Source organism: Fringilla coelebs (genome assembly GCF_963513975.1).
Source record: "Fringilla coelebs genome assembly, chromosome: Z".
NCBI classification, from domain to species: domain Eukaryota; kingdom Metazoa; phylum Chordata; class Aves; order Passeriformes; family Fringillidae; genus Fringilla; species Fringilla coelebs.
Genome location: NC_140031.1, coordinates 78,846,988 through 78,918,201, shown reverse-complemented (window position 1 = coordinate 78,918,201; position 71,214 = coordinate 78,846,988). Strand labels below are relative to the sequence as shown.

General features: G+C 43.7%; 2 protein-coding genes across 8 annotated transcripts; both read right to left on the bottom strand.

Annotated features, from left to right (window-relative positions):
• Positions 1-24,471: 24,471 nt before the first annotated feature.
• FKTN (fukutin) lies at positions 24,472-38,664 on the bottom strand. Of its 5 annotated transcripts, none has more exons than XM_084224926.1 (9): positions 38,512-38,664; positions 37,171-37,230; positions 35,092-35,295; positions 33,310-33,587; positions 32,429-32,561; positions 30,647-30,776; positions 29,408-29,541; positions 29,038-29,165; positions 24,472-26,015 (listed from the first exon to the last, which is right to left on the bottom strand). In XM_084224926.1, the coding sequence occupies exons 1-9, from the start codon at positions 38,614-38,616 to the stop codon at positions 25,802-25,804; spliced, it is 1,386 nt and encodes a 461-aa protein (XP_084081052.1). In that variant the 5' UTR covers positions 38,617-38,664; the 3' UTR covers positions 24,472-25,801. The 5 variants fall into 5 exon arrangements, with proteins under 5 accessions (XP_084081052.1, XP_084081053.1, XP_084081055.1 ...); XM_084224927.1 differs by having other exon boundaries at positions 29,038-29,135; XM_084224929.1 differs by lacking the exon at positions 35,092-35,295.
• Positions 38,665-38,853: 189 nt separating this feature from the next.
• On the bottom strand, positions 38,854-65,049 carry FSD1L (fibronectin type III and SPRY domain containing 1 like). Of its 3 annotated transcripts, none has more exons than XM_084225234.1 (14): positions 64,939-65,049; positions 60,427-60,522; positions 59,361-59,492; positions 58,729-58,830; positions 56,237-56,259; positions 53,148-53,269; positions 51,418-51,627; positions 50,990-51,088; positions 49,577-49,703; positions 47,869-47,901; positions 44,624-44,721; positions 43,943-44,194; positions 43,521-43,609; positions 38,854-42,112 (listed from the first exon to the last, which is right to left on the bottom strand). In XM_084225234.1, exons 1-14 carry the CDS (start codon positions 64,951-64,953, stop codon positions 41,993-41,995), a joined length of 1,518 nt encoding a protein of 505 aa, XP_084081360.1. In that variant the 5' UTR covers positions 64,954-65,049; the 3' UTR covers positions 38,854-41,992. The 3 variants fall into 3 exon arrangements, with proteins under 3 accessions (XP_084081360.1, XP_084081361.1, XP_084081362.1); XM_084225235.1 differs by having other exon boundaries at positions 44,624-44,718; XM_084225236.1 differs by lacking the exon at positions 47,869-47,901 and having other exon boundaries at positions 44,624-44,718.
• Between the last annotated feature and the right edge of the window lie 6,165 nt (positions 65,050-71,214).

Sequence of the window (71,214 nt, the reverse complement as noted above, 5' to 3'; positions counted from 1 at the left end):
GGAGGTAAGAGAGTTTAATTTCCTTATACAAGCATTTGGTGCTGCTACAAGCCCAGCTTCTCCTCAGAGTTCCCCTGCAACAGAATTCCCAACAGACAATGCATTTGTCATCCCACCAGGCTGTGTGAGAGCCACACAGGCACTTTTTATGGGGGAAAGTAGGCAGACCCAGTGCAGAACACGTCCCCACTTTCCCAGCCTCATTTCACACCTCCCTGGAGTCTGCACCCAGCTGGCCCAAGCTTGGTGATTCCTGGCTGGAACTACACCCGGTGGACTTCACCATGGGCCTTCAGTGAGCAGCCAGCCCACACCACAGACATGTGTGACTGTGGTTATTTCTCCAGGGCTGAGCAGTCTGGTTCCCTGCCCAGCCCACAGTGCCTGCTCACTGCTTGTGGCAGACACTTTTCAGTCTGGTTTCTCCTTTAGCCTCTGAGAAATGCCAAGACTTAAGCCACAAGTGTATTAAGTGCATGGGGGAAAGTGTGATTCCTACAAAGCATGCTGACATCCCAGACAAAACCTCTCCCCAGTTGTTCCCTGTCCACCCTCGCTTTGCCAAGCAAAGTGAGCCCCGTGCCCAGAACAGACCTGGCAGAGAAGAGTACTGAGGCAAGGGGTGCACAGTGATTTTAAATGCCATTTACCAGAAAGACTGCCAAAAGTTCTTTGTGCTGCCCTAACCTTTCTCCCACCACCAGGGGAAAGTGCCTTCCCTTCTCTCCCACAGCCCTGGAGGAGACAGACTACTCCATTTCTGAAGCAGCTCTTCATGCCAATGGCATGCAGGCAGTTGGAGCAGGGAAGAGCTTTCCACAGCCAAGAAACTAGAGGACAAATGTTTCCTTACCCTCTTATGCATGTGAAAACCTCAGCTTTTTATACTCATTGGCAAACCCTTCTTTACTGTAGTCCTCTAAAGGGGAGTGGGGAGCAGAGGGAATAGCATCCTTCATCCTCAGGAAGAGGAAACTTTGGGATAACAGCGCAGCTGTGATCCTGTTTCCATCTGAAGCAGCCTTACACCATGTAAGACACTCAGGGTTCACCATAGCACACTGTAAAAGTCCAAGGGAACAAAGAAACACAGATGTGACCCACAGTTTAATTGGGATGCCCTGTCAGGGAGCCAAGGCAGGGAAGTTCCTGCCCAGCTCCTTCAAGTTCCAGTCCAGCATGGATTACCAGCTGCCAGGGGAACACAGCTGCAGCACTGTGAATCCTGTCACAGCTGTGCTCAGAGACCTCTGGTCAGGGATGCAGCCAGTACAGGCACACCCTGAACACTGTAAATCCTGCTCTCACTGACAGCACCTCACATGCTCCTCTTGGCCCTGGCCTTTACACTGGTAACACATTTCTATTTTAGTAGAGGTCTGAAATCACTGTCATACCTTTAGGGTGTGAGAAAATTGTCTCATCAAAACAGCCTTGTTTCATGAAAGGCTCCTTTAAAAAACAAATTCTTTATATTTCAGGTTGCTGAGAGTTTTTCTCATCTTCTGTAGGCTTACATTAAGACCCATTGCTTGATCCAAATTGGGATTATATCTCACTTTTTATTTGTTTTCTAAAATTGTTCTCCTACTCCATGTATCATTTTTGGTTTGTGCTGTGGGAATAAATCTGCTTGGTGTTTTGCACCTACCTCAGATATGTTGCATGTACCGTTCTGGCAAGAGCACTGCCACATCAGTGATACAGATTTAAACACTTTCAGTGCCTCTCTGTACTACAATGTTTTCAGTGCCCAAGGCAAAACTTTTGCCTTCACAGATTTGTTCTTCCAAGCAGCTGCTCAGATCCATGCGAAATGCAGAATGCCACCTGCTTCTTTCTCTGTCCTCTGTTTTGGTGTTTATGTTGTTGTTTGATTTTTTTTCCTTTTTTTTTCTCATTCTGAAGACATACTTATCTGTACAAAGCTAACATATGGGAAGTTATTTGGGTTTCCTTGTTCCTTCTTGGACTGTATTTCGCCAGGCCTTTGGGGCTCTGCAGTGTAATTCTGCCATGTGGGTCAGTGTTTGCTGGGTACCTGTTTACATCTCAGCTACAAATAACGAGAGTCTGCCTCTTGTCTTCCTCCTGCTGCAGACAGCCCCCAGCGCAGCGCTCCAGGAAAGCAGGTTAACACCCAGCCCTGGTGCTGTGAACATGCCCTCTTGTCCTGTTAGTGGTGTTATTGGTGGAAAAATAAACCCAGCCTACTCCTTCACGCCGTGCTGTCTTTGTCTCTCCGCTCGTGCCTTTGGAAAGGACAATGCTACGTTTGTGGTCACAAGCCTTGTCAGCAAACAGATGCCTTTGTGAGAACAGCTCCTGCTTTACACTTCAAAAACGTGTGTTTGTATTTCTGACATTTTTTCGAGATCAGCAAACAACAGCTCCCTTCCTTTCCCAGTGCCGCCTCCTCAGGGATAGCACTTTGGGGAGCTTTGTTTCAGGTGAAAGCCACCTAATACATCTCTCCACTTTAAATTCTCCTTTTTTTCTTTACTGGTGTGGGGTTTCCTGTTGTTGTGCTTGGAGTTTCCATTAGAAACATGGCAGAAAAATTATCGTGGTCCAATCCTGCAGTGATTATAATGTTTCAGCATGGCTTTTTGCTCTAGTCACCTCAAGTTCTCTGTAACCACAGCACCTTCTAGTTAAAATGCAGCCAGTTTGCTGGCAAGGGATCTGATTTCCATTTCTTTTGTCTCATTCCTTTCCTTCTTTTCCTTCCTTCTCTCCAACTCTTCTCACCAAACTTGTCTTTCAATGTATTATTTGCAACTTCAGGTCTTTGCTAATTTTGCACAACCAGGCAATGCATTCTTTAGCTTTCTCTGATGTACTATAGGAAATACATGTTACCTACTTGGTCTGTTTTAAATCTGTGCAGAAATCACCTGTTTATACAAATAACACGTAGATTTATTGCAGTAACCTGCAGGTTGGACTCTGTACTTTCTGCTCACCTTTCCTAACCACAGATTAACAGCTCCACATTTAGCTGAGAATTAAAAATCTGGTAAAGCAGCAACTTAAAATCAGGAGGATTAATTCTGCTCCCAGCAACCTAAATCTGGAAGTTTACACCTTTTTACACTGGAGGAATTACTTTGAAGGACAACATTTTGCACTGAGGAAAGGATTTAACTCAGGTAAAGAAAGCATGTCCAGAAGCAGGATGTAAATGGAGTTTCATGAGCTAAGGTGTGCATCTGCAACATGTAAAGAGAATTATGCAAAGAAATAGCCCCAGCGAATCTGCTCCAACAGCAAGAAAGAGGGAAAAAAAAACAAAAAAAAAAAAAAAACAAAGGAAAAACAAGCCACCACCATCCACCAAAGAGACAACTGAAGATCTTTGCACCCCCTGCCTACCCATATGAAAAATATAAAAATGTGTGGTGGGCGGAATACTGCCTGTTTCTAACGCAGCCGCGAGTTTCGCCAGACAAAAGACTGAGCGGCGGAGGAGGTGAAGATCTCTCCCAGCAGCAGGTCTCACAGCCTCTCCGTGCTAAAGCCTTTCAGGCAATTCAGGCAGCAGCAGAGCAGCAGAGCAGCTCAGGCACAAAGCGCATCTCTGCCAGACATTCCCCAGCAAATGGCCCCCGAGCCAGCGCTTAATGTCTGAGGGCTGGCAGGGGACTCGCCGGCAGCCCGGCACTCAGTCATAATTAGCAGGATGCTATTAACTAAAGATCTTGGACGAGAAAGTTCCTCCCTCAAGTTATACCTCTGACCTCGGTGAAGTTAAATCCATGTTGAAACTGGCCGCTGGAGACCTGCTCCTGCAAATCTTAATCAGACAGCAGATGCCTGCTGCCACCAAGAATTGGAGTGCTTCTAGTGAACCTGCGGTGCCACACCATCACTCCACAGGGGAAACCCGGTGCCTGCTGAAATTGGTTATTTAACACACTGCACTGGATTTTGTTAAGTCCCTCCAGCCCTTAAGTAAATGGCAACAGAAGAGCAGATGGTGCCTGTTTCCTCTACCAGGCAGGTGCTTGTGAGCCCGATCTGCCGCGGGGAGCAAAGATTCTCCAGCTATCACTCCTTGCTGCTGTGCTTTGTTCGCTTTGCATCCCTGTGATTTGGGCAGGAGGAGAAAGGGGGGATTCACAGCTCCCCTCTCCAGTTTCACACAAGCCTCAGAGCATGGCACTCAGCTTCACACAGAGGGCAAGACTGAGCATGGGTACTGCAAGGCAAAACACTACCTATTGCTGACATGGGACTTTTTATTTCTTTTTCTCATTCCCTAGGAGGAATAAACTCACTCCTTGCAGCTTAACTATGCACAGTTTGCTGCACGGCTTCTTGGATTTCAGGGACTTTCTTTGGGATGTGAGGGGAAGGAAGGGCAGAGGGGACAATGCACCCCAGCGTGATGGATTGCAAGAGGAGCGGCTCACCACTAGGTACAGCCTCTTCCCCCAGCTTTCCTCAGCTCATTCTCCCCACTGCTGCCTCCCTGCATCTCTAAGTGCTAACCCTTCCCAAAGTGCCTCCCACCCAAAATCCCACGGGTGTACCAGTGGACTGGGACACAGAGAGATCTCTGTGCTGAGAGTGAATGCTGGGCTGGCAACCAGGGAGTTGAACTTCTGTCTGTGTTTCTGTGGTTCCCTTGCCTCAGGCAAATCCTTTTTTTTTTTTCTTTTTATCTTTCTTTGTGGTTTTTGTTGTTGTTGTTGTTGTTGTTTTTCCCTGCACCTCCTTGACCCTCCTGCTTATTAACCTCTGCAAGGTTTGTGGAAAAAAAATGTCAAGTGTATGTAAGAATTTGTGTGTTAGAACAGACACAAGCACAGGGTGGCCCAGCCTTGCAGTGCTGGTATAATGAATGACAAGAGCCTTTCCCTGCATCCCCAGGGTGATTCCTTACACTATCAGTGAACTTCATTTTATTTCAAATAAGATGTGGGAAGAGGAACTACTTCAGGAGTAAACAAGGGCTCCTTTCTCTGCCTCATGCCTCTGTTGGGGGTGTTATGTGACAATCACACCACGGTACACAGGAGAGCAGAGCAGCAAAAGCACTATAAAAACCAGTCCATGCTGACACAGAGATTTACCTTTTTTAGAGCCTTTAAATCTAGGACAAAATGCGCATAGTAGAATCTCTGCTCCTGGGAGCCCTCCTGTCTAAAGGTGGCACTCAGAGAAGCACTCACAGTCACACCTGCGCTCTCACTGAACCTTTAGAAAGAGGAAATCAGTGGAGTCTTCAAAAGCAGCTGTGAGAAGGTCTCACGACTAAGTCATCCTTCGTGTTTGGGGTTACTACACTGCACAAGGTCCCAGTTCCAAGGGGCAGCTCTTTCACCTGAGCCAGTGCTGCTCCTGGGTTGCTGAGCTTTGTGATCCAGTTGCCCTCCTGGAGGGTTCAGGTCTTCAGCATGGAAGAGCTCTCTGCTTTCTGAGAAAAAGGACTCCACAGCATGCACACTGGGTCATCATGCCCTCCAGGCCTGCCTTGGGAAAGGAAGATCTGCAAAGCCATGAATGGGCTGCCACCCAGATGGGGTTTGGGAGAGCACAGAGTTTGTGGCCAAGACCTTGGCAATAGTGATAAAGATGTAGCTCAAGAAAAGGTTTACACATGGAGTGTAAATGCACTCTGCACATGGGAGTGGGCTTTTTTGGGGTTTGGGGTTTGTTGTTGTTGTTGGATTTTTTTTCATGTAGGTCTCTTCTGCTCAATGCTTTTTATGGCTCTTTGCAGAAAGATGAATTATACCAAAAAATACAGAACCCACTCATGGACTGCAACAGCTTTTGCTAAATGGAGTTCCTGTGCATAGGCAGGGGCATGACAGCTTGCTAAGCTGAGAAAGGAACACTCTGCCAGGTTTAGCTTTTATTTGCTGAAGTTGCACTTGTGCTGTTTTCTGTTCCAGAGAATCTGAGAGTCTCTCTTGGAAAAGTGCTTCTCTGGCCTGAATGACAGCTCCTGTGGGTTTCCTTTAACAACAGTTTCTGCCAAATTAACAGCCCAAGTACTACAGAGAGACACCCTCACGGTGCTTTAAGGTAAACATTGAGAAGAAAAACAGTTGGGTTCTGTTCCAAGAGTTCTTTAAGTCTCTTTTTTTGTTTGTTTTTCCTCAGACCCGGTGTGCAAAACCCTGTTCCACACTGATATTTCTCCCACCTCATTGCATCACCCATTCCTGCCTCCCTCTCCCTGGCCTGAGGAGGGAGGAGGGCAGCTGTGAATAGCAGAAAACATTTGCCCTGCCTGTGCATGTAGGGAAGACCACATCCTCCTTCAAGTGAGGAGCGGGACCAGATGCTACATGTCTTACAGCTCAGCAGAGAGCAGTCTGCAGCACTTCACACTGTTAGAGAAGTTGTTTGGAGCAGAAAGGGGGAAATCCAGCCAATGCAAAGGACATTTGCATCAGGGGGAAGGTAGATATTTATTATGTTTGGACGTGGCCCCCAAACAATATTTGCTTTTGCATTCTATCCAGCTCTGCTCTGATGCTGGTGGCAAATCTGCCTGTGACTGCTCCTGAGAGAAGCAGCAGCTCAAAGATCACCCCTGCCTCAGCCACCTGTGTTTAGTCCACAAATTTCCTGCCTGGCCTGCTGACTCCATTAGCACATCATTCCCTGGATCACCCGCTCATATCACTACTGTAAAGATTTATGTAAACAGGCAGTAAAATCAAGCCTGTATTTTCTGGGTTTTTTTCTGGTTTTCTGGGGTTTTTTTCCTAGGGGTTTTTTTTCTGGTTTTCTGGGGTTTTTTTCCTGTGTTTTTTTTTTTTTTTTTTTTTTTTTTGTGTGTTTCATTGTTTGTTTGGCCTTTATTTCTTCTTTTTTTTTTGTATCTGTGTGAAATCATATAGAAATGCATGGTCAAAAAGGATTCTGAAAATGAAATATTGTCCTGTAGTGTTACAGGGAAATTAGGAAGGATAGAGACAGCTACTTCAAAAAACGTGCATGTTTTGCAGGTTTTTAACTTTCTCAAAAAATTGTTTTATGCAAAAGGCTACCCCTGGAAATAGAAACGTTTTATATTGGCTGTTTCAAAAGTTTTGTCACAAATCTGAGAGTTACTAATATTTAACAGGAAAAGTGAATTTTTTTTAAATGCTAAGCTTTTCCTCCTAAGTGCACTGTTAAACTGCAGAAAAATTCAAATGCCTATATGTTTTACATCTGCATCAGCTGTAACACAGATGACCAGTAAAGTATGGGGATATTTTTAAATATCTGAGGATTGGAATTTAAAACTTATTCCTTATGCTTTTACCTGTTTACACTGTCAATGAATTTCCACACAGTCTAGTGAGTAATTAGTACATGATTATTCATGCTTTTGCAAGGAATTTGTTTTAAATATCAAACAGCGTTGGAGAATTCACTTAAGTTTTATTTCTAAACTCAGGGAACCTATGATGTTCTGTCTAATCCTTTTGCACCAGTACAATAACTCTGATTTACAGCAGCTTGCAGTGCTATAAGTGAGTTTGCCTAATGCACAATTATGCAGCTATAAGAAAATCTAGGAATAGTTAAGAACAGTGATTATAAAATCACTTTCATTTCCTCCACATCTCACCACCAACATTTCTCTCAAAAGCAGTAAAACCAATCAATATTTTCTTCTGGTAAGGTCTGACTCACTGAGTCTCTGTTGTGGGGACTAGGAATTTGGAAAGTTCAGGTACAAACTGTCTCTTCACTTGATGAAGTGCAGCCACCTGTGAGTGCCTGTTTGTCAGATGAGATGCCTCACTCTTAAATTTTTGATGACAAGAACCAGAGGTGCCACAATAAGAAATGAAAATCCAGGGAACTGGTAAAAGGCCACTGCAGAATATCCCTTTTAGGATACTCCCTGCTCTGAGGGGAAATTTTGGCTTTCCTAAGAAAGTTGCAAGGTAAGCCCAAGAGAGAGGAGGATAGCTGTAAAGAGAAGAGGCCATTGTCACTTACTTTTCTGCTACTTGTGCCTCTGGAAACCAGGTCAGGGGGCGAACAGGCAGCAAATTCAGGCGCTCCTGTGATTCTTTCCCGACTGCTGTTCCAGTGCCTGCCCACGGAGCCTGCTCCTGCTGGAGTCAGCCTAGCGCTGGTCCCGGCTGCCTCATTTATAGAGTAGCAGTTCCTTTGTCTGGCGCGTGTCACCACTAGTCCTGGCAATCCAGGGAGCTTGTTTTGCATCTCCCAGGAGATCCTCTCTCTGTCTTGCCTTTTCTCTGCTCACCACATGCCCCTTGCCCTTTTCTGGGGCTGGTGTGGGGTGGTAGCTGGAACCAGCTTTAGTCACTCATCTCCGTGACTCTGGCTGGAACTTTGCAGGAAAGGATGAAACCAGCATTAGCAATAGTCTAATTTCCCCCTATTTTTCCTCTTCTCTTTGAGGACATTATTTTAAAAAATTTACTTATTTATCCAGCTTTGACCCTGTCAGTGTTTCCAGAGGCTGAGATGCCTCTTTCAAAAGCCCTCTTATCATGGCTCAGAACTGAGGAACAGGCTGGGGGTATTTATTGCACTCCCAAACAGGAGGAAGCTCCTGCTCTGCTCTGACAGAATGTGAGGTGTAGCTGGGGGAATGAAAATGTGCAGACAAGTGGATCCTGCCCTCCCTTCTTTGGAGGAAGCTCCCTCTGACTTGGAGTCCAGCTGGCACCTCCTGCAGGCAGAGGACAGTGGCAGCTGCTGCTGTCCCAGGGCTGCCCCAAGCCCTGGTGCCCCTCTGCCTCACTCTGTGTGACAGCAGAAGGTGAATTCACACCTCCAGCCTGCCCTTCACTCCAGGGTACTGAAGGGTTAACTCATGCTTTTACAGCAAAGATGAGCCCTCCGTACCCCTGTGGCTAAGATGTAGGGTCAGTGAAACACAGACTTGTGTTTCATTGCTGGGGTGTCCCCAAAGCTTCCTCTCTGAGCAAGGACAACAGGCAAGCAAGGTGAACATCTGAGTGCAAAACCCAAAACCTGCAGAATAACCCCACCCCAGTCATGTGTCTGTGTCCATGACAGGGACTGGTCCATCCAGCCTCACCCTTGCCCTGGGTAACCACTCATTTACAGGTCAAACACTGGCACAGGCTGCCCAGAGAGGTGGGGGGTGCCCCAGCCCTGGAAACACTCAAGGTCCCTTTGGATGGGGCACTGAGCAACCTGATCTAATTGAAGATACTCCTCACTGCAGGGTGGTTGGACTAGGTGGCCTTTAAATGTTCCTTCCAGCCCAAACCAGTCTTGTTTTTAATGAAGAGTCATAAAATTGCCCAGGCCAACTACCCTTAGTGCAACCATACAGATCCTTTGGGACCCATCCAATCCTTTCTGCTCCTCCATCCCCTTCTCCATTAAGTGCTGGAAGTTTGCTTTAGATGAACTTAAGAGCAAACAGGGAGAAAATGAGCACGATACCTGTTTATGCCATGGAGCACCAGGAAATATCCCGGGGATTTGAAGGAGAACAAGGGGTGGGGAAAGAGAACCCTCAGCTCACCACCCCACTTTCATGGGGCTGGAAAACTCCTGCACCCAGGATGAGCAGCTTCAGGCACACTGCACCACTTCTTCCCTCTGCCAGATCCCAGGAAAGCTCGGCTATTTCCCAGACCAGCCCACCCCAAAGAGTAAGATGGCTCAGCAGTGCTCATCTATTGGGTTTTTAACAGCGCTGAGAATGTTTCAGCCAGCGGGATTGCCCATAAATATTAACAAGCCAGCGGTGGAATGATGCCGCGGCTCTCCGGAGAGAATGAGCCTCGGGTCCCTGCCAGGGCAGAGCTGCTCCCTGCAGAACTCGAGCGAAGGTTCAGCCCTTTCACACGGTAAATTAACAGTGGCACTACAGCCTGAAAGCTGTGTCAACCGCTTCATTTAGCACAAGTGTTATGTTAACTAAAGGCCCTATTCCGGAGGGGCCTTTGGCCTCACAGAAGCCTAATTTCCATGTAATTTACATTGGAGAGTCGGAGAGTGCCCCTCCTCTCTGTTACTTCCTCCAACCTATTATGTACCCAAAACCTGCCCTGAGATGCTCCGGCCAGAGGGCAGAAGAAGGGAATGGGTCTTGTAGGTCCAGAAAGGGAAAGGAACTGAAGCTCCTGATCCCTAACTGCTTGGATACTTCACTGCCTAGAGCTTCCAAAACCTGTCCAGGCAAAGCACTGCAACCAGGAAAGCCCCTTTCCTTGCAGGGAGAGGGGCAGGATGGACTACTTTTCATTCCCACTCGTGCATCCATGTGGGAGAGGATGGAAATATGACAGAACTTTGTCTTGCACTGCTGGGCCACACCAGGACCCTCTGCCAGGCACTGGGCAGGAGGTCCCAGATGCAGAGCCAGCACTGGTGAGATGGCACAGGGTTGCTGACATTTACAGCTTTAAGGGTCTTTTGAATGCTGTTGAAATGCTCTGAATGAGTCATACATCAGGGTCTGCCTCACTGTGTCTTTTTTAAGCTTCCTGTTGTGCTGAGATTCCTTGGCACCCATGAACCATGAACCAGTCTTATTCATCTTCCTCTCCATCCTTGTCAGTGACCTGGCAGCAGGGGGAACACATTGCAATCCATCCCTGCAGTCCTGGCATTACTTTTCCACAGATGAGGATAGTGTAGCTCAGCCAGGAACAAGTGCTGTGGAAGCAACATCGCACCCTGGGCTCGTTCCCCCTCACAAAAGTCTCTGCAGGGATACATCCCAACAGTTTCCCTGGAGTCTGGGGCAAATCTTTACCTGCAACAGGTCTGGTTCCCAGCAGCCACCCGTCACCAGTTCATGAAAATTGAAGGGGACACCAAATGGATTTTGTAAGGTGTGATGTTAGCAGGTCACTTCAGCCACCTCACCTCTGCACCACAGGAACTGCCTGACCTGGGTGAAGCAGCAGACTGAATGCTCTGTCTTACAAACTGCATTTCCACCTGCGACTCTGTGAGGTGGGACACTTGAGAGCTGGCCATTCTCAAGAGGTGAAGAACATGTGGGTGAACATCTCCAAACTGGGCCTCTCTCTGAACTCCAGCATGCCAGGATTAAAATTCCAGCCCCTGAAAAAAAACAGGGGCAAAACCCTCGTTTTCCTCTTCCTAAAAGGAAGAAAAGCTGTTTCTGGTGTAGGGCACTGTGTGGTATGCCAGCAGGAGCAAACGGTTTTATCCTGCTGCACAACTTCCAGAGCCAAGAGAAGCCTCTCCAAGAAAGAGAGATGGTCAGATGGTTCCCACTGAGCCAGACCTCAAACTCCATCTCTCTCTAGCAAAACTCTTACTTGCAAGTGGCCAGGATATAGCAGAGAGCCCTGCCTAAATACAAACAGAGATTTCAAAGGATGGGCCTGGATTTGAGTAATTTTTTCTGCTTTGTGAGGTGCCCCAGGTGAGCCTGATGAAAGCAGCAGACACAGAGTGATGGGCAGGACAAGGACAGCAAGAGGCTGCAAACCCACAGCTGTGTTACCACTGTGACTTCAGAGCCCTGCTCTACATATGGGAACAATAAGAAACAATTACTCACATCTGGGCTCCTGCCCTTTAAAATCATAATTTAGATTAATAGATTTTGAGTATATTGGACTTGGAGGAGGCTGCTTGATGTTCAGAATGGCAGCTGCATGCAGACTGCTGAAATATTAAACTTTCATCATCTAGAGCTTTTTTGTGGCAATTTGAATCTCTTATTAGTGTTAACAAAACGCATCAGGGGGTGCTTTAAATTCTGGCCACACTTTCTGGCTTAATTCCAGAAGCCAAAAATCTCCTCCTTTTTAATGCTGAAACTTGCTGATAGCATTGAAGGAAATGTTTAGCCACAGAATAAAGAGAGTGAAAACCTAATGTGCCTCTAAACCTTTTCACTAGGAGCAAGGGGAGAAACAAACAGCTCATTTTCCACTTGACACAGATGCACCTCAATATTAAAACTTATAGGAAATCACCTAAAATAGAGGAAAACAAGTCAGGCATCTGAAAGGATAAGCAGCTGCCACTTTCAGGGGCACACAATGTGGAGCTCAGCCAGGTTGCATGCAGCAGTAAGGCAACAACATCAGCATCACTCAAAACCAGGGATTAAAAGAAATGTGAAATTGAACTTAGGAAAATCTTTCTGATCAGACTACAAGCCCCAAAGGTCTTTCCCATAGGTGCACCTTCTACAACAAACTTACAATTAATGACAAAAAGTTGTCAAGACACCAAGAGATTTAATTTCCAGTATGACTTCAGGCAAAACCCTCAACCCCCAGCTATTTGGATTTTATGTGCTGGGGATTCCAGGATTTTCCAGAGTCTGGCAGATCCTCTTCCTTCATGTACAAGTCTTTGGAACCATGTAGCTTGCTCTCTGAGGTGAACTCTTGTAAGAAAGGACGGAATTTGCTCTGAATCTCTCCAACATCTCTTAGTGCAGGTTGTTGCATGGGAATGGCTGAGGTTGAAATCCTCCAAGGAGAGGTCCCAGGTTTGGTGCCTGGGGCTGCTCCTCTTACAGGACTAGCTGTGCATGTGTGTGCAGAGGGACACTCCAATGAAGCCAGATTTCAGGAGTTCATTATGATTTTACAGTTCATTTCATACAGGAAAAACAGATGTATTCACTATCCTAACTCTTAAAGGTAGCTTTCTTCCTTCACTTTTAAAGTTACTCCATCCTATTATTTTGCTGAATTATGAACGAATGCCAATATTGCCCCCATGATGGTGGAGAGATGGTATTGCTCAAATTTCATTTTCAATGGCTTTGTTTCATTGTTTTAAGTACTTTCTTATACATTCTTTAAGTACTTTTTATCAATCTTGATCAATACTTTTTAAAGTATTTCTGTATTTCAGCTGGTGCAAAGGGACCATCTTTCATCAGTGACTCAGAACAGTGCTGACTTGCAGCCTGCAGGAATCAACCCATTCCTCTTTCAATTCACCTGTATTCCATCCCATGGCCATGCTAAACACCCCTTTACTTTCCACTGCCTCTACAGAAGCCAAGGGCAGGCAGAGAAAGGAAGACAAACTTCAGGCAACATTCCGATTGCACGGGTGAGAACTGTGCAAGGTGCATATCTGCATTTTCAAAACAATTTCTCAAGGTCAGGCAGAACCTCCTAACAGTTTGCACCAGGGTGTTCATTTTCCCCACCTGGCCATGAATATTGTTCCAGCAGAGCTCGTGTCCCAGCCTCTCACACCACAGCCCAGGGAAGCAGCTCCACTGACACCAGAGAAGTTCCTGAGCCCATGGAACCCTGATGTGCCCTGTGACCTGCTGGACCCATCAAACCTGTAGGATATGAACCCTGTGTGTACAAATTTTAAACAGCCCTCGAGACATCTTTGCTTACCCTGAGTGAAAAAGGTGTAAATGTCAGAAAGTGTGTTCTACAATGGAGCAGGGCTGGGGAGCAAATTCTCCTGGCCATCTGTGAGTACCAAAAGCCCAGTGCAAAGCCCTGCTTGTACCTGCCACAACAGAGGCAGCCTCATCCTTGTCACAAACAAATTGCATTTATCCAGGAGCACCTAATCCTCAAATGTAGCTCAGCTTGGTTTTCAGGGTCATTTTCAGTGGGCACACAAACAAGCTCTCAGCTCCTCTGTTTTAGACACAAGCGACCTCCCTTGCCTTCTCCAGCTTTCTAGTCCAGTTGGTCAAAAAACACAAACAAGTGAGAGCCACAAACCACGTTCTGAGCAATGGTCAAACTTGAGGAAGGTGCTGGTGTGACTGCTGGGGCTCCTGGCCCATGTTTCAGGGAGACACAAGTCTGTTCTAAACCCAGGGGCAGAGGAGGTGATTACCTTGCCTGCACTAAAGCACAGGAGCAGGTTTAAAGTCCAGGCTTTGCAGGCACAGATAATTTTTGGTAAGCCGTCCCTTCCTTCAGTTTGGTGTCTGTGCTCAGGGGCTGAGTCCAGGCTGGGGACAGCACCTCTCAGCCAAACCTTGTTTGAAGTGCTCTCCACTGTGAATGAAAAAACTCATTTCACAAATGCAAAGTGGCAGGCAGGAGTCACAGAATAAACTGAGTTGGAAGGGACCCTCAAGGATCATCAGCCCAAATCCTGGGCCTACACAGCACTGTCCCCAGGAGTCCCACCATGTGCCTGAGAGCATTGTCCAAACACTCCTGGTCTCTGTGCTCCAAGGAGGTTTGTGTCTTCCAGCACACCAGAGGTACCATCCTGGGGAACAATGCTGGTCTCCAGCAAGGCAGCAGCACTGCCCTGCCCAGCCCAGCACCGAGGCACAGGGAGCACCCACTCCTGCCCTTTGGTTTCCTGGTGTCTCCCACTGCTTGGCCAGGGCAGAATGCTTGCCTGCCTGCATGGGAACAAAGCCCTGCTCCCCGGCTCCTCATCCCAGCACCCTCTGCCCACCCCTTTTCAGCAGTGCTGCCTTTTTGCAGTTTAAATGTTCCTTTTTAGAGTGCCTTTTATTTCCAGCTTGGAGAGCAGCGGACGAGAGATGGGATAGGGATGCTGAAGTAGTAATTTACATAATCTGATTAACAGAGGATTATCCAATGGCTGCTGAACAGCCTTAGTGTGCTTGAGCTGAAAACCTTACTATTCATTGCTCTCACCACCCTGCAGGGCGGCTGCACCTGCAGCACGGCTAATACTCTCCTGGGGACTTCGAGGAAGGAGAAAAGCAGGGGCATATTTTTATTATGATCTGGGGGAGGGTTGAGGAGCTGCAGCTCCTTGTGTGCAGCCCCTAATTGATCTGTCTGCATTAGTCACTAGGAAGATGAAATGAAAGCTGAGCCAGTTGGCATTATCAGGAACAGCCATCACCTTTGAAAAGGGCCAGCTTGTGTGGCTCCTCCCAGGTTCCCTGTGGCCAGTTCAGCGGGGGCCATCCTGACCTGCCATGAAAGGAGCTGGGTAGAAGGGTCCTGCACATGCAAGGACCTGAAGCACAATTTCCCCTGTGCCTTGCTCAGCTGGGAGCAAACCATGCCCAGCCTTTACTCTAGGATCATCAAGCCCAGCCATTAGCTGCCAAGCCCACCATAAAACACGTCCCTAAGTGACTAATCTACATGTCTTTTATATCCCTCCAGGGATGGTGATCCACCATTTCCATTGCCAGCCTGTTCCAGTGCTTGACAAAGCTCTCAGAGGAGAATTTTTTCCGGGTATCCAGTCTAAATCTCCCCTGGCACAACTTAAGGCTGCTTCCTCTAGTCCTGTCACCTGGGAGAGGACATCGATCCCCACCTTGCTACAACTGCCTTCCAGGTAATTGAAAGAAAAATAAGGTACTCCCACCCCAAACCTCCTTTTATCCAGGCTAAATGATTCCAGTTCTCACAGTGGAGAGCAGCAAACCCTCCTGTAACAATTCAGCAGGCAGGATGAAAAAAAAACCAACCTGGAAGGACAGCTAAATGCCACAGCTCCTTTAACACACTGCAAAACTCAGCACCACATCAGGGCATCGACTGGGGCTGAGTCCAGCTCTCCCAGAAGGAACAGGAGGTGGGTGAAATTCAGGTCCTGGCAGAGCAAGAGGCATTCAACATCTGCTGGTTTCAACAGAAGCAGGTCTGCACCCCAAGCATCCACCCACGATGAAGGTTTGAAACCCCAAACTGAGAAACACATGAACTCTGGAATGGAAGGAACTGGGGGCACAGAGATCTTCAGCTCAGGAGGAAAACCAGACAGTGTGAGCTGGCTCCCTCATCAAAACCAGGGAAAGAGGAAGAATTTGGATTTCTTTTTTTCTCCATTATACAGAGGGACATCTGCAAGGCGGGCAGCTATAAGGGGTTTAGAACATTCCAAGGATACTAAAACTGGACTTCCTAGAAGAAAAGAGACACACAGCCAAATTTAATCCTTCCCGCACCCCCCCCACCAGTAGAAATGCTGCAATATAATCACCCAAGACTAATTGTGAGTCTTTGTTTCCAGACACTCCATCCTCACAGCAAGGTCTGGAGATGCTTTACATATTCACTGGTGACTCAGACTGCTGCATTTGTCTCCAAGACCTGCCTGACAGCTGCCATTCACAGACACCACCTAAACAGATTTACAGCTCAGTGTGTCTTCCTTACTCCTGCCCACGGGTGCAAATGAACAAAGGAACACCAAAACAGAGTGGTTGCAGAGTGTGGTGAAGTCATTCTGCCTGTTTGCTCATCCAAATTTTCCTCCTCTTCTCAACCAAGAAGGGGGAATGCTTCTGACTTCGGGGTAAAAACCACAAGAACAAAGGCTGAGAAGCAGCCACCAGGGGACACATTGTATGTGCACAGCCATCACCACTGAGGGGGTTGGGTTTTTTTCAAGGAGCTGTGACACAGAGAAACGTCCTTTCACTGTTCAGCCCTCAGTGCTGCCTGGAAACGATGACCCCTGCCAGCTGCTGGCTGACCTGCCAGGCTGGACAGCGATTGCACCCATGGGATGTCCAACAAGGTGTCCAAGGTGTCCGTGGCAGTGGCATCTCCGTGCTCCTCTCCATGGCAGAGGTGTCACCAAGATATTCCCATGCTTTGGTGTAATTAATATTCCTGGGTTTAGGAGTTAAGTAGTATCTACAGAAAGGGATAACACTGCATCCTGGGGTACACAAGCTCTCCTGCTTTGAGAAAGATAATCTCTTGCTAAACTAATCCTTCATGCTGGCATCTTCCCAGATGTCAAGAGGAACGAGAAGCCAACAGCAACCCCACTAGAATTTCTCTGTGCCACGTGCTGTGGGAAACCTGCTTCCCACAGAGCCTTATTTTTCTGTACAGCTGTACCTCTGTGAGGCCTCCTTACACCGCATGATTGTTTAATCTAGACCCTTGTCTCCTGATCAGAAAAGCATTCAAATTGGCAGGACACAAAATACACGTGAGAGGAACTTGTAGGTACTGGTGGGTAAAAGTCAGGCCCCTTCTTCACCTGGTCTTGTCACTTCAGTACAGGAATTGAAGGGCTAGGACCCAGTGCAGATGATCTGGCAGATGCCAGATGTCCCATGTCATGGTGTCCCAGAAAAGGAGAACATTTCCACAGATCACAGAGAGAGCAGATATAACAGCAGCATCTGTTTACTCTGTCCTGTGTTCCCAGAGAGGGACTTTTATATATATTCCCTGGAGGCTCAGCAACCAGAACAAAAACATTTCCTCACAGCTGCTATTACCTTTTTTCCATGCTTCTGTCCCCAGAAAAAGCAGCAGAGCTATTTAGCTGCCATCCATTCCCCAGGCACACAAACTTGACCCACATCAGGCACAGAAAATACACAGACAGCACAAACAGAATGAAGGGAAAAAATACCCTTCTCCTGAGCAGCGGGCTCATTTCTCACGATAAATCTTCAACAAACAAACGGCAGCAGCTCCTCCCCGGCAGACACCAGGCCAAGTTATGGAGCAAAAATCACGCCAAAGAAACACATTCAAAACTCAGGGTCTAGATCTGCTCAGTGCTGAGAGGGAGGGATGAATCTTGCGAGGAGGTTGTGCTGCTCCAGCATTAGGTGTCAGCTTAAACATTGGCTGTTGTCAAAAAGGTGCAACAAACCAGGGGCTCTTCCCTTTCTCCCTGGCCCAGCCCTGCCCGCGGGCCCCTCCCGGCTCCCTGCGCAGCTGAACAACTCTTTGGGAGCCTAGGACAGCTCAGCTCGGGGGCCCTGCGTTATTTATGAGTTTGGAAATCAGAGCCGTTCGCTTCACTGCCAGTAAATGGCAGCGATTGGAAGGAGGTGGGGCAGGGGGGAAGGCTGGTGTGCAGCTCTTCATTCTCTATTCCTTATGAAAAGGGAATCACTCCAGCTAACTGGCCCATGGAGATAAGGATTTCAGACAATCTGCATTAGCCTGATAAGCCAGGTTTGCATTTCATAAAGATTGTTTGTTAAGAACCTCAGTAAAATAAAATACAGTCAGGAGGGCTTATCAGCACAACTCATTTCCACTCGCACCACTCCGCCTGTCAGCACTGACATTTTTTTTTCCCCCCCTATAAATTAAGGTCCCTGCTTGTGTCCCGGGTCTCTGGGATGGAACACCAACCAGGGAGCAGCGGGGGAGGGCTGGGGAGGACAAAGAAGAATAGCCTGAAATTTCCCAGCTTCGACTGGTCACTGTTAGAGCTGTGGTGCTGATCCACAGGGTGTGGGAGGGCAGAAGTGCCCAGGTTGGATTTGCCCTCTCCAGTGCAAACCAGAGCAGCTGGGCTGGCATCAGCAGCCTTCCCTCTTTGCCCCAGTGAAGGATCAGAACAGGAAAAAGGAGTTTATACACATTTCCCTCTATTTCATGTTTTCCCACTTCTTCATGATGCCTCAGGTTTTAGCTTTTATATTTTTCAGATTCTGTACTGCTTTAGTCTGAGCTTCATATTAGGGGATGGTGAGCTCTCTTCACAGACCAGGGAGACAAAACAATTCCTTCTCTAGCTGGGGACCAAGGACAGAAGATCCAAATCTCAGGCCCAAGAGTGCAAACAACAGTGGACTGAAGAGAGAAAAACAAGGATGGACTGTAATTGGACATGTAAAGCTGTAATTGGACAATTAACTGCAATGTGCAAATAGAGCAGAACTTATAAAATGTGAGACCCCCTGAGCAGTCTTCCATTTTGTGACCATTTTGGTTCATCTTGGGTAGCCCTGGGTGGGCTCTTGTACTGCCCAAATGTATCTATTGAGGCCTTTTAATAAATCCCTATTCTTTAGCTCCATCTAGTCTCTGTTCTAGGGCAGCCTTCACAAGGCATCACTCACATAAAAACGTGTGAAATTCTGTTCCCTCCTCTCTCCTCCCTCTTCAAACAGGCCATAGTCTGGCATTTTGTTACAAAACAGCCTTGTTGAATCACAGAGAACTATTAGAACACCCTCTGGGGCTCAGCTTTTCCTCCTCTTTTTTTCCCAGCACCTGCAGGGACCGCACCAAGGCCATTCCGTTTGGACAGTGCTGCCTTTCCAGGAGGTGGATGTCCATTTCTGCACAGACCCTGGGCATTATTCAGGTTGTCACACTAATTCAGAGTCAGGAAATCCTTCTCCAGCCCCCTTTGGATGGAGAGTCCCAGAGAAAGGCAGCCACACAAAAACAATTAACAAACACAAGGCCTTCCATGATTTGACACCCAGTGCAATTACAAAGTCACTTAATCTGTATCATCTGTTGTCTCCAGCTGCCATTGCTGCACACACTTTATTAGGGTTTTTTGGCAGAAGGACCTTAGCAAGGCAGAAAGCATCCTGGCTGGGCTTTGCATTTCTACCTCAGTCCTTGCTAATGCCATGGAGTAACACAAAAATTAGTGCCACAGGTAAGGACGACTCTCTCTCACATCTTTTAAGGACTCCAACCCTCAGCATGAGCACTGCTGTCCACCACAAAAGTTGCATTAGCCCCATTTCAAACAGATTCTTCCTTTTCAGGCCCATTTGTAGGTGAAATCTGGGCCTGTGCAGCCACAGTGGCAAAGCTTTGTTCACTTCAGTGGAAGTTCTCGTGAAACTCCCTTGCCTCAAAAAGTGAGATGGGATGTGTGGCAGTCTGGTCACCACTCTGGCCAAAATCCAAAGTACCCATCTCCAGGCTTCCACCAGCCTCATGCCAGCCTGCCAGATGAGACATTAATGAGGACTGGATAACAACCAGAGCATTTCAGAAGGGATATTGGGAGGGATGGGAAGATTTGGCGGTCAAAGAAAGAACAGGTAGCAATAATTTCTGGGTCTTTCCTTGTCTTGTTCACAGGAGATATTGTGGACCTTTACTCAGAGGTTAGGACACCTCCACTGTGCTGCAGGGAAAGGCAGGTCCCTGGAGGGCTGAGGGGCAGCAGATTAATTGGCTGACTTCATTAGCTGCTTACAGCAAAGTGGCTGTAAAAGAAGAGGCTAACGACGGTCCCAGCACATTGACCTCAGCAACAGCTTTATCTCAGCAAGAAAGAAGAGGCATTTCTTCTGATCAGACACCAAATGCACTACAGAGGTATCATTAACCCAGAGAAGTGGCTGCAGCAAACAGCCAGGGGTTAAAGGCATCAGCAGTGCAGGAAAGTCATCACAGGTGGCTACAGGCAGCACATGGAAGGTGTTTGATGGAGATGAGTCCCGAACTCCTTCACTGGTGGCGTTCCTGTGTCCAGGTATGTTGGAGATACAGAGATTGAGTTCACCATTAATGAATTTCTGGATGTCACCAGGCTGGGTGGGATGTGGATCTGCCGGGGGCAGGAGGGCTCTGCAGAGGGGTCTGGCCAGGCTGGATCCATGGCATGAGGGACAGCCGGGGAAGTGCTGGCTCCTGCCCTCGGGTCACAACAACCCCTGCAGCTCCAGGCTGGGGGAGAGGGGCTGGAAAAGGCCCTGGGGGTGCCGTGCCGGCAGCTGGACATGAGCCTAGGTGTGCCCAGGTGCCCAATGGCCCCTGGGGCGGCAGCAGGAGCAGGGAAGTGCCCATCCCTGTGCTGATCCTGCCGGGGCCGCCCCGCGAGGGCTGAGGCACCTCCGGGCCCTCACAGCGGGAATGGAGGGGCTGCGGCGGGGCCGGGGCAGCGAACGGAGCCGGGAAGGGAACGGAGCCCCAGCAGGGCCGGGGAGCTGGGAAGGGGCTCAGGCTGCGGAAAAGGAGGCTCGGGGGGCCCTTGTGGCTCTGCACAGCTCCTGCCAGGAGGGCACAGCCGGGGGCTCGGGCTGTGCTCCAGGGAACAGGGACAGGAGAGAGGGAACGGCCCCAGGCTGGGCCAGGGGAGATTTAGCTGGACATTAGGAAGAATTTCTTCACAGAAAAGGTGATAAGACATTGGAATGGGATGCCCAGGGAGATGGTGGAGTCACTGTTCCTGGAGGTGTTTAAGGAAAGGCTGGAGGTGGCACTCAGTGCTCTGCTTTGGTGACACAGTAGTGATCAGTCACAGGATGGACTTGATCCCACAGGTCTTTCCCAACCTACTTGATTCTCTTACATGTATTGATGAGGATCACAGGGCAAAACAACACCTCCAAGGCAAGCCAAAAGCCCTCCTGACATCCTTTTCCCTGTCTGTGCTGCGACTGAGTCACAGAAACACACTTTTCTTTCCAAGCACAGAGCAGGACACCTCGTTTTGGAGGAGTGGAGGCTGCACTGCACTGCTGCAGAGCATGTCAGACCCTGGGGCTGAGAAGGCATGCTCCAAGGAAAAAACACCTCATCTTCTTCCAAATAACGCAGGAGAACCCACTGCATCACTTACCTGGAGGTACAGGGGTATAATATGCTGACCTTTCACCCCAGAGAGGGATGGGGAGGAGAATCAGGAGAAAAAAACCTGTAAAACTCATGGGTTGAGATAACAGTTCAGTGACTGAAAACAAAGTAAAATACTAACAATGCTGATAACAACAATAGTAACAATAATAATGAGAGACAGCAAACACCAAAAGGAAGTGGTGGACAGCAGTTTGCTCACCACCCATAGACTGATGCCCATCCCACCCCCCAGCAGTGATCAGCCCTCCCAGCCAACTGCCCCCAGTTTACACCCAGAGCATGACATTCTCTGAAACCCTTGGATTGTTCAGCTCTCCTGCCCTAATGGCTTCTTATGCACCTGCCCACTGGTGCAGCATGAGGAACTGAAACATCCTTGATTTAGGATATAAATTACATAGCAACAGCTAAAACACCGGTGTGTTATCAACATTTATTCTCACACTGAATCCAAAATCACAGCAACACACCAGCTACTGAGAACATTAACTCAGTCCCAGCTGAAACCATGACAATAAAGAAATTTTTTCACCAGATGTCTGGTCAGTCACAGAGGGACCCTTTTCCACAGGACACAAACGTATCTTGGCTTCCAAAAATAAAATAATTAATTAAACCAAATCACAAAAAAAGGGATAAAAATACAAACCCAAAACCCAGCAGCCTAGCCTGGCTCCTGTCTTTACTAGCTGTTCCCTATTGAATCTTCTCTCCCTTTCCATCTTTGTTCAGAAATCCATCTTCCAATGCAGCTGAGAAAGATTGTTACTGCTCAGGCAACCAAGCCTGAGTGCTGACAGTGTGAGATGGTTACAGGAGCCCAAAGAGCAAACACACAGATTTTTCAACAGAAAATGCTCCTGCTGCCCCAATCGGCTCCTGCAACACTGCTCTGGACAATGGCAGTGATAAAGAAGGGCTGGTGTCAGCTCAAGGAGAGAGGCCACACAGTTCAACAGTAGCTCCTTGTGGAAGCTGCTTTACTCAAGAGTTTTGACTTTTCTGACAGGAAGTGGATGGGCGAAAGGCGCTGTAATTATTTGCTTTATGTCAAAGAGAGCCACTTGGCTTATCCTGGGTTTGAAGTGGACGGAACAGAAATGGCTGAGCTGAGGAAACACAATGCTATTAAGCAAAGATTATCAGCTGGTGTAAATCATCTGCTGGTGCCACCACTTTACCAAAACAGCTGATGTAGATCAGTGAACACAAGTGCCAGGCAGACTTTGATGTCCTTCCACGCAATTTCTCAAGTTCCCTTGTTCTGTTCTGCAATTCACAGAATGACAGAAACACACAAAGAGGAAGGACACGAGCCTGAGCAGAGAAGAAGCTGCCTCTGAGCTTCCTGAACTGCTGTGTGAGCTCAGAGAATTCTGCTGGGGGTTAAAAAAGGACAGAAACACATCCCTGGGAGCCACTGCACTGTGACAGGCAGTCACCTTGGAAGGAAGGTGTCTGTGTTGTTACACATGTCATTCATCTGTGCAAAACACACAATTACAGTGGGCAGTGCAAAGCAGAGATGGTTTTCTCTGCTTTTTCCCCAGTTTTCTAGAGCTGACAGATTTCAGACTTCTAGAGAATTCTAAAGAAGCAAAGGATGGAAGTTGTTTAACACCAGCAACCAGCATCTCCCAAGCTCTGCTTCAACAGCAAGGGCATAACAAGATCAGCTACTACTTTTTCATCTGGACAGCAGAGAAAGACAATCATACTTCCAGGATCCTCTCCTGCCTGCATCAGCAGAGTTTTGCCCATTTTCTGTCTCTGAGGTTAAAAGAGCAGCATGGTAGAACAGACATGGGCTCTTCTGTCAGAATATGGCTCCTGAGCAAGGTGAAAAGCATCAGCATCTCCCTCAGAGCCTCCCTGCTCTGTGGAGCCAAGCACTGTCCATCCCATGATTGTTCTGTAGCCTCAGCTTGGATCAGACACATCCTTTTTGCAAGAACTGCATTTACCCTTTTGGTGCAAACAATCACTTTTTTTTTCAAGTGTACAAGATGCTGTAGTTTTCTCTCATTTCCCATGAGAGCATCACTCCTAGCATGAGCTCCAGTGCCTAATTCCAGAAATAGATCCTTTCTTAAGCTCGTATACAAACGATGATTCCAATTTCCACCTTCTAAAAGCAGGAAGTTGTGGAATACTACAGAATCATGGGAAATAGGAGCTCCCTCCAGCAGGAAGACAGGATTAAGTACAGTCAGTCCTTAACTACAGCCAGGTCACCTTTGGCTGGCATTTTCTGATGTGTTCTCAGTGACCCCCAGAGTCACAGATTTTACATATTTTCACCATATTAAATCCTTCAGCTTCTATGCAGGTGGATCAATTTGCATTCCTCCCATTTACTTCTATTTCCTACCACCCACAGAAAGAAGCACACACATCCCTTCCTTTTCTTGTAGCCATCCTTTATGGCTTTTGAAAATGGCCTTTTATGGTCCCTTCTCTTCAGAGAATGCTATTTCTTCAATCCTTTCCTTTTTGATCACTTTTCTGTCTTTACCAGCTGCACATAAATTACATGAAGAACCTTGTTTGCTACAGGGAAGACAAGGGACTTCACATGTGGTTTCTTAAGACCATTAGGAGAATTTAGGAATTACCCTCCTCTCCAGACCACGTCCAAAATGAAGGCAGTAATAAGTTAAGAAGCTAATACAGAATTAAGAATCCATTTCAGATGAGGCAATCCAAGAGAACCCAAGAGGATACACACCTCAATCTGGCTGTTTCTATGGGAATGCCAAGGTTTCAGCCTCATGATGTCCCCTCAAAGAGCAGCAGTTCCATGATGTTCACACCACTCCTGGGCATCCAGTCTGCATCCAAGCAGGAAATCTGTGGCCAGAGCACTGCAGAGAGAGTGACAGGAGATGTGCAATACACAATCTCTCTGTGCAACTGAAGGATCCTTTCTCCTACATGCTTTATTCTAAGTATCTTTACTGTATCCAAGTATCTTTAAAAAAATGCTCAAAGACAGGCAGTCAATAGGCAGAGTAAGAAACATTTCAGGATTTTCCTCTATGCATTATGTCATGGTAACTGCAATGAAGTGTGTTAAATGCTGCCCAAGATGACAAAACAAAGGATGAAACAGCATCTCAAGTTGCAAATTAGACTCTCCTTTTAATCAGTGTTAAATATACACTTGTATCTTCTGAAGAGAAAACATTTTAACCTGAAGAATACCTTACAGGCATAATCAACTACTCAAGACATCCTCCCTTTCAGGGACATGCATTTTTTTCATTAGTCTTTTCATCTACAAAGTCAAAAATTTGACAGATTGTAATTTTCTGAGAGCATCTTTTCTTTCACTCTTAAACATTTATCACATCTGAGAAACTCACAGACTTCCTGCATGTTATTACACCAAGAAGTTCAGGACAACAGAGTTATGAACATGAAAACCACAAGGACATTCACCTTTTTTTTTCCATTTTAAGGAAAAGGTAAAAAAAAAATTCTACCTGAGAAGTTATCCCTTATGATGTCATGGTTCCTTTAGCAAATGAATGGTGTTAGCAGGATTTTACATCTCTCTCTTCTTAACCAGGCAGAACAAAGGTACCATCCAATTGAAGAGCCAGCCTGTCAAGTTGTTGCCAGAAACTGAACAATTTACTCCAGTGTTTCAGTGACAGGAGAAACTGAAACTGAGAGGACTGGCAGGATTGCTGCTGCAAATTTGATCGAACAGTTGGTATTTGTACACATTTCTCCTTTCCCTTAAAGAGAGGCCTCTGTTCTGTGGAACAGAAAACTGTGAATAACCTCCCATTTATATCTACTTGCAGGAAAGCAGGGATAGCTGCAATTTCCTAAAAACCAGTAAAACATTTTACAGGGAGAACACAAGGACTGGGATATTAAAACCAGAATTTTATTTCTTTTCATGGGGAAGCCATCCTGGCAGCATGCACCTACACATTCTTTAAGAAGGACAAATTGAAAAATGTCTAGTGTCAATAGTTTCTCCTTCCATTCACTTAGTGTTATACCATTACCAGATACCTCCTAGAAGTAAAGCAGGTGGTCACACAGGTTCTGTGCCACAGAAACATTCCACTCCCAGGAGCAACCCATTGCTCATGGTAGGGATGTACCAGTCTCAAATCAAGCACACTTGAGGTACTCGTAACTCTGGTGGCTTGAAGTTAAACAGCCACAAATCTCCTTTGAAAAAAGAGGAACTTCTCTGAGATTTTCCAATCCTAACCTTCTCTCAAGCTTGAGAATTGAACAGTCTGAAGGTTTTGATGATCTCAGGAATGTCGAAGCCACCTGGCCACTGTTTACATTTAAATAGTCAACTGCCCATAAGTCCACTGCAGTCCCTTTGTGCAGCTTTTCTTTCAGCTTCCCTTCCCTCCAGTTGCTTTTCTTCTTCTCCTTTAACCACATGGAAAAAGCACAATGAAGGTGTTGAAAACACCTGTTAAGCAAAGGGAGGAAAATGCCTCCTTAGGAAACACGTGGGGCATTACAAAGGAAATGGATGTCGATGCCTTTGGGCACTGGGAAATCACAAACTGACAGCTCTGGGGACAGGCTCTGTCAGCAGACAGGGGTCAGTAGATTTGGATGACATTGTCCCACTCATCAATAGGCCAGACTCCGTTGTCCTGCACGTTGAAGGGGGAGCTTTTCCAGTCCCACGTCTTCACAGGCACCTTCCACTCCGGGCCGTAGTTGGCCTCCACGTACTGCAGGGTGTCGCAGGGCACGCGGACCTTGAGTTCCACAAATTCAGTCCAGCAGAGAGTAAACTTGGGAAAGAGATACCTGTGCCAGAGCAGAAGGGTGTGGTCACTGGCAAAAGGCTAGAATGCACCTCTAAGTTCAAGGAGAAAGCAAGTAACTGCAGCAAGTGGCCATGTTACATTTATACTGTTCTTTCTCTTACACACTGGACAAAGGTGTTATCAACAGTGGTGAACATTTGCTTCATGTGCTTAGGAAGGAGACTTCCTAATTCTTTTGTTGCTTGTGCTCACATCATTCTGCCACCTATAGGTTAGTCCCTGCCTCTGCTTTGCCTGTTACAAAATGGGACTGAATTGTTACCCCTTTTAGAAAGCACTGCATGCTTACAGCATGGTAAATTTCACAGGTTCACAGGTAAATTTCCAGAACGACATCCTATCAAGTGTCAGAGTCGAGGTGTTAAACAATACCAAAGTCTACCCACTATCCCTGCAGAGGATCACTCCCACTTCCACACAAAAATAAATTTTTAAAAAACTGATGCTAAAATTCCTTTTCACAGGTTAAAATAAAACCATGAACACTTCATCCTCTTAAAAAAGGTCTGTACATTTCTATGATGAACTAGAACTGCCCCCTCCATCTCCTTACAGCATGAAGTTAATTTAATTTCTAAGCTCTCAACAAACAATATGAGAAAATAAAACAATTGTGCTTCATGCCTTAAGTGGAGGGAAAGAACAAATTGACCAAGCATTTTTTGGATACATATCCAGAGACTGCTGATTAAACTAAACTCTTATACAAAGTCCTCTTTGTTAAAAACCTACAGAATTAGCTCACTTTAAGGACTAAAGCAAACAGTGTGGATTTGAATCCCAGACTCAGTTTTTGTAGATACTCATTCCCTGCTGGAGATTGCAACTGTCCAATATTAAATTTGCAAACAAAGACAAAGCCTCCATTGCTGCAACTCCAGGACAGTATCAGGAGGATGCAGATGCTTGTGTCAGGAATGCTGAGGAAGTGTTTGTGCACATGGAAAAGCAAACCACACAGCCAGACTGTGAGGGTTAGAAACCAGCTCTCCAAGGAAACGGAGGCTAAAAATTACTATGAGAAATATTTTAGCGACTCAATGAGAAATGCTCTAGCTCTCCACCCCTCTAATTTAGATGTATAGAAAGTATGCCTGTGCAAATATTTAGCTTTCTGAAGAAAACACTTTCTACCTTTCAGTTTTAATCTTAGAAAAGAACTTCTACCCTTCTCTATGATGGCCCAGTAGCAGTCAGCATCTCTTCTGACACTGTAATTCCTTTAAAATTGTTAGAATAGATTTCGGATTCAGCATGAGCAAACAACCACTGTACTTCGGACTGACCTCCTCACCTCTGCCTTCCTCCAAAATTCTGACAGGGCTGGAGATTAAGCAAAATTGAGGGTCATTCTGGTGTTGTGCACAGTCAGATTAAGCATGCCAAGTGCTCTCACATCTCACAGTAACAAAAGCTGGGTCTCTTTTCTCTTTTTGAGTGTGTATTTGGAATAACACATGTCTGGAATTACTTGGCTAAAGATTCTGAACAGCTACAGTTCTGACATGGCTCAGAGCCTTTATGGTGGTAAACAAGCAGTTTCCCTTTTCTTTTTCTGTGTGTACTAAATTAAGAAACACCAGCTCAGAATTAGAGGCTTGGCTCCCTTATGATGCTATGCCTAAGCAAAGTTATTACTGAACAAGAAAGCTATGTTTGGAACTTTTAATAAGCTACCACCAAAAATAACTATGAGGCTACAAGAAAAGGAAAGAGTTTTGTGGAAGATGGAGCTCCAACAGAGCTGTAATACCCAGGGATACAAAACCTGGAGTGCAGCACAGGGTTACACTGATCCCCTATTCTCATGTCTTGAACCAGTCATTATCAAAAAAAGGGGGAAAAACATCTCTCAAGTATCCAAGGTTTGATGGAATTTTGAAGGAGCAGTGTCAACTCCATTGGCATGGAAACAGCTACTGCAATTTAGATGCAACAAGAGCACAAAGAGGAGGAAAGGAATTTATTGGTCAGCTTGCTTTTCAGAATGTACCGCACACGAAAACTGGAACTGCCGCTATATTCTAAAAAAAATACTTTGCTATACAGCACATTTTCTATGGGGATATTCCAAGAGCTCTTTCTTTTGTCTATTTCTAAATGTGCCTTTTGAAGCTGGTTATCAAAATATCTTTCCCGGTCTTTATTTATCACTTCAGAACAAAGATAACTAAGACAAGGATTTGGACATTATCTCCAACTGGATGACAGTGCTCACAAAACTGCCATTAGCTAAATACAAACAAATACATTTCAGGAAAAATATGAAAGATAATGAAATCCTAAAGAAGTCTACAAGGTTTTCAACTAGTCTGCAGCAATCTCCTTCTGAGTGAAGGCATGTGATTGAAAGAAATAAATCTAATTACCAAAACCCATATTCAGTTTGCTAAATTGATTGGGATTAAATCATTAAATCATTAAATTAAATTATTAAATCATTGCTGATTTAATACTGAAAGTTGTGAAACAAGAAACATGGGATCCTATTCAAAATTCCATTTTGAGAACATGAACAGTAAGGCCTGCAGGAATTGTATTCTACACTGCTACAATCCCAAATTGAGGGCTTTTCTGTGCAAGGAGAATTGAGGCTTTTTGCCATAATACTTTCTCATCAAGACAGATGCCTAAGGATTAATGTTTTACTACAAAATTAGATTCTGCAACAAACACTGTTTTAGAGATTTTTTTTCTCATCTTGGGTGTTTATGTAACTCAGGGCCTGTCACAGTCAGATAAGATCTTCTTGATATATGATATGCCAGCCCTGCCCTGCTTTTGATTTCACAAGAGATCTGACATTTACTCTCTAGTAAGGCACAGGACTGTTCTCTCTCTGCTTCACTGGTCTCAGAGTGCAGAATCTCCACTGATTCCCCTCTGACATCCACATTTCCACAAAGAGCACAGGCTTTGCCAGGCAACAGCACACAAAATGCCATCAGTAAACACTAGATTGTTCAACTTCTTTCCTACTAGTGGTACAAATCAGTTCTTACTTAAATTTCTTGCCCGATTTGGCCTGAGTTCCTCCATTCCATATGTGATCATCCTCTTCATAGAAGAAAAAAATGTCAAGTTTCACATCATCTTCTCCCTGAAAAGAGAGTTCCAAGCTGTCTTCCACCTGGAAGACAAAAATATACACGGTATATACACATAAAAATACAAAGCAACTTCTGTCAGGAGAAAACAAATTCATTTTCATTCATGTATATCTGGATACACAGATATATTTCTATTCTAACTGAAGAAAACACACACAGTAAGTCTGCATTATTTTTAATATTAAACACTTCTGCAACTGAAGTCAAAGTTGCAAATCTACAGAAACACACACTTGAAGTAAAATGTTCATTTTCTATGTACCTTGCCAAATTTGTGCTTCAGTGGCAACCCTGCTTTCTGAAAGGCTGGAATGATATCTGCTTTGTAGTCCCTTATAAAGATTCCCAAATCCACATCTTTGCTGTGAGGAATGACATTGCACTGCCTATACCAGCCTGAGGAGGAAAAAAATAAAGCAGAAAAATCCCAAACTAGTTAATTCAGGAATGTGAATTTAAGAGAACCAAAGCAACACTAAAATGAATTGCCCTAAGATCACCAGGCAAAAAAGTCTTTGACTTTTGAGGCCATAAACAAGACTTCTGCCTTTTTTTAGCTTGGAATGAACCACATCAAAGGAAACAAGTATTACTGCACCGTAGTCATCTCTCCCCCTTCAGAAAGCCAAGAATGCAAGAGAAAACAAAGATAAATGTATCTTCAGTTTCCTAATTGAAATGCATTTTAAAAAAAATTAAGTTCTTTATGTGGGACCAAATCTAATCAGCAATTAACAGCTACAGGGCCACAGCTGTGCTTCTGATTTGCAACTATTGTTTTACACTGCATCCAAGATGATAATCATCTTTCAATCACCACTGCAAAGCAGAAAGACACAAAGTGGGACATTCTTTTGTCTGTTTCATTAAGGCATCTTTTAGTAACTGTTAATTCAGAAAATTATATTCCCTAGTATTAAATAAATACAAGGCAAATGTGAACACATGAGACTTCACCAATAGTTTAGTAATAAAAGAATCCTCACCAGTGATAAGACACTTGTAGCTTCAGCAGAACTGAAAGCTTGCATTACCTACTTCAACGGACTGCAATTTTATTAAAAGTTTGTTTTGAAAGAAAATAAATTAATGTAAACTGTATTTTAGAAGTCAGTGACAAGCATCTAATTGCAAGGGAAGAAAAACAGGGTTAGTGTACTTGGACAGCGGAACAACGTGCTTATCACTGCGTTTCCAACTGGCACTTCAGTGAATTCCAAGTCACACAAATTAGGGAACTGTTGATTACTTCCTAGCAGGGATGAACACAACCCAGGTAATTGCTAACAACACTAAATGCTTCACTGGAAATTTGCCCAGCATCTTTGCTGCTCAGGTTTCTAAAGAAAAGCTTTTTTTCAGGAGAAAAAAGGCTTACTGCAATACAGTTATTACCTTCCAACCCAGTACTTTTGGCCTCTGCTGACATCACAAGCAGTGAAGGATGGCGTGTTTAAAGTTTCAGGTGAGTTTAAAAATGCAACACAACACAAATTTTTACCAAGACATGTTCCACTGCTCAGCCAGAACTTCACTCCCAAGTTATTCAGTGTCAGGGCAGCCAGATGAAGCAAAGATTTTGCCTTTTTCCTGAATTCCACTGCCTCAAGAGAGGCATCATCAGGATACAGCTGGAAGGCAAGAGTAAGCAAGTTACTGTCAGAGAGCAAACTTGTCCCTTCATTTTTTCAGCATCCGAGGGAAAAATGACCCTAAAAAATTTACTTAACTAATACCTGGGCTAATATCTGTTTTTACATACACAGTCTATGTTCAGAACATGCACTGGAATGACAGAGTGGAAATTAAAACTCTGAATCATCAACCTTCCTTTTTTTTCCTAACCACAAGAATGAAAATTCACAGTAGACTACAATAAGAAAATATGTATTAGACTCTGCTTCTCAGCACTTGGCAGCAACATGGGTGAGCCCTTGTTCTGCACATGCTGAAGTCAATTCCTGGAGTCCAAGGAGAACACAGGGACAGAATCAGTCCTTGCAAATCAAGGACTTTTCCGACCGCCAGAACTCCATGATTAATTTATTTGGCGCCACCAAGTGTCGGAGTTGGGTGTTGAGTTTTAAGAAGAGCTGCCAAGGAGAAACAGTGTGAACACAAAAATCTTCCAGACAGACCTGTGACAAGGTCTGCCGTCCATGCAAAGCCAAAACCAACACGGGAGGCCGGGCAAACATTATCAATTCTAACAAAGGAACAACCACTTGGCTTTGTGATAGATTTCTTTACGAGCTCTTGGGCAACAAGCAGCCAAAATGAACTTTTCAAAAGAGGTGCCAGCTGCTTGTCTCAGTGCTAAAGCTCCAGCAAAGTTCAATAAACATTTAGGAGCACATTTTCTCTGCCTGTGGTGAATTCTGCCTGGAGGTTGAAGTAATTATATTTTTCTGTCTTCCACATGTGAAGGGACAACACATGGACGCCCCTGTGATCCTCCTGCTACCCAAAAAAGGATCTACAGCCTGCTAGAGTGACCAGGAGTGGTCCTCCCTTTAATCAACACCTGAATGACTGAAGACTGGAGCCTCCAGTGCCCTTTTCCCTGCTTCCATGAACCCAGAGATGGCTCAGATTCAGTGGCCTGACTCTGACTCTGTAGTCTTAACTGTGAACTCTTGATCACTTTATAACTCATGTCCTTTCCAAGTTAGGATAAAATGCCCCCCACACCGCAGCAGAGACATTTCTTTCTGCTAAATCAAGCAGCAGAATTCTAAAAATAATGCTCTGAATAGTGGTGAAAACATTAGCTTACACAGTCAGAAAAGCAATTAAATCAGTCACTTTGGAATGTGACTATTTCAGACAAGCCGAATGAGGAACATGGAACTGCAGGACATAGTTCAGAAACGTGAAATTAAACACTTTTCAAAACTTCAAGGACTGCTATAAGGAAAGTTTTCAGCCATGAAGATGCACAAGTTTTATTTGTGTATCTAATAAAACAAGTTAGTTTTATTTACATAAGATCCATTTAACGGTAAAGGTGTGTAAGAACTATGGATATGTTGGTTCCCTCTTGGAAAAAAAACGTGTTCACAAGTAAAACACCGAAAAAGGCCATGATCTTCAGGTAAAGTTTTGATTTCATTACCACTTAGTAAGCTCTGTGGAATGCGAATCAAGTTTTGTATTTAGCTCTGTGCATGTGAACAGTCCCATTTAGGTCAAAAAAAACCCCAAACAGTGAACTGTTCTTAGGTTTGGGTCAATCAGTGAAAACACACATTTCATCTCAGAGACACCACCAGTTACCACTAACCTGAAAGAAAGCCCGAGCTTCTCTGTACCTACATTCAAGAAATCTAGAATGGGACATCTCCTCTAGAAAACTGGACGGATTTTTTGGAATTTGAACTTTTAAGTCATCAATGGAAACGAGCAGAAGTTCTGGCCTGCATGGAAAGAGAGATAATGTATTATGCTATTTAATTCCATTACAAACCACATGCCACTTTATCCTTTAACTCAGGTTATAATCTTAATGCACACTACTGGAAGTGATCCCTCTGTCCAAATACAGCCCAAACCAATTATAAATGAAAAAAGCAACAAGAACTTCACCCAATTCCCCACACATTTCAAAACTTAGTTTAAAAAGAATTCCTACACCTCCAAACCCCAAGCTGGTTTGTCAGATCACTGATTCCTTTACTGACTCATGACTTGAATTTGTTCAGAGATGTTGTTCAGTGCATCTTAAAATTCAGACTATTGGGTTGTCTAAGTAGTACAGGATGCACTTCAGAATCAAATATTATTCTGTACTTTGAAGCTATTTGCTTTTAAAAATTCAAAACTATTCAGCCTTCATAATAATTGAAGAGGGATTATTTAACAGCTTACACAGTTTACTTCAAACATTTAGGCACATAACTCAAAGATTTCATGTTTTAAAAGGACAAAGGAAAAGGGTCAAATTAATGGAAAAAGTCAAACAGATTTATTTTGATGTGGGAAATGTCTCAATATTTTTCTCACTCTCTCAGAAACTATGTTCTCAAAGCCTGCACTTTGGGGGTCTGACTCATACCTGAACTGAATTTTAGGACCTGACTACAGGAAAGAGAGTAGTTCTACACACAGAGGAAGTAATTTTGGGAGTGCCATTGTGGCTTTCTCCTTCCCCTGCTGTGAGCTCACTTTTCATACGCCCCAGGGTAGCGGCCGAAGTGCAGTCTCCTGAAAGGCACAAACTTTCTGTCCATGTGTTGCTTGAGTCTCAGGGGTCCGTGCCAGAGGAAATTGCCACTCCTCTCATAGAAGACCACCAGATGAATGGCATGGGATGCCAGCTTGAATATATAGTGCAAGGGAATTTCCATCCCAGACAGGTCATCCATCCCATCCAAGCGGGGGTCCTTGTTTATAATCTTTAGCCACTGGAACCCCATCTTCTCAGCAGTTCTAAAAAGGCCCACCTGAAAATGAGGAAGACAGGAGGCAGAGCAGGCTAAAGATTAGAGAAACCAAAACTGGAAGCGAAATACTTATTTACTAACTCACACCATTCCTCATTTTCATTTTTTAATCAGGCTTAAGCACAGATGAATCAAAAATCTCTAAGAGCTTGAAGATTAGCAGTCATGAGCAATTCCAACCACCTTCTTTCCTTGTCTTAAATTCTGTCCCTCAAACTACAAAATAAAATAACAAATAAACGTTGTAAGCCATGCTTGGATTAGGTTTGTTCCTTGCCATAGCACCCTACCCTGCACTGTAAAACTATTCTCTTAAACTGTTTTTCTGCCAAATTTGGTGTTCCTAAGTCCTTCAATAACAACACCACTAACACAAAAATGATTAGTCCAAAACCTTCTTTTCTGGGGCAAATAAAAATCTCACCAAACACTGAGCACTTCACTCTGATAAAATGTAATATTTCTACAAGCAAAGGGAATTAAATTCTGGCTGATTAAAAAAAAAGAAAAAAACAATTGGCATCTGAAGAGCTTTCAAATCCCCCCCTTGAAATGTTCTATATAAGCATATCAGCTCCTCCCCTGAATGATACAGAAATTACCACTGAGACACATAAAGCAATGGGAAAATGGATTTCTCTCAGTGTGCTGCCATACAACTTTACTCTTAGTTTCTGGAATTCCTTCATACCTATGGGTAAAACAGCTGCCTGATCAGGCCCAGAGTGACACCCTTCTTCATTCAGGACCATCAGTGAAACAGTCACTGATCATTTCAGTGTCTTCTGCTTTTACTAATTAAATATAATTTTAAAATTTAAAAAAAATGAAATTAAAAAAAAAATAGAAAAAAGCTGTTTGTCACTGGTACCTTTAATCTTGTAGAAAGTAATCTAATTAATATTTCCAGACCACACTTAATTGATGAAATAATACTGGATTTAAATTTGTCCTTCATTGCATGCTACACCTCAATTTTTAACACAGCCATTAAAAAATGTCCTAAAACCACAGAGCTGCAGAGATACCATTAAGTATCACCAATACATTAGGTGAAATGGTATTAATTACAAGGATGTGCTAAAAGAAATGTAAACCAGTGGACTGTGATAATTTTTCCAGACTTATCACATCAATTACTGCATTTCCTTCTTGATAAATTCCCAAACTCCAGATTTATAACAGATGCACCTGCATTACAGCAGGCTCCAGGTTCTCCTTCTTTTTTAACAGACCTTCTTTCTTTCCTTTTGGCATAGACTCTGATTACCAGTGGGTTTTTTTTAATATTGCAGACAGTTTCTAAAAAGTTTCAGCTATAAATTACTCCTAATGTATCCAGGCTAGTAAAATGGGCAACTTTTACTTTCAAACAAAGTTTCCTCTGCCCACAATATCACCACCACAGGAATTCAGATACAAACATGCAAGCATTAAGTGCCAACATCAAAGAACAGCTGGATGCATTAAGATACACAAATGTGAACAGAAAACGCGCACTTACATCATGTTTCCATGTTTTGTCTAGTAGTGCAAAGGTAGTGAAGTCTCTTGGAGCACAGAAGTATTTGCATTCTGGGCTGGGGCCATCAGGGGAGCTTTTGATCTGCTCAATGTCTTTATCAACCAGTCCCAGAATCAAAGGATCGATCAAATACACTGGAATATTGTGACTGGATATTAATCCTAGGAACTTCCTAACCACGTGCTGTTTGACAGAGGACAGAAAGACCATCTTTGCATTAAAACTCCTTGACAAAAAGAAACCCCAACCCACTGAAAGAAGAAAATCTTATCTCCGAAATACATCATCTGAGTGTACACTTCACTTCCACAAATAGTTGTGAAGCTGAGTGAGAAGGCAGGATGCAAGTGCCACACAGAATTTGCATTTTAGTCTACTCAGGGCACTCAACGTTGCATAAGGAGTAAAAAAGCTGCAGCAAGAATGTTCTGTGCCTAATGCAAGGGGTTATTAACTTGATTCAGTGGAGAACATTAATCAAGAACATTTAAATGTCCGTGGCACGCAGAAACCACTTACAACAGCCACAGTCACCCTGCTACTTAAATGTATTCAACTGTAACATTTTCATGTAATGATTTTAAAGCTCTGGCTCCAGGGAGATGTGAAAACACGAGCACAGGATGTGGGTCAACAACAGAGTTTTGGCAGCCCTATTACCTGTGTGGTACAGGCACAAGCAAGGCCACCCTCATAGTGATTTCAGCTACACGAAGCTGAAAGGTGAGTGATGTGTTTGTATTACTTCTGTGACTAAAACTGGCACACCAGAGTGATGAACAGGAAGAAAAATCTGTGCAAAAGTATCCACCTTCCCAATCCATCACTACTCCAGGAAAACAGGTGCTTTCAGCTGAAACTTAAATAAGTTTAAAAAAAACATAAATAATGGTAGAAAAACATGGCCTTGATGTTAAGTCACCAAGGGAAACGTGTTCAAATTTAGTATTTTGGACACACCACTGCAGGGACTCTAAGGAAAGCCTGACATGCAGCAGGTGGCAGGATCAGGGCACATCCTTTCTCACTAATGATCTCGGAAGAGCAAGTTAAACCTTTAGGAGAGCTCTGCCCACAGACTGCAAGCCCCCTGTGACCATGACATCTCACACCTGGTAGGCAGCTCCAAGGGGTGTCACCTCCAAGAATAGCAAGGCATTCCTGGCACAAGCAAGCAGTCCACAGAGCAGTTGGTCTGGATTTTCTCCAGGGACAGCCCTTAGCCAGAGCACCTTCCCTCTTGCTCAGCAGAAACCAGGCCTTTAAATGGCCATTCTGCTAATTAGCAACACTATCATGTTGCATCCAAACCGAAAGGCAGCCAGCTCCCAGCACATCCTTCTCCTTAACCATCTGTGCTGTTTTTCCACTGGGAGATCAGTTAACAAAAAGTCTTCTGTAAAACTGTTTCCAAACAAATCCCAACTACAAATACCATAGGGGACCTTCTGATTCCCCAGGGTGGGCGTTTTTGGTTGCATTCAATCTTGCAAGACACAACAAATATCCCATTTCAAGCACCTAAGAGCACTCCCAGCACTGCTCATGAGGGCTGGAACGCAGCAGCTGGTGAAAGCTGAAATGTGACATTTTCCTGCTTGGGAAGAGCCTTACAACCCAGCACAAGCAGGTAACAGAACACTGACCAGCAGGTTAAAACACCTGGAGCGGGCAAAGGAGGGTTGTGTGACCCAGGAGCTCCTCAGACCAACAAAGAAGCTGCAGGGCAAAGCAGCCAATCTGTGCAACACCCAGCCTGAAAGGACACAAAACCCTGGTTCAGCACTTCTGTCTCAGAAAGAACAAGCCTTTCTTCCCGAAACTTTAACATCCCAGCACTGCACTGGCAAAGGTTGTGAAGCTGTAACTATTTCTCAATTTTACTTTACACTGATGTTTTGATACTCTCTGTACTGAACAAAGTTACCAAGTGTATCTCTTCCCCCTTCAAAGCAGAAAGCGCCCAGTGAAGAGTGAGAACTGGACCCTGAATTTGCAGTTCCAAGTGGATTCTGAGACTTGTGGAAGAGCTGTATGAACCATTGACACTGTACCTACCCATCTAGAGCTGTCTTGGCCTGACTGGCTTCCTCTGGCTTTGGAAAAAGCTGCTCCATTCTATCAAAAACAAACAAAAAGAAAAAAAAAAAAAAAAGAAAACAAAAACAAAAAGAAGAGAAGGGGAAGGGAGAAAGAAGAGAAAAACCCCAAAGTTTCAGTTGAATCCTTGCTCTCTTAACATGACATTCAGGGTCATTTATCCACTTCATGGTTATGGCTGGGATTATGCCTCTGGTCATGCAGCTACAGTGCTTAATGTGAAATCATAAACAACTGCTGGGGCTTAAATATATTTAGAAGGACAACCCAAGCCTCGGGGACCTCCAAACATGCAAGCATTGAGTGGTGAGGCCTCGGGTTTCCAAGCCAATGTGCCAGCAAACGTAAAATAGGAGGATGACAAACCCCCTCAGGCAAATACCACAGGGGCAGGAACAGTGGGACTGTGCCTCAGTCTTTCCAGGTGTAATCCTAGAAAAGTCACTTTTAAAGACAGCATTTTCACGTGAGAGAGTCAGGGCAGCTCTGGCTCAGCTTTTGGCTTTTTCCAAAGCACGGAGAATTTCTCAGTTGTTGTTTAAAAACCAGAAACGGTGAGAAAGAAGTTGAAGATTGCAGCAGCATCTGTCACTGACACTGCCCGCACTTAATAAAGAAAGAAAAGCCAAAAAACAAGTCAGGGTGCTTTGAAACCTACGTGATTCTTCTGTAAAAATAAAAGGAGTTCCTTTCTCGAATCGGAGTTGCAACTGTAAACCAAGAACCACCAGGGAATTTAATTTACAGTAACATTCACTTCCTTTGCTGTTGCAGAAAATCACTCGCCTGCACGTTCCAGGTCAGGTATAAAAAGAGGTACAAACAGCATTCCAGATATAAAAGGAGGATTTAAACCGCGACATCCAGCACTTCAGGAGCACTGAGTCACAAAACCCGAAGGCGACTGCCAAAAAAAAAGTTGTGATTTCTCTCCGCCATAGCAGTATAGGAAAACCTGCACCCAGCAGATGCTTCATCCCTTCGGCAGAGCCCTCGGACAGAGCTCGCTGCGACTTCGGAGGCAATAAAAGTCACCGAGCAACGAGAGCTGAGGGCTAAAAGCCGCGGCTGCTGGAAGCTGGCGGGGGCATCATTCCCTCCGGGAGAAATCGGATAGCCCTGGCTGACACAGTGACTTGGATACCAGGCTGGGAACCCAAACCCGACTGCAGCCCCGCCACGGGACACCGGCCCGGGCTCCCCGCCCGCCCCCGGAGCCGCCCCAGGGAACCCCGGGGGCGGGACTGCCGCCCACACGGCGCTGCGCAGGGAAACCGGGCAGCGCGCTCCCTCTCTCACCTTCTGCGACAGGTAGAACTTGTAATAGCACAGCTGGAAGAGCAGGAAAACCAGGCTGGTCAGCGACAGGAGCGCCAGCACCACGTTCCTGTTGATTTTCTGCATCAGCCCCGGGGCGCTCCGGGAGCCGCTGCCCGGCCGCCCTCACCGCGATGCGGCTTCAGGCCGGAAAGCGCCGCCGCCAAGCGCAGCCCGCCGTCGTAAAACACCCCCTCCCCCCCGCTGTCGCAAACCCCTCACCCTCACGGGGGTCTCTCGCGCACCCCGGAGCCCCAAAACCGCCCCAAATCCCCCCAAAACGAGGCGGCGGTAAAACGACACGGGGAGAGACACACACAGGGTTGCAGATTTCTGTATTAGTACAAAACATCGCGTCACACGCGGGCGGCACCCCCCCCTTCCCCCTCCCCTCCACGGCGAGGGGCTCCGGGCAGGGGCCCCGCGGAGCGGCCCAGGGATCACCGGGACCTGCTCCGAAGGAAAGCCACGGCCAGGCTGGCCCTGCCACAGGACACCGAAAAATAGCGACGCTGGGGCACAACAACAACACAAGTCACGGTCAGCGTCCATCCAACACCCCGCACGCCTTTAAAATAAAAACACGGACAGGCCCAACACGCTCCCAGGTGGCTGCGCCGGTCTCCGTCTGAGACGTGGGAGGGGTGAGGAAACGGGATTTGTACTCTACACTCTGCTTTTCCTGCATTTCTGAAAAATGAACCTGCCACCTCTGCTCTGCCTGTTTGGTATTTGCAGAAGCATTTATATCCCCAGATGGTTTTTTTTGTTTGTTTTTTTTTTTTTTTTTAATTATCCTGTCTGACACTGACATCCCTAGATGCGGTTAACACAGTTCTTACTTTTCCACGGAACAATAGCAGCTATGCTCATCTGTATGAATACCTCAAGGAAAACCTTTAGTTCCTCAAAAGTCAGGCTTTCAGAGTTAAAATATCTCCAGAATACCAGCAGTAGTTACTTAAAAAGAAAAAAAAAGGAAAAAAGAAAAAAATTAAGCATCTCCTTTTGGTCATAGAGCAGAAAACTCCTGTTTTGCCACCATGCAGTACTGACTCCAGAGTAAATAAGCCTGGTGGATTGAACAACAGACCTTCAAAAAAATCTGATCCACTGCCAAAGAGCCACACCTCTCCAAATCCCTGAAAGTGGATTCACAAAGGAAAAGGTAACTCCACAGGCTCCAGGCATCCCTGTCCAGCTGCAAGCACAAACCCTGCACCAACTGCAACAAAAAGCATCACTGGGAGCAGTGTGGTGTCGCTCATCTTCCTATGATGATGGGTGCTGGAGAGACACTAGTTCAGAAAAAAAAAAGTCTAAAAAAAAAAATATCTAAAGTGCTTAAGGCAATTCTTCATATCCCCATTTACTAACAACAACTGGACTACATGTTAGCAGCAAAAATTTGACATCTGTGCAAACTATTATATAACAAATCCATCTTTTTAAGGGTGAAATGTCACATGTTAGGGTTCACACCTAGGAAATGAGTTAAACCAAAATTTGAAAGTCACAAGTCACAGTATGAAACCCTCCCAAGCTTTCTTCTAGCTAACTGTTAAAAGAAAAATGACATTTTTACATCGGTGCATGTCAAATTCACCTTGCAGCTTACACTACAACTTGCTAAAAAGAGAAAAAAAAAACAAACAAAAAAAACAACTGCATAATTTAAATGCTCTTGTAGAGGGCTGGATAATACTCATGGTTCTCACAACACATTAGCTGGTTGTAAACATCCCCTTTCTTTCCACAGAGGGAAATTTGAAGAGGAACTGCAGCTGAACACCCAAGATCAAGACAAGTGAATGAGTGGTGATGAGGAGCTGCCAGTCTGTCCTGGTGCCTGGGCACCATATCCCCGGACTAGAACTGGCTGCAAAACTGAGTTTGTAGCAATTTATCCCCAAGAACTCCTAGTCAGGTGTCCATTGCAGTAAAATGGAAAGAGAAAAAGTTTTTACACATAGTATTTGCATAACAGTAACACCTGCAGATAATGTGTGAAGCAGATTCAAACACTGTTGACCAAGAACCACGTCACTTCTGAGTATCTTTGTCCCAAAGCCCAAGCAACAGAACACGCAGAAGAAGGTACAGTTAAACTGGGAAAACTAGTTTGTACTTTCCTCTGCAAAAAGAGATTACAAGTTCACAATGCAAATAATTAAGAGATGCTCAAGTTCCCGATACAAAATAAACATTTTAGGGCTCAGCCAACCTGTCAACTTCATGATTCCTCAAGAAAAATAACACTTCCCAGAACAGGTAATCACATTTCCTTGTTAATTTTTAACTTTTCACTGAACATCATAGCCAGTTTATTAGAAGGCGTCTGAAGGAATTTCTCCTTCTCTTGAGAAATTGTGATGGACAGAAAGGAGCCATTGGTAATATTGAGGTTTAACACGATTAGATGCTTATGGTTTTATGGGCTAAAGGATACACAAAAGGCAAATATACTGGCCCAGCAGCAAATGAGCCAAATCATTATGGACCATGAATTTATAACAGTTTTCAGGTGATACCAGAAAACAATCTTCAGTTAGGAAACACCTGATTCAAGAGTGTACCTGAAAACTATTTATAGGCTCCTCGGCTTGATTAGAGGGAAGAAAGCAGATTAAAAAAGCCTGTAATAACCTAGTAATTCCCACTGACAAGCTGGGATTTTTCCACGAAGAATATAACATGATTTTTTTTCTTTTTTTAGCTCTCCCATTACTATGAATAATTTGACTACTGTTTTACTAGGCTTGCAAATGGGGGTCAAGGCAATAGAATATCTCTAATTTTCTAATGTAATCAGAATGCAATTAATGTAATGGTGACATACAGGAGCCAATATCAATACACATGGTTTTAAAAAGGAGTTACCCATGGAAAATACGAAGATTTTATACCACTAGGGGAAATAGCCACAGCCTGCTCTTCCTGTTTCTTCATACCAGGCCTACACATTCTTGTAATATCCTTCTGTAACCATACTGCTGTGGTGTTCTGCCAGGCTTGGCCAGCAAATCAGTCTGTTTTCAAAATGCATCTCAAAAATCACAACTTCTAATGGGAAGCCTAGTAATAAATACACAGTTAAGTAATTTGCATTAGGAGAGCTAAAAAATTGTATTTGCTATATTCTTCATAGAAGAATAGTATTTATAACAAAATTAATATTCAAGTCTGTAACAAAATGCTTGAATACAGTATTAGAAAAGTACATAGTAACAGCTCTTGGCTTTTTTTTTTTTTAAATAGGCAACAGTTCAGCTTTCTGACATTTTCTGGATTCCCAGCACTGGTTCCTAACACTTTAGCCCCAAAACCTTTGCACTATCAGTACCCAGGCCCTAAACAGCAGAAGGTAGCAAACCCAGTAAAATCCAATGCTCACAAGCTTCTGTGAGTAGTAGCTACACAGAAAAACAAAACATTCAGCAGGAGAAGTTTTAAACAGACATTACTAGGCAACATTATTTAGGCTGCTTGTTGAACCACCCAATCCATTTTCACTCTTCTGAAGCGTTTTCACAGCACTTGGCACCTGCAATCCAGTAGTCACTGTGAGCCCGCCACACCAGATCTGGGGGGGGAGAAGAAAAAAGTCTGTATTATGAACCAAACACATCTTTCTCTTCCCATCCCACAATTAACTAGCACAAACACAGCGGCATGTCCTCTGTCACAGCCCTCTGTAAAACATTCCAATCACAGTCATGCTGATTTTTAAGTCCATAAAGTCTAAGATGCTTCACATACCATGCTTCATAATTAAGTTTATAACAAAGACCTAGTACTCAGATCACTTGCTCCTAACTAGAGGAGTTCTTTGAAGGCAAATGTGCCAGCAGCAAGTAGAGTGACAATAAAAAGCACCTCTCTCATTATGCTCCATTGCCTCAAAACAGTGCTTATTTTTGTCATGTCATGCTATAATTATGTCAACATAAACATATTGCAAAGAAAAAAAAAATTTGAGAAGTTTCAGGGGCACAGGTGCCAGCAACTTCTATTCTGCAGATGAAAGAATGCCACATTTTCATGATTATAAATAAGTTTGAGAGCTGTAATTAAGTAGTTTGTCATTTTCACTTGTCCTGTTCAGTCACTAAGGCTGCTGTCACTCTGTGAGGGGCTGGCTGTGTAAGGTGCAGAGGGACAGCCTGAATTTCGGCAAGCAACTGTTTCCCCAGATGACTTGGGAACTGAATTTACACAAGTCGGCCTTTGCTATGCTAGGGCATGGCTAACACATGTATCCCAGTAGGTCTGAAGCTGTTCTTTTCCCCATATGCTGAAAAGGATCAGCAAGGCAAATAAACAGCCATGAAAAAAATCTATATCTGTTATAATCCCAGGCCTACACACCCTGCTCCCAAAGCATGATGCACTTGATAGCACCTTACAACACAGCTGACGCCTCCCAAATTAGCTTAACTAATTACTTAAATAATTAAAGGAAAACATTAGTAACTAATCCTTCTCCTGTGTGTTTTGGGCAAGGTTTAAGCCTTCAACACTGCAGAAAGCTGCTGCCAATTATCTTAGAGTGACAAAAAAGGTTATGCAGGGCACTGAACTGACTGGCAAGAAAATCCCACTGAGCTCTTAAAGATGTGAAAGGTGGAGACTTTTTTCCCCACTGGAAAGAATTGGGAGCTGTTCTGTCCCATGACACCAGTTCTGTTGGCTCAGAGCATCCTGGACTCCATCAGTTCAGATCAGTTATTGCAGTGGGCTCCTCAGCCACTGCAATGTGCTGTTAATTCCATACACACAAATTTAATGACTTCTGTTTACACAGCTGAGACATCCAGGTGCAGAGTCCTGCTGGGGTGTCACTGTAAGCACCACACAACATCCAAGAGAGAGGAGTTAAACCTTTTAAAAATTACTAGTCAGACAAACCAAGGGCTTGCAGTTTCCTTCTTTAAAAAAACAATTAAAACGGAATTCAGTGCTAGAAACGGCAAGATTTTGTAGATACTGACCATGAAGCCTGGTAGCAATGGTTGGGTAAACTTTGTTCTGAAGGTGTGTAACAATGCCTTTGAGCTTGCATTATAAAATGAGAGCTGACCTAAGAGAGAGAGAGAGGGAACAAGTTGACATTCAGCTTAAACATAGCTTAAGCTAAGATGCAGTTGCTGCCTAACTTGTACAAAAAAAATTATTCTTTTCCAGGACACTAAGTGCAGTCTCAAGAGTGTAAATTCACCATTTTCACTGAATTTCAGTAGCTCTGTTACACAGATGAACTCTGTTATTTGACATGACAAGCACTTAGGGTCTGTGTTTGCATGCAAGACTGGATCAGTCTGGAAGCAATGCACTTCCTCAGCCTTGGACTGCTCCAGCTCAACAGAAATAGTAACTTAACTGTTTTTACTAAATCTCCTAAGAAGAAATTTACCTCCATCAAAGTCACAGTACACTCCTATTCGGTCTGGGACAGGTATATCTAGAGTCTTTGCCTTGTTGTTATGCTTTGCTGAGAACGTGGTTTGCAGCCAGTTGTTGATATGGATGCACCAGCTGGAATTAGTCTTTCCCAGCTGGTCAAACTTCCCTGGGTTTCTGTAAGTTACTCCCACGCTGTAGGATTTGCAGTCCTTCTGGGCTCTCACTTCCCAGTAATGCTGTCCACTTTCAACAGCAGTGTCTCCTAACAACAGAAATACATTTAATCACAACTGAGTGTAGTTAATTACAGTTGAGTGCACCTTACAGTGCTGCCTTCCCAATAGGCACCAGTGATGTCTTCTCTATTTTAAGGCAAAGAAATCTGAACTATAAGGAACAAGAAAATTGTTCAATAGAATATAAACATAAAACAGAATAATAAGACTGCATTTACCTATGCTTATTACAACAAGCTACATTTAACACCAATTTGTGTTTAAAAGCAGTGCATGTCAGTCACTAAGAGCTTTGTAATCCAAAGCAGAGTTGAAGATGCAAAATTCTGGTGTTAAAAGGGCAAACTGCTCCGGGCAGGACAATGCTGAGTACACAGCCTTGAACAATCACAAACTTTCCCTCTAATTCTTGCCTGATCTGCCCTTTCCTAAGGGAGCAAACAAGTTCAGCTCACCCAGCACTGTGTAGGATTCCCCAGCAAAGCGATCCCGGCTGGCCCTCGCCGAGGCCCTTGGGCTGTTAGTGGATCTCTTCGGAGATGCTGTGTTGCTTCTGAAGGAGAGATCAACCACTCAAAACCTGGGCACAGCTACAGAAGTGCACACTCAGGTGTCCCTGAGCCCATCAGGTGCAAGAGACACGCACAAACACTCTAGAAATGGCACATTAGTTGATGCCTCTAACAGCATGCATGCACAACAGCTGAGAGGGATGAGGTGACAGAAGAAAACATACAGAATATTGTAAAAGTACAGGTTCAGAGGCAGCTGAGAATGGAAACAGAGGGGAGGAAAAGCAGATGTGTGGCACATGGTTTGAATGAAACACTTTAGGATGGAGAATAGTCTAATGAGCAATCAGTTGTATAAAAGAATAATTTTAACCTAATGAGGTTTTCAGACTTTTTTTAACCTCGGTTAGGCCCTCAGAAATAATTACCAGTAATTTAACCATTAAACTGAGCGGGGGCTATTTGAAATATTTCTCAGTAGACAGCAAATCACATCTGCTTACTACTTTGAAGGCCATCAGTAGCAAAGAATTCTAACTTCCCAGAAATAGCTGTACAGTTTTACAGTTTAATTTCATCCACAAAAACCCAAAAAAAGTACAAAGTCTGTCTCTGAAATACATTGAGAAGTAATTTTCAATTTCTCATCCTCTGGAGTCAATCACACATTGGCCTTGGAAGAAATATTACCTACAGAAGTTTTCTCTCCAGCTGCTCCTTCAGCTACAATTTGCTAAAGCTACTTGTTACTTTTATGTCCATTAATACTGTTAAGTTCAGCTTGTTTTCTTTCCAATTCATTCATTATTCTCAAAAACCATTCCATAAAGGTTTGGGACATGTCCCTTTTTCCTACTACCACCACAAAAATAAAGTCACATGGGAATCAAAAGCTAAGTGAAACTAAGCTGCCAGATGTAGGTATGCTAAAATCTAATTCATGACAAATTTTTAAATTCCATTTACAGAAGCCTACAAAAAATTAGTGATGAAAAAGCTGTTTACTTGAGCATTACTATTTAGCATGTAACAGAAGACAACTATGCTTCCAAACTGCTCACAAGAGATACACAAAGGGGTTAAGTGTACATTGTACAGGTGCACCACATCAAGTGCTTTTGGATTTTGTAAATATGGGGGATGCTGCAGTTTACTTACCAAAGGAAAAAGTTAGCAAGTGATAGCATGAAAAAAAAAAATAGCAAAGCCAAGAATTAAAGCATTATTTCAGAGGGAGGCACTCTGCAGATTTCAACCTGCTTCATGTGCATCAGACATCATCCACTCACATTCCCAACAAATGCTGCTGAAAATTTTCTATTAGACCCAGTACAAATGGGCTATGCAGAAAGCAATGTAGCAATGTGGCCATTTAGAGAATCACAATAAGAAAAATGCAGGCACTTTGCTAGAATTTTCTCAAGGTTAAGAAAGCTTCTTGGTATCATTTACTATGTTCAAGTCTGTAAATGGCCACTGCATGTGCTTTGTCCTCTCAAAATTTAATAGCCTTTATCAGTTCAGAAAATTACACTGACTGTTTGACATAAAAGCTGCAAAAAAACAGTTGTTCAGGCTTTTTTTCCTCCACAGTGCTTACATCTCCCTTCCAATGAAAGGCAGAAAATTTCATAGCAGGAAGTCAGTTTTGTGCCCGTTTTCCAGTAGAGCACAGTCCTTATCAGCCAGTAACTGACACATTTCTTCCAATATTCGGAGGCCAGATATTCTTGTCTCATGGTTTAGGATTGTTACCTACAGCACTGCAATTAGTCCCCACTTCCTCATCCGTTTCAGAATACACTCCATATAACATGCCTTCTCTTCTGGAGAAGAAAGGTCAAGGAAGGAGATCAGAAATTGAGAGGCTTTTTTATGGTCTTATAAATGAAAGATAATTAAGAATTTTGTTGCCATTGTGTATTTCCAACTCTTCAAAACTACACATTTTTTGTTTAAAGTAACTATACTACGATTTTTTCCCCCACCTCCTATGGAGTCAGCTTCAACTTCCCTTCTAATGCAGACATCCCACAGATGTTTTCAGGCGACAATAAAAGCCTCCTACAAGAACTAAGCTCATCTAAATCCCTTGCTAGAAAAGATCAGTCTGAGATGCAAAATTGAACATGTCACCATGTCCTTCTACCAAAGCAGAGCCAAGAACTAGGGAAGCTCTCTACTAACAGCTACAAAGAGGCCAAGGTGTAAAATTCCCTGAGCTGAGCAGGTAGGAGCATCTCCAAGACATTTTTTTAATTTAGTTTAGCACAAATTGCTATAATTTATGTAGTAGAACAATTGAAACTGAATGGCTTCAATAGCTTATTTTGCTTTTTACATAAGCTTTTCTTTACTTCTGATTTCAAATCAGATATAGATCCACTTGATAATAACAGGGGTGAATAAATGATGAATAACAGGACTAAAACCTGCAAGAAATTAGGATCCTGGGTACTTCTTTTGCTCCCACAACTTCTAAATCAGCAAAAGTGAGCACAATATCAAAAATAGGAAAATAATTTCTCAAAGAGGCCTATTTCAGTAGGAAAACAATGAAAACATGTGACACTAAAAAACCACAACTGCCCAAAGAATAGGAGAATAGTTTACCTAACTTTACATCTCAAAAAAAAGGACTTCTCATTCAAACACTTGGTCCTGCAATTGGAATTGCCATGAAGCTTTTAACATACGCTTCATCCTCTTCAAACATGCAAAAACATTTACTTCTTACCTTCTGGTGTCTAGTAACAGCTACAGCACAAGTTCAGAAGCAAAGAGGTTTTTGAGATTCAAAAGTAAGAACAAAAAAAATTATTTTAAATTTCTCAGAAAGGAGATTTTATCATATTTGTAAAAAATTTGCCAAGGTGTTATCAATATGTCTGTAAGTAACAGGGGTCTTTGGATTAACATTAAAACACATGATGCCCTTCCAGCCATTGCAAATCAGGTTTCATACACATTAGGATGAATCCTTCCAAAAAGACTCTCTTCCAGTCACTGGAGAATATATAATCTCTATGAATCCAAATTAAACTGCAAAATAACTTCTAAATGCACATGTGCACTGTTACTGATAAAGGCTATTAGATTTGTTTCTCATGACATCAAGCAAAGGAAAGTAGCAGAGATTCCCAACAAAACTAGGTGCTAAATCCTAGGAATAAGAGGTATATTATCACCTTCTATTGCTCTTCAGCAGAGGATTCTGGCCACTGTCGACAGAAATAAGTAGTCATTAAAGAACTGTTCTATCACTACAGTAGATATCCCCAGTTTTAAAATGCCAATAGAAGATATTCTATCACACTGCTGGCAATATATGCCTGTGGAGAATGTATTTGTTCATAAAGTATCTCAAACTCTGACTACAGAAAGCCAATAAACCGTGGCTGAGGGAGTAGCCAGTTATGTGGACCCATTCCCACAGAGCATTCCCAAAGCCCAAGAGGTGAGGCACAGACTGGGAGTGGGGCCATGGGCTCTGCACAGATCCAGCCGGACACCAGGCTCACAGCCCTCCAGGTGAGGGAAATACACAGAGCAGGGCAGGTTGGGGGACACTCAAGGGAAGAACAGATCTGCAGAAAAGCCACTGAGAGTCTGGGAAGCAGAAGCTGACATCAACAGTGCCCTGTGCCCTCGTGGCACAGGTGGACAGCCACACCAGCCTGTAGCCCCAACACAGTGACCAGGAGCCCAAGGCAAGTGACTTCTCCTGTCCTTTTGACAGCTGTGTCCAGGTCTGGGCTCCTCAAATTTACACCCTGACATACCAGAGCAGGTCTGTGGAGAGCCAACACCACAGTTAAATCTGGGGCACAGGAAGACAGTGGGGTTTGCTCTGCCTGAGGAAGACAAGAACCAACTGCTGTCTTTAATGAGGTAACAGGAAGGGGAGCAGAGAAGATCAAGCCAGGCTGTCCTCACAGGGGTCACACCAGTGGCTGAGAAGCACCTGGGAGTCACTGCACCACAGGGGATTCCAGTCAGGTACCAGGATATTCCTCCCCTCCCATAAAAGTGGCCTGGAACAGAGGGCTAGCAAGTTAACACATTCCTCATCCACACATTCTTCATCCTTGGAAATATTCAAGGCTCAGCCAGAGTAGGCAGAGTTAAACATTCTTCCAACAGTGTTTATCCAATGACTCAGCACAGCAGACGTCTAACAAATCTACCAAGAGCTCTGCTGAACTTAAGTGTTTTTCCTGGAAGAAAGCAGTATGTTTAGAGCTGCCACATCCACAATAGTTATGTTTCATTATCTATTATCTTTTGCTGTCTGTTTTGTTTTATTGCTACTTTTTTCCCCTCCAATGAGGGTTTGAGATAAATTCAGATACCACCTATATATAGCACCAGTTTTATTTAACCTCTTCTTTCTCAAAAAGGCAAGGTAGTCAGCTCTTTCCTTACTTTTTTTATAGTAGAAATGCTGTCTATTGACCAGAATTGACCTGCAACACTAGTAAACACAGAATTACATCAGCTGCCTGTTCACATTTACCTTATCTACTGCCCTGGCCTTATGTGGCAAGGTTTTGATACCAGGAGAGGAAGAAGCCATAGAGGAGGTGAGTGGGCATCTGGTGGGTAGCCAAGATCAGTTCATCGCAACTACACCTTAGTTCAGTACACTGAATGATACCCTAACAAATGCATTTTTAAAATAAATAAATGTTATTTGACAATTATGACACAGTTTAGCCTCTACATCAGTGTGACAGAGGAAGGGAAATAAAAAAAATTAACATTTCTTCTGGAGAAACACTTCTGAATAAAATTCCTCTCACGTCCCACTGTCTCCAAGTGCTTTAATTCACCCCTGCCCTCTTCCTTTAACTGCCAGATGAGATATACCAGACACTTACAAAACAGAGTTCTTACCTGTTTTTATTTTCCTTCCCTTTTATTTTTTCTTGGCCTTTGCCTCCAGTAGGATCCCATTCAACGTAGGTGTCCTCAACTTTCAAGTTCAGATGAGATGAAGTACTGTCCAAACTGAACACAAATGCTGATCAAGACAAAATAGAAAACAGTGAAATGGTATAATGGTTATTCAGAGAAAATTATAGAAGCAGTAGTAAAATTGTTGCAGAGTTTTATTGAGCATAATGAAAACCCCAGCTTTTCAGTCTGACACTTGGAATCAAAAAAACTAATGCAACAGACTGAATTTCCTAAATATATTTACAGACTGTTCTATAAACGTCCTGATATCATCAGATATTACAGTCTGACCCTGAAAGAACATATACTTGAGATTTTTAAGAGTTTAGAGCTCAAAAATGCACAAGTGTAAACAACAGTCAGGTTAAGCATATGGACAAGGAAAGTGATTTTCTGTGGGTTGATTATTAAAGAAAGTGAACTGTGTTCACCCAGGAATAACAAAAATAATATGGGAAGCATGGTGACTGCCCAGACAATCAAAACCAGAATTACTTTTCTGGTACAGGACTAGGGAATTATATGGCTATTAAACAGATCCTATGTCTCTGACAATGACTGTTGCTTAAGAGTATTAAAATAATTATAGAAAAGTCACCAGAATGCCCATCAGCTCATTCAAATTCTATACAGCTTTATTCTTATGAAATAACATTCAAAAGGAAGAGAATTTGTACTTATATAAATTATTTCGCTGATAACAGTCATTTTGCCCTTTATACCAGACCTGGATGTAAACCAAACCTCAGGATCACCCTCTCACCTTAACAGCTTTGTGTTCTGTCACAAAACATCCCTTCCAAAAAACTTCTCTTTCAGTTTATTTACAAAATGTTAGGAAGCCACTCTAACAATTCTCAAATCAACTAACATCATGACTACACACCTTAGGCAATTCAAATCTGCCAGCTTTTTAAATATTGACAGTGAATAGAAACTGCAGCTACAAAGTCAAGGAAACTCTTTCCAGCAACTTCTAGTTACAGAATGCTGTCTGCCACTAATAACAGGATAATTACACCAACTGTTTAGATGCCCAAAGAGTCACCCACAACATTCATCCTTCTTCTTGCTGTATGCTGGCATCATACAGCAGCACATGGGACTGTCACTCCACAGGTCAAAGCAATCAATGCCAAGCTTTTGGAGAAAGTGACATTAACTGCCCCATTTTTTTCAGGGTCTGGATGCCAAAAGGAGAGCTTTGTGCCAATAAGCTTCTTAATCCTTTACAGTTGTTTCCCTTTCCACTTAGGAAGTGTTTCAGCAGGGCTCATGCAGAAGCAGACTGAACATAACAGGTTCAGGATTTTCACCACAGATAAGGTTCAGGAGTTTTTCAAACTTTACCTTTGGTTTCCAGAGTCACAGGGTCAGAGTATTCACCTGCCACAGCTTTGTTGCAAGCTTGTACTCTAAGGTTCATGTATTTTGTATCAAATTTCAGACCTACAAAGCAAATGTTTACAAATTTGAAGTTGTGTTTATTACTGATGGCTCCTACAAGACTAAGATCTATGCCCACGTAGCTGTCCTTCATTTATCTCAATCTGCAAAAAACATGCTTGAATACCAGTGTGAACTTCATTTAACACACACCTTTTGATAAAACCTCCAAGTCAAAATCAAAGACAGAAACTGTTATTGTACAAAGCACCCATGACTGATGTGATATAATGGCAGCTTCATTACACGCTGAAGAATGGGTGTTTTGCAAAACTTCCAAGCATAAAGAATTGTATCAATATTCTTGGGTTTGAAGTATAAAAGACCTTTACCTGATAATGTGTATTGAGTAGCTTTAATGTAGTCAACCAGCTCCCAACGCTGTTCTCCTTTTAGTCGAGGGAGCCCATCAAAGTTGGTTTTCCTATACTCCAGCACAAAATGATCAATTCTGCTGTCCTCCTCAGGCATTCTCCATGATATTGTTATGCAGTTGTCAGCAACCAGACATGCTGCTACATCTATCTCTGGAGCTTTAGGGACTGCAGAAAGACAAGCAGTTTGAAAAATATGACCCTACAGGAAGAACACCAAGTAGCAAACTTCTGTTCCTATGTTGGTGGAAAATAGGTTCAGCTGCACCCCTCACACAGCATCACTTATAATTATTTTCATCATTACAGACAATAATATTTTCCACTAGTTTCTCTTCAGTTACCCAGTTTTCCTTTATTTTCACTCCTTTGCCTTGAAAGGAGGGGGAGAAACAGTTCTTAAGGTCCACTAAGACTGAAGTTTTGTTTACAGGCAACAAAATTCTACTTCCATGAAACCAAAGAGCACTTAAGTCTATGGAAAAAAAGTTTTGAAAAATAAGGCATTTACATACTATTTGTAGAGTCTAAAGGACATGCAAGGAAGACTTTTGCTGCAGGAAATGAAAAAAGTTTTATTGTTTTCAATTGAGCTTTTGGTGTCCGAGTAATTTGGAAGCATGGCACTACAGTAGAAAAAGCAAGATTGATATCCAGACAGTCAATTTTCCTGTTAACAAATCAGAAGCCCATTTCAAATCCCTATATATTTGACAAGGAAAAATGTATAAGAGTCACACAAAATAATGCCTTTATCTAAATGCAAAACTTTGTTCACACTTGCTGTTATATCTTTGCACCCCCACTGCTGTTGAACACATGCACGGTGAAATGCAGGGCAGTGATTGACACCCAGAGTCCAAGACTAGAAGGTGAATTTCTGCCTGGACACTGCCAGATGACCACTAGGAATAACAGTGGTCATGTATTACAGCTGCTACCACATACTGTATCTGCAACACATGAGGCAGAAATGGAAACTGATGCTGCCAAGTCCTTAACAGATTTGGATTTGTGACCTAGAGACGAAACAACTTTACATCCCTGCCAGCAGTGTTCTTGTCAATATATTCTCAGTAACAGCCAAGGGCAAAGTGCTTTAAACTGGAAAGCAACAGGATTAAAAAGGCATGAAAGATACACACTGGTCTAATGCACCCAAGTTTACTGTGAAACAGGAACAGATGGATTAATGCACAACTTGTAATATGGTAGTATCACTGTATAGTGGACTGTCCCTCACCTGTATTTCAGACTCTGTCACCACTCTTGTAAGCAACGTGTAAGTTTGCAGTTTCACATATAACACTCCTGCACATGAGCAGGATTTTGGGGTGTCAGTCAGGATCAAGCTGGCATGGACAGTCCTAAGAAACCTCAGGCAACTTCACCGAGTACAGAGGAACTAACAACTCATAAAAAAATGTGGTCCAGAAGACTCACTCTCACTTCTGAAACCAATACTGTTTTCCAAAATGGTGTCTTTGCAGAAATTAACACAATAAAACTAAAAAACTCTCATCCTCAAGGTATACAATTTAACACACAATGAGTAAGAATTAGTTTAGATACTCTGAAAAACTTGCTTATTAGGGTGCAAGAGGTGCAATTTTCTTTTGTTTGGTTGGTTTAAATATAGCAAGCTGTTCACATAGCAACAAAATCAACTCACTGAATATGGTTTTTACCTGGCAAAAACTTCACAGCTTGGAGCATCCGCTTTTCCAGGGCAAAGTCCACCATCATATGAGTCATACTGTCACTGACTTTTGGTTTCAGAGAGAGGCGGAATGCTGAAGCCACTGTGACACTGAAGCCAAGAAAACAGCATTAGCAAAATGTATTTCCCATTGTCAAGTCCTGTATCTCATTTTCCAAAACAGCAATCAGACAATCTGTATTACTGACGTCAAACTACCGATCAAAGGTTAGAACATTTTTCTAACACATAATTGTTTACCATTTAGCACACTCAAAATAGAAAGTTTTGCTAATGTGACTGTCTCAGAATAATGGTGTGAGCTACCAGCTGTTCCATATTACTAAGCAAATAAATACTAAGGAGGTGACTAGAGATGAGTTTAAGACTTTTTACTAGTGACAAAAAAACCTGGATTAGGAACAAAACAAAATTTACATCACTTGACATAAATTCAGCAAGTATGAAAAGTTTGAAGTAGTGCACACTCAGGATCATGTTCATGTATTTCTAGACAGAAATTAGCAAGGTGACTATACTGATATTATATCTATCTATCACCTTATCAGGGGATTAAGAGCTTTTTCAAGCTGCAAATTAGAACATGCAAGCACCAGACCAATGTTACAAGATACACTAAACACTGAAGAACATTAATTCCACAAAGGAAATGCAAGGTCCTTCACCTGGGCAGGAATAACCCCAAGCACCAGCACAGGCCAGGGTGATCTGCTGGCAAACAGCTCTGCAGAGAAGGACCCACAGGTCCCGGGGGACAAAGAGCTGTCCCTGAGCCAGCAGAGTGTCCTGGGGACAAGGAGGACAAGGGGATCCTGGAGGGCACTTGGGAGGGCACTGCCAGCAGGTCAGGGGGGGATCCTGCCCCTCTGCCCAGCCCTGGAGGCACCTCTGGAGTGCCGTGCTCAGCTCTGGGCTCTGGGGCAGGAGGGACACAGAGCTCCTGGAGAGGGGCCAGCAAAGCCTGCGGGGGTGAGGAGGGGCCTGGGGCATCTCCCTCCCCAGGAAAGGCTGGGGGAGCTGGGGCTGCTCAGCCTGGAGAGGAGCCCCAGCTGAGAGAGACCTCATCCCTGGGTGTCCCTGTCTGCAGGGAGGGGCAGAGCAGGGTCCAGGTCCCACTCTGCAGGGACAATGGCACCAGGGGAATGGGCAGGGACTGATCCCAGGAAATTGCAGCTGGACATGAGGCAGAACTCCCTCCCTGTGCAGTGACTGAGCCCTGAACAGGCTGCAAGAGAGGCTGTGCAGTTTCTCTTCACTGGAGATATTCCAGAACCTGGACACAACCCTGTGCCACACGCTCTGGGATCACCCTGCTGGAGCGGGGACATTGGGACAGATGACCCACTGTGATCCCTTCCAACCTGACCCTTCCTGGGATTCTGTCAAGCACAGCTCCCATTTCCACTCCTGAAATCTTAGCTGACTACCATTATGAACACTCCCCAGGCATTTTTGTACTCCAACCACACCACCAAAAAATCCCAATACAAAACAAGGCTTTCTTGTAATTCTCTAACTCTGAAGATACCAGGGCATGAAGCAGATTTTGAGTAACACTGATTCAGACAACACAGAGATCCCAACTCCTCCTTCAAAAAAATGATTCTCAACTACAAAGTAATACATACACCACAAAAGTCAACTGCCAAGACCTGAATCCATTCTACATCCACTGACATGTGGCACCCTTAGAACACCTAACACATATTCCTTCCTGCACTCCACCAGTATGTAAGAGATTGTATGCTAACCACAGATACATCAAAGAACACTGAAAACCAAAAAAAATCTGGACGTGTGGAAGAAGAGGAAACATGGAGTTTAATATCAAAGATACATGCAAGTCAGGAGTGATGAGCTTTGTAATTCTGGGGTATGAGACAATTATGAGACTGAGCTGAACATCATGAAAGACAATTCAATTGATTTCCCAAGACAAAGCTCACGCTCTGAAATTCAGCACGGGCTGCCTAGCACATCAGTGCTCAGCCAGATGGGTAGAGAAAATCTCTCTTTAAGGAAGAATAATCCTCTGATTAGCAGCAAGAGAACACCAGGGAACAGCGGGCTTCAGACAACTTTTTAACTTCTGCTCAGACACCAGTCTTGGACAGAGAACCACAAAGGATTTGGTGATAATTTCAAGAAACCCAAAGAGGATATTTATTACTGACAAAAAGTACTAAAGAGTCCCATCACTGACACTATCCACTCTCCCTCTGACCTGCTAAGGATACTAAACTTTTACCTCTGGAAAAGCAAAGATTAAATTAAACTCTAACAATTACTCATTTTACACAGAAGTTCAGAGAATTTAGTAAATCAGAGCCTTCACTGAAAAACCTGAACATTGAAAGCCAACCTATTCGGTCCAAAAAAGCAACAACATCCTGTGAGCTGCTTCTCAAAATATTATATACATCACAGAAGGTTTTCTGAACAAAAAGGTCATACTCTTGGAATAGAGTTAACATTCTTCCAAGTGAAGAAAATAGCCTTAGTATTGATTGTGAGACAGCAAAGTTTTGCTTTTTAAACAATTGGTCAATGAAAAGCTACCAGAAATTATTTCTTGGTACCAGTGTCACCAGAAGTATTTAAACAGCTACAAGACTTTTTACATTTTGAAGAAAAATTAGCTAGCAAAAGTCTTTAAGTACTTGAAAACCAAAAAAAAACCCAACAAGATTCTCTCACAACTAAAAGGGGCAGAGTCAGCTTGAAACATTGTTAAATTTCAGCCATGAGGAATTAATAATAAGGTTATTAATAATGATATACATATATACTCAAAGACAATAATTGCAGCAGCTGATGCAGAGCTCTACTTCCCTGCATCAAAAATCTCTTTTTATTTAAAGTTATAGAAAGCCAGGAAAAACCATACTACATGAGCAGCACAGAAGTTTTTAGTTCCCTCTCCAAAGCTGTAATAACTAAAACTTAGAAAAGAGTCAATCAATTTGATTAAAGCTGACTATGACCCTTTTACAGTAAATGCATTTTCAAGGATAAGATTAATTTAAAGACACAAAAGTCATAGATTTTGTACTGTACCTATCTTTGATCTGTCTGGCAGCCTTGATGCATGTCAGGGAGAAGAGAGAGAAAGTAGTTAGTATTTCCATGCAAGTATCAATGGCTGTAACATGCAAGAAGGCCAAGAACAATCTCTGCTGCATTGCTCAGATTTGAAGTTCAAAACGAGTTTTAACATTTTCCTCAAAATAAACTGCCCTGTGAAGCATGTTAATAGCATGGGTTAGCACAGCAACACTCTAACATCTGGGGGGGGGGAAAAAACCTGATTTCCAGAGCCACACCAAACCAATTCCAAATTACTCAGCTTTCTGAGTGTGACTTTGTATTTTCAGATTTCTCTAAATCAGTTAGTTACTCTCCATGGCTTTTTAAAAGAGCTACAGGACCAAGCCAATAACATTTAACTGCCATGGTATTTTCTGTGAAACTAAGTGCTTATTTGTGGCATTTACCATGCCTGACTTGCTGAACTACATACCCTGGATGCATGCCCTGAGCAGTAAGAAAAAACAGGAGTAATTCTAACTTTTCCTCCAAAAGTAAGGAAGTGTTGTTTGAAAAGTATAATAAAACCCTCTCTGTATGTCTGCGTTCAAAAATAACAGCAAGTAGCTCTTCTCAAATAATAGCACTGAAGCAGATGCAGAAGTGATGACATTTAGAAGACAAATATCAACTGGCATATTGAAAGACAAAAATCTCTCTCCTTCACCAAAAGGAGCTGCAAACCTAAGAGAAAAGATTATTGCTGAAGTAGTGAGGGCTTGGTTGTGTCTGTTGAAGCCTTACTTCAACACTGCTCCTTGATCCAGCTGCTCATTCAGCTGAATTATTTTCCCTTTCAAAGAGACAAGAATCATCAGGCAGCTTCCCAGTTTGAAGTAAAAAGTGGAGAACTTCCAAATTTTTCACTAAATACAAATCACACTGAGAAAAATAAATAGGAAATCAGGCTGTCCCTGCTACAAAATTGATTATATATTCCTAAAAAGGGAAGCAGAAAAAAACCAAAACAAGTGTTTAGAAATAATTTAGCTTAAGAGGTAGCTTTGCTTTACCTCAAAACAAAGTTACTGTAGGAATTACTGACTGATTTTCCTACATGACATAAAACAGATACTTCCCAACAAAATCCCTGGGTTTCATCTCCATGTCTTGTAAAGTATGAGGTAGCCAGGACCCAACATCTGCAAGACACTCTCAGCTTAAGTTCACTGACTTTAGTTTGTTTCCAGGCTACTGGCAGAGCAGGACCAGCTCATCCCACAGGAGCTGCCCAGCAGTGTTTGATCACATCCTACCTAAACACTGAATCCCCCTGCAATCTGCCACTCATGTTCTTTTGACTTCCAGGTAAATCAACTCCAAGAATAAAGCCACAAAAATATAACATAGGGGAAAAAAAATTAAAATAATCTTATGCTACTTGCTCCTGAACTGATTTACTGGAATATCCAAGGAAAATTTGTGAATATACAAGAGTCAGGGCTGGAGCTGCCCCCTCAGGAACACTTGCTACTCCTACCAGCAGAGCAATAGAATTAGCTGCCTAATAGCCAAGGCAATATTACCTTAACATGTCATCCCCGAGTGCACAAGGGTAATACCAGTATCAAATCCTACATATTAGAGCTCACTGAATTGGATTTCAGTATCTTAATCTTCAGACTCCAAATCTGAAGAGGTTTTCCCCCAGCAAATGCTCAGGCAGCTTTCATTGGTGTGTTTGATTGGAAAAAAAAAAAAAGCCTTAGAGAGATCTGAAATAGAACAACTTCCAAGAAAGCCAAAGCTGTGTTTTGCACAGAGCTCAAGAGCCAAATTAATTTTTTGCTACGAGACAGAAAGGACAACTCCAGCTGAAGAAAAATACTCTTTAGGAACTGGTGGCTCTTAGAGGCAAACAAATCAAAGCTGAGACCCAGAAAGCACGACAGCACACAAACATGCAGCCAAAAGGTAAAACTGACACCAGAAGACAGCTTTCCCCCTAGCTCTTTTAAACTGATTTGTGTCCTTGTTCCCATTAAAATGGAGAGAGAAAAAAAAGTAATTGGGCCTTGGATTTGGTGTGGCTGATCCCACTGCTACCACCAGGATTACTGTAGCAAGCATGACTGTACTGATTCAGTGGATATGTGGAACTGTTTCCTTAATTTGCAAGTATATTCTTCCAGTTAGATACATGTTATTCCACCCTCCCTTCCTGGGGGTCATTGTGCAAATTTGATTAACAATGACAGTTGCCCAGCAGAAGGCACTGTATTCCCTCCCTGTCACCCTAAATAAGAAAAAAGCCAACTTGTTTTACCAGAAATTGCATAAGAATTCAGGACTACAATGTTTAACTTGGCTTTTCAACAGAGCAGTATTTTTCTATGCCTGTCTATCCTCACTCTAAGTACACCTGGTAAATCTGCAGTGTCCAGGAGAGTAATGCAAAGGATATTTCAAATCAAGACAGATGACAGCACCTGTCTCACACACATCCAGTCAATGTTTTCTACCTCTAAGAGCTCCACAGGGTTCTTTATGTCCAGCGACTGCACAGCAAGTTCCAGCAGCTCTTCTGAGCTCTCCAGGGCACGGCTGCACTGGCTCAGCTGATCCTGAACCAGAAACAGAAAGAAAAATGTGATGTATTCCCACCACAACAGCAGTTTGTGAGACACCAGTTCCAGGAAGCACATGAATTTGTTATGCATTTGTGACAACTTACTCCCTTATATAACCAAGGCCTCTGACAGTGCCCTCACTTCACTGTGCTTGACAAGTGCACAGTGATACTTGGCACATCCCACAACTCCAAGGGGAGGAAGCTGAAGTCTGACTTAAAAGCCAGATTTCATTTCAATGTCCTGTTTCCCCCAGCTTCAGGGTTTCAGAAAGCAGAGAAATAAACACTTATATTCATGTGCACTACAATTTCTATTTACAGGACTGCACTTCATCACTGAATGACTGTGTAGCAATAGCCTTGAAAAAGACAGTGACTTTACCAGCTCTGGAACTGTCACAAGACAACCCTGAAAATCAATATTGCTGTGTAACAAAGGTGGATAGCATAACAGGAACAGAGGAAGTTTTAAAATGCTTCTTTGCAGCTGCAAATTTTTTTCAGGAGGAGTTATTTATTTACCTGCAGAGCTTGAATTTTACGAGCTTCTTCTTGCTGAATAGTGTTGGCCATGCTCCCCTTCATCTCATGTAGGACAGAATACAGACCATCAAACTCCTCATCCAGCTCACTGATGGCATTGGAGGAGTTTACCTGAGAGGAGAATTGAAAATGCTGTTTACACTGGAAACAATGCCAAGAAACTGAAGGTCTCAAAATTCCCTACACACGTCTTGCCATGACCACTGGATACCTTGTGACTGTTTCTCAGCTTATCAAAAAGGGAAAAAATATTAGGAATGATCTAACAGCCTCCTAAGCCTCTACATCAGGAGATGGATGTAGAGAACTGAATGCTGCAATCTGTGAATATTCCATGATTCTGAAACTTGCACAAAACCAGCACACTTGGCAATTTTGTTCCATGCCAAAAGCCTTGATTTTCCTTGCACACTTGTATATGGATTGCTAGATGTTTGGAAGGAGGAAGTTGCCCAGTTTCAAATAAAAATATTTCATTTGATGCTGAAAACTGCACTTAAGAAGGCAGTTTAAAGATTTGCTGGATAATTTCCATTTTTGCAGCCAACCTGACTCAGCTTTAGGATGAAGCAACTTTTGGCTGATTGACAGGTGGAAGGAACCTAAACCTCATCCTCATGCAGATGCTCTAACAACAACACCTAACTCTAAACTTGAGCTCAACAATTTGAAACTGGTGAAAACAGAAAGACTAAAGAATTTTCTCTCAAGTATCATTTTTCAGTCTGCCAAACAGAGCAGAAGTCTGAAAATACAGACTATTTCCCACCAATGGGAGACTCAGATCTTGCATCAGATTAAAGATTATCTTTCCGACACAAAAGAAGTTCTACAAAACCTGTTCACACAAAATGCAAGGCCACCACAGCTGTCATCCAGAGACACACTTAAAAATTAAAATGTTCTTCTATCTCGTTCCAACATGAAGATGTATTTTGAACTGGATTCTCACAGCCCATCCTTTAGACATTACACAGTTTGAAACTAACAAAAGTGCAAAGGTGCCCCCCTCTCAGATACATGCTATGAACCTTAAAATAAATACCTGAACATTTGATATTGTATGGTTCAGCATGTCAATGAAGTTGTGAATTTCATCATTTTTGTTCACTAGGGTACTGACAATCCTTTGCAGAGTCTCCTAGAATTACAAAAACAAGTGAGAGAAGTTGTAAAAAATTGTCATGCAATTTTTTTTTCAAATCATCACCATTTTAAACACCCATGAAAACTCATCACAGACATTCCAGCTGCAGCAAATTCAGTTCTGACAGGATCAAAAAAAGGCATTTTCTCAAGACAGTGAAAGAATATTAAATGTCTAGGAAGCATTAAAGATCTTGAGGTGTTAAGTCTGAGAGAAATCAAGAACCTGCTTTAAGACACCCCACTGTTTGACATGTTTTTCTACATAAGTCACCTGCACCAAAATACCCACTGGCACCACAGCTTCTCTAGATGACAAAACTGGTGCTTGTGCAGCCAAACAGAACTAATAAAGAAAATTTTTAAAGCTGATAAAAGGGAACCCAGAAGAAAAGCTGAGATGTCCTCATGTCAAAAGAAGCTACTGTGAAATAACCATGCTGACAGATTATTCTACATGCAGAATAAATCTGTAAAAGTGATTTGTAAACTTATTCTACAAGGGGGAAAATATTTCGGGTGAGTAAATTCTATATTCCAATTAAAAGTGACCTCAAAGAGGAAAGTTTACTGACAGCTGAGAAAGAGAACCAAGCTTATCTCAGTGATGTGCATCTCAGTTGTTCAAAAATAGGTAGATTTAGCTTACAAAACACATACCAAGCCAGAAAAACTATTAAAGTAAGTCAAAACTTATTTTAAATTAAATAAGACCACCAAGTCTAATTTTGTTGAGCAGCTAGTCACATATTCTAAGAATTTGACAAAAACACATCAATGCTTGGAAGTTAATAAAATTAAGGCAAGTTGTATTATTCAAGAATTTTAAGTAAAGGTGTATTATTAAAGCATATCAGGATATATAAGTAAAAACAAAGATAATATGAGGAGTTAACTAGTAATTTCCTGTAATTTAACTCAGGCTGGCTGATAAGTTTTAGAAGCAAATCTAACTTAAAAAAAACAGGTAAACATTGTCTCAATTAATACATTATTGTTCAGCTGATCTGGAGTTTCAATTGCTCATTCTAATGTTGTGACTGGACAAAATTTAGGAAACCAAGGCACAGGGAGATAATAAAATACACCTTGGAAACAAGCAGACCACCAAAGGGATGTTGCAGAAGTCCCTCCCAGAAGCAGCTTCTCAATAACCATGTACTACCCAGATCATATTTGTTTGCTAAAAAGCAAGAAAAATGTTTCATCCTTTCACAACACCCACAGTGAACCTCAACACTACACCATATTTAAAGAACTCCTCCATTAGCCCTAAGCTGTGCTCCTTCCTCTTTTCCCCTGACACCTCCCCAGGCAGTTGCCAACAAATCTGCCACGAGATATTTATGGGTACTCCAACCCCTGCCTGTTTAATAATGCCATACTCAGGAAGTTAAACCACAAGTAGGAAAAACACCCAAATTTTAGTGCTTTTATCACAGGTGTTGATTGTCTTACATACAGAGGTAACAGAAGAGACAGCAATGACTCAGGTCTGGACTGGGGGAACAGAAACAAGACCTTCCCTTCTTACAGAAAATCTTGACCACTTCATTACTGAGCCTTCTCCTCGCCTGGCAAAAACTGAGCACGTTTGAAGGCAATTTTGTACACATCAGAATGCCAGATGAATAGCCATTGTCCAGCCAGCTGCTTCTGCATTCACCACTGACCAGAGGCAATTGTTTTCACAGGCCAGATAGCCTGGAGATAAGCCTTAGATCCTATGAGCACAACTGTCAATTTGGATGAACACGGAAAACTCAAAATCCTCTTTCAGCACGGATCTTAGGGCTTACTCAGCTGCAACACACGGGGGAAAGGGGTTCTTGTGAGCAGTGCTGAACAATGCTGCTTGGTTTTATAGCCACATCCTGGGTAAAGGGGAGCATCTACACCTGAGGAACATTTAAAAGGCCTTCACACAGCCAAACAAGCCAGCTGTTAAAGAAGATTCTCACCTAAAGTTACAGTTAACTGACTAAACATGGGTTGTTAAGGCTCTTTTTAAGTAAGCTACCAATTTCTCTGCTAGGAAATTCAACCAGGTTTGGTGAAATTTTAATGAGTTTGAATGCTCTTTAAAAGTATCCACCAACACTAGAGAGAATTTTTCTAAAACACCAATGCACAAGACACCAGAACAACAAAGGCTGCTTTCAGGAACCACTTATTCTATTTTCCAACATAATTTTCTCTTCACTAATAAGCAATAAATAGATTTCCTTCCAGATCTACCATACATGCCAAATTAAAAACATGCTCCAATATTTCCACTTCTTCCTTTAAGGGGAATTTCTGAAAAGCCAGTGTAATTTAATGGAAAAAAGGCTTCTAGAAACATTACCAATGTAAGCAGCAGATGAGGCCTACATTCTACATTAGTTTATAGAAGAATTTCAACAGCACTAAGCCCAGTAAAGTTTCTTGGTATTTCTGCTCTAAAGGACATTTAATTCTACTGCTCACTGATGAATGCAGTATTTCACGGAATTCTATTACAACCAATTTTCTTTGAGCTTTCTCTCTGACCTCTGTGAGGTCAGTTTCAAATGGATTTTCAAAGCATTATGAAATGTTTATTACAGAAGTAATTTTTGCTGCTGCCAGTGAGCTTCATGATGCTTTTCCCTTTTGTGTCCTAATTTTCCTCTCTGAATCTAATGCACTTTGCTAGGGGAAAAAAAAAAAAAAAGAAAAACAACCCAAACATGCCACTGGTAAAGCAAGAGTGTGGATGAGCAAAGGATGAAGAGTAAAAAAGGATAGAAAAAGTAAAAGGAAGCCCTACAACATGTAGTTTGTAGTCTTGTCAGGTGGATAAAAACAGAAAACCCAGTTTTGAAAGTGAGTAACATGACATGGCACCTCTTAAAGCAGACAAGCACCTCATAAAAACTAATTTTTTATAAATTAAACAATCACAGCAATGCTGCAAAAGAGGCAAGCCACAAAGTTGCTCAAGATCCTACTGAAGGCTCATGAGCTGACTGCAGGCAGAACAGTTTCTGAAACAGTCCTGGGTCTAGGACAAAATCACGAGACATTATAACCTTCATATCCAGATCAAATTTCAAGGAGGTCAGGCTTACTTAGCTTCCATTAATTTAAACTCCTGCACTTGTCAACACAGGGAGGTTGCCAGAGTTTGAAGAGCTCCATACAGTACAGGTGACATTACCAAATTAACCCTTGGCAGAGAAGGTACAGTAAAACACAAGATCCACTGCAGTTTTACTGCTGCATCCAGAACCTCTGGGATTCAAATATGATCAACGACCCCAGCCAGAAGCACCCACAACAGGGGCACTCCTCATTTACTCCTCGCCCAGAGGGACAAATCTCACATGGAGCAGGCAGACAGACCCAAAGTTGACAGTTCCTACCAGCAGCACAGTCCTTATGGCATTTCACATCTCACATTCCAAAGCACACCTTCAGAGATATTAGCTAAATAAGTGTTATGTAAAATAAGTTACATAGAATTACAGTGTTTTGTGATTTAGGGCCTTGCTCCCTTAGGATGAGGAGCTGGATTTGCTGAAGGCTTGGGCTGCCAGCTGTGAACCCACAGCCAGTTCTGTTGTGGTTGGGATACAGTTAATTTCCTCAGTAACTTCCCAGTAACTCCTACGGCGCTGGGGCTTGGCTTTAGCGAGAGAAAATTACGCTGATCGGTAAATTTCATTACCAGCAGCAAATTACTCGGGCCCCACAGACAGACTGAGGAAAGCACAGCACCCACAGAGCACAGAGGAGCCCTTCTGCACGGAGGGACTGGAAGCCAAGAGGCTGAGCCACAACTTTCTGCACAGGAATATCTGCTCAAGAAAGCCCCAACGCTTGGGTGCGCGCATCTCTGCCCTACAGCGAGTTCCCCGAGGGGGCTGATGGCAAGAAATGGAAGGAAGGAATTACAGGGCAGCAACCACAGCGAAAAGAAAAAAAAAAAAAAAGAGAAAAAAATCCCCAACAAAACCCTTTTATGCATTAGCTCCCTTCAACACTAGATTACATCAACGGCAAACAGAAGGGCTTACGCACGCACCATAATTACTTATGACAGGAATACACAGAATGAAAGAGCTCTGCAACCGCTGGAGCACTTCATTCCAGAACGGCGGAACAGCCAGGGCTGGAAAGCATCAATCCAATCCCTGCGGCAGAGCAGGCTCACACGGAGCAGCCGACACCCGAACGTCTCCAGAAGGAGGGAGACACACCCAGCAGGGAAGCGGACTCGGAATCCCCCACAACTCCGCCAGCATCCCTTCCCCGCGCCGCTGCCCTCCCGCACCGCGCCTCTTCCCAGGCCAAGCGCCGGGAATGGCCGGGAATCAACGGGGAAAGGCCGGGGAAACGCCCCGCCGGCCTCCCGGCGGCCCGCAGCCCCTGCCCCGCGGGGACTCACCCGCTCCTCGTCCATGTCTGCGGTGCGGCCGGGCCGGCGGGCCGGGGACGCGCGGAGCGGGGACGCGCTCCCGGCGCCGCCGCTCCCGCGGGATAAGCGCCCGCGCGCCCCGCCCCGCGCGCACCGGGCCTGCGCGCGCCTGCGCGCCCGCCGCCGCCGCCGCCCCGGTGCCGCGGGTTCGAGTCCCGGCCCCGGCGAGAAGGTGGGCGGTGGGGGCGGCGCCGCTCCGCTCGCCCTCAGAAAATGTCTCGTCAATCCATACCAGTACCTCCAATCCATAAAAATGCCTCCAATCCACAAAAATACCTCCAATCCATACCAGTGTCTCCAATCCATACCAATACCTCCAATCCATAAAAATACCTCCAATCCATACCAGTACCTCCAATCCACAAAAATACCTCCAATCCGTACCAATACCTCTAATCCACACCAGTACCTCCAATCCATACCAATACCTCCAATCCATACCAATACCTCCAATCCATAAAAATACCTCCAATCCATACCAGTACCTCCAATCCATATCAATACCTCCAATCCATACCAGTACCTCCAATCCACAAAAATACCTCCAACCCATATCAGTACCCTTACCAGTACTTCCAACCCATACCAGTACTTCCAACTGATATCAATACCTCCAGTCCATACCAATATCTCTAACCCATATCAATACCTCCTGTCCATAAAAATGCCTCCAATCCATACTGATACCTCCAAATGTGTTTTGCTGGTGCCCACTGGCATAAACTTAATGCCAGAACTTCCGCCTGTGTTTTTCTGCAAGGCACTGGTCAGCTCACCCACCAACATTTCTTTGAGTCTCCTGCAGCAAGTCTTTGCTGGAGAAACTGCTTCTGACCTGGGGTCTCGGTGGCTGCTGTGTAACAGGGCAATACCAAGACTTTGTGGGCGTTTATTCCTTTCATTACTTGTTATTTTAGGTTTAAAAGGAAATAAAAAAGAGTGGGTGCATCCAACAGTGTATTCTTCATGCCCAAATATAGCATGGATTTTAAGGGGGTGGCATAATTGTGCAACCGAAGGAATAATGATGCTTAAGTGCAGGAAATTATTTAGGAGGAGACCTAAAGATAATAACTGTGACACAGAAAAGGCTGTCAAAATTCGTGGAGAGCCATTAAACACAGGAAACAGTGATAGCTGTGCAAGAAATTACCGTGCAATGCAACTTACCTGCGCTCAGTGCTTGAAATGCTTGTGCCCTAAATGACCAAGAGCTTTGGAAGTTGCCTAGGAGACCCTCTGACATATTACACAACTATAATGCAGTCTTTTTCCACACCTTTGTGGGAGGCTGCCTCTCTGAAGACATTCAAACCCCACCTGGACGTGTTCCTGTGTCACCTGCTCCAGGTGTCCCTGCACTGGACGGTCCAGTCGGACTTGGGAGCACAGCCCGACCCCCCAGCTGTGCCCTCCTGGCAGGAGCTGTGCAGAGTCACAAGGGCCCCCCGAGCCTCCTTTTCTCCAGGCTGAGCCCCTTCCCAGCTCCCTCAGCCTCTCCTGGGGCTCCATTCCCTTCCCAGCTCCGTTCCCTTCCCTGGACATCATTCTGTGATGTTTGCATGAGGCTGGATGTCCTGTGAGGCAGCTTTACTTTACCTCACATCTCACTAATCCCATCTTAGGGAGTATTTTTTTTTTCCCCAAAAGTGTGCTGTCGGAAAGGAATAGTAACTTCATGATGATGGCATTTGGCAGAGATGCAGCCACTGGGCTGGAGTGCAGCGTGGTGGTTTCCTGGCAGCTCTGAGGACTGTGTTGGAATTAAAATGCAGCACTTTTGGCATCAACACAGCAACAGGAGCCCACTTCCAGTGTGGAAATTCACCCTGACAGTGAAGGTGGCAAAGGATGCCTCCCCAAGGTCTTCTCTGCCTCTGTGAGCCCCCTCCCACCACAGCTGTGCCTTCTGCATCAGCAGCACTGCCCAAATCCAGGGCAAGAGGATGCAGCAGCATTGCTCCAGCCTCCCCAGCTCCATCCAGAGACCTCCTGGGGCTGCATTCACTGGCACCAGGCTGGGCCTTGGCTGTGGTTTGAATATTTGTGTTATCTTCCAAGTACCTGATATCTTAATTTTTTTTCCAATTAGCACCCACAATCTGGGCTGATAGTGGTAGTTTCAATTTGCAACCAGTCAGTAGATGAGGAGAGAAAATCATGTCTGGTCATGCCATGCTTCAGGCTATCCAGAGGCAAGGACAATGACCATGAGCTCATAAATCAAGGTTTTCCCCAAACAATTTAGAAACATGACACTAAAATCCAAAGGGATTTTTCATCTCTTGGCCTGGGAGGCAGCAGGGTCAGAAAGAGTGCCTGTGGTCAGACACCCAAGGGTAACACTGAAACCCTCTGCAGCGTACTGGGCTGCGTGGTTAAATTGATTTCTGCAGTTGTGGGCCCCCTTCTTAATGCCAGGTTGGATTGTGCAGGAAGACTTGACCACAAATTCCTTTCTGGACTGTGAAAGGAGTCTCCATGTCACCACGGGGAAATATTTCCACAGTTTTGTGGGTTCCTCCAGCACTCCTGTGATAATGAGTGCAGAGGAGGGCACCAGAGGGGTGGAACATATCTCATACCAGGAAAGGTTGAGAGAATTGGGATTCTTCAGCCAGGAGAGGAGAAGGCTCTGGGCAGACCTCATCCCCACACCTGAAGCAGCCAAGAAGAAAGGTGGAGAGTGTGAAAAACGCCAGTCACTTGTTTTTAAAATTTTAAAGGTTTAATAGTAATAAAACAGTTATAAAAATAGTAATACAATTAGAGCAATAACAATTTGGACAGTTTGAATTAGGACAATATGAGACAATGGAAACAAAGAGTTACAGATGTCCAGGTACCTTTTTCTGGGCAAAATAAGCCCAAAAAAGGACACCAGTTAACAGAGGATTAACCCTTAAAAACAACAGCCTGTTGCATATTCATACACCTCATACATGATGCATAAATTCCATTCAAACACAGGATTCGGTCTTGTCATCTGTCAACTTCTTCCTCTGAATCCTAACAGTGCCTTTGAGGCGGGCACAACTCCTTCAAGGCGTTTCTTCTGATAATGGAGCAGTAAATTCTCTTTCTCTGAAAGATTCAGGTGTCCTGTGGCTGCTAGCTCGCTGCAAATCCTTTCTTAAAAAAAGTATCCTAGATAGCAAAGTTTCTATTTTAACATTTTTTTTATAACCCAAAACTATATTTAACACACTACTTAAGAGAATTAATACAGCGTTACTTTCTAACACAACACATACAATATTCGTTTTAATATTTGCGAAAAGCCAATCATAAAACATGCATTTTTCACAGAGAGAGAGAATTTACAAGGACTTAGGGGGGCAGAGCAAAGGGGAATGGCTCCACACTGGCACAGAGCAGGGTTAGATTAAGCATTGGGAAGAAAATTCTCCCCTCTGAGTGTGGTAAGGCCCTGACACAGGTGGTGGTGTTAGAGGGGATAAAAATATGTTCAGAGTTAACACTCTTTGTGTATTCTAGGCCAAAAAGAAATGTCACAGACAGAAGACCAGAAGGAAACAATGGCAAGAAGTTGGAGGAGGAAGAAATACTTCAGGTCCCTAAAACAATAATGCATCACCTTGGGCAGCCACAAGTAATACAAGTACAAGTTGCATTTTATCCATCTCCATGCAGGCTGGTGAATTAGCTGCATCTGTTTATCAAATTTTTCTTTGAAAGAAGGCTTAGAGTTTTAAGGGAGGCTTTTCCCCCAGAGCAGTTTTCTTCTGCCACCAAACAGCATAAACCAAGAGTTAGCCTCACCTGGCCACCTCCTAAAAGCACTTACTGTCTTGAAAGACACAAGAAATAGACTATTAACACACTATTCTTGCTGCTCCAGCCATAAGATAAGGCTGTTTTTGTGGTTTTTTTCAAACAATAGCCAGACCACAGCCCTTTAATTTATTTGCAGTGCCAGATGAATCTGTGTAATGTGACAAGAGGAGGCAGCAGTTTGTTGCATTTCTGTATGGAAGAAGGCTTGGAAGCAGTTAAAAATCACACAAAAACTGTTTCTGAGAAACCAAGCTAACCAAATAACAGGAGAGGAAGAAGGCTTTTATGACACAGTAAATATTCTTTGGGCTGGCTTTGGGAAGCAGCTCTAACACATGGCTCTGGCACCAGCTAACCCTGCTCCTTGCGCAGCTCCGGGTCACTGTGACTTTGCAAAGCCCTTTTTTGGGGGTGGTTAAACCAACCCCACAACCACCAACCTGGAGCCCTGCTGTGTTTTTGGGGGGTCTGTGAGTGGGCAAAGCAAGGAGTGAGTCACAGGCTGCCTCAGCAGGCTCTTCATTGTGCAGGCTTCGCTTGATGCATCATTCCTCTCCTGTTTTTCCCCATTTTGTCCCTATTTGGAGAAGGCCAGGAGCCACCAGCACACCAGCAGCCAGCCAGGGGGAGGTCGGTGGAGCAGCAGAGGAGCCTCTGCGAGTAGGGCATGAAACAATCTGAGAAAAATAAAGACTTCCCCGGCTTTCCTCCCATCGAGCTACCTGGAAATGGCCGAGCTGCCGGCGGGGAGCCGCTGTGCGTGGGCTGGGAGATCATGACAATGCTTGTTTGTCACTTCATTACCTCGATGAGCAGCAAGAAATCGGTCTGCCGATGGCTCGCTTGTCTCTGGATGCAATCAATGCAGCGTTTCCATCGTAACCCAGGAAAACAAGGTTCGTGAAGCCCCCCCGCTCCCCACTGACAGCCTGTCTCAGAGGGTTCTGGTGCACAGCAAGAACAGAGGACTGCGGGCAGAGGAAAACAGGCTTTCCCTGAGCCCTCTGAATCAGTCCTTGCACTGAAGGAGACACAGCAAGGTTTTATTTGTGTGCACGCAGAGAAATGTGTGACTATCGTGACACAGTAAGGTTTTATTTGTGTGCACGCAGAGAAATGTGTGACTATCAAATCTGCTTTATTGCTCCTACAATAGGCTCTACACCTATTTAAAATTAAAATCTGCACGCAAGCACAGCTCTGTGACAAGAACTGTGTGTTGTGTGCCTGCGCTTAGCGTAGTCGAGCTTCGATTCTTTGTGGATTTTCTTAGCGGTAATTCCCAGTTAGAAATGAAGGAAAGTAAAATGCGTTCTGAGGCTTGAGCGACTGATTTTCCTGCCCTGGAATTCCCATTGAAATCCTTTCTAGTTTTATACACATATTGTAGTTTTAACCCCACCTGGCAACCAGCCATCACACAGCCACACACTCGCTGCCCCACCAGCTGGATGGGGGAGAGAAACAGAAGCATTAAAGTGAGAAAACTTGTGGGATGAGACAAAAAAAAACACAAACCCTGAGATCTGAACTGCTCCTCATTTAGTGCTACCATCATGCTCAGTGTAAATATGGTGTCAAATGAGGGCTGGAATCTTTAAAAGTAGTGTTTTTATAATTTAAAGTAATGTAAGTCAGTGGTAAAGCTGTCTCCAGAGGAACTGCAAGGAGGGAGGAAAAGAGTTTATTAAGATTGATGTAAAAGCCACAGTCATCACTTAGTACATCATAAACCAGGATAGGTGGGATCAAATCTTTTTGTCTTCAGCTTCACATCATCAATGTGACAGAAAAACTTGGGAGTCTGAATCCTTTAAGGACATAGCCTGTACCAGGTAGCACAGTGGCTGTCCTAGCCCTCTCCCCTCCTGCTCCCTGCTGCCTGGAGTTCAAACTTTGGATATTTCTGAGTGGATGAAAAAAAAACCCTAAACAAACAAAAAGCCACCAAAACAAACAAACAAACAAACAAAAAAAAAGCCAAAAAAAAAATGTGGCATGGAGCACAGCCTTTGTCAGTCACAGCACTTGGACTTGGAAGTTTTGCTGTTTTGTTTTCCTGGGTAGAAACCTGATTCCTGTAAGCACAGTTAGCTGGGAAGACAGTGGATGCAGGACAGGCTGCCCCACAGGAGCCCTGTAGCTCCTGGAGGAGAGCGTTTCTGACCTGGTGTCGAACCACAGCCTCTTCCAGAGGACATAAACATCCCAGCCCGTGCAGATGCATTTTGTGGGTTTTTGTTGAAAACACCTGTACATGCTCCTGGCACTCCTTATGTTCTTGCGAATTGTTCTTACAATTAAAAATATTCCAGAAGAAATGATAGAGAACCGTAGCAAAACAGATCAGTTAGACACCTTGCGCTCTCCAGAGTACATTTTACTGTTAAAATCCACATTCCTTCTCTCTCCCACTTCCTGTTTCCATATCCCCAGGTTTCATACTCT

What these genes read in the sequence shown, in the direction of transcription:
- FKTN (XM_084224926.1), bottom strand. Translation starts at nt 38,616, where the DNA reads ATGCAGAAAATCAACAGGAACGTGGTGCTGGCGCTCCTGTCGCTGACC. An exon ending in GCCAAGACAGCTCTAGATGG is followed by an intron (nt 35,296 to 37,170) that starts GTAGGTACAGTG and finishes TCTGTCAAACAG; the next exon opens with CACGTGGTTAGGAAGTTCCT. An exon ending in AAGCTCGGGCTTTCTTTCAG is followed by an intron (nt 30,777 to 32,428) that starts GTTAGTGGTAAC and finishes CTTGCCTTCCAG; the next exon opens with CTGTATCCTGATGATGCCTC.
- FSD1L (XM_084225234.1), bottom strand. An exon ending in TGTGACTCTGGAAACCAAAG is followed by an intron (nt 49,704 to 50,989) that starts GTAAAGTTTGAA and finishes TGTCTTGATCAG; the next exon opens with CATTTGTGTTCAGTTTGGAC. An exon ending in CTGCTGAAGAGCAATAGAAG is followed by an intron (nt 44,722 to 47,868) that starts GTGATAATATAC and finishes TCTCTCCTTCAG; the next exon opens with AAGCAACACAGCATCTCCGA.